General features: G+C 45.2%; 3 protein-coding genes and 1 non-coding gene across 5 annotated transcripts; 3 read left to right on the top strand and 1 right to left on the bottom strand.

The window, feature by feature from the left end:
* Positions 1-7,025: 7,025 nt before the first annotated feature.
* Positions 7,026-14,577, bottom strand: ift27 (intraflagellar transport 27 homolog (Chlamydomonas)). The gene is made up of 7 exons (XM_030094110.1): positions 14,416-14,577; positions 13,772-13,851; positions 9,477-9,536; positions 9,139-9,198; positions 8,925-9,042; positions 7,926-8,035; positions 7,026-7,264 (listed from the first exon to the last, which is right to left on the bottom strand). The coding sequence occupies exons 1-7, from the start codon at positions 14,447-14,449 to the stop codon at positions 7,160-7,162; spliced, it is 567 nt and encodes a 188-aa protein (XP_029949970.1). The 5' UTR covers positions 14,450-14,577; the 3' UTR covers positions 7,026-7,159.
* Positions 14,578-17,749: 3,172 nt separating this feature from the next.
* Positions 17,750-43,365, top strand: LOC115390720 (synaptogyrin-1). 2 transcript variants are annotated; one of them, XM_030094699.1, is made up of 4 exons: positions 17,750-17,851; positions 39,575-39,812; positions 41,101-41,246; positions 43,120-43,365. In XM_030094699.1, exons 1-4 carry the CDS (start codon positions 17,750-17,752, stop codon positions 43,348-43,350), a joined length of 717 nt encoding a protein of 238 aa, XP_029950559.1. In that variant the 3' UTR covers positions 43,351-43,365. The 2 variants fall into 2 exon arrangements, with proteins under 2 accessions (XP_029950559.1, XP_029950560.1); XM_030094700.1 differs by lacking the exon at positions 43,120-43,365 and adding an exon at positions 41,406-41,780.
* Positions 43,366-47,853: 4,488 nt separating this feature from the next.
* On the top strand, positions 47,854-48,044 carry LOC115391165 (U2 spliceosomal RNA). The gene has a single exon (XR_003931727.1). It is a non-coding gene; the product is annotated as a U2 spliceosomal RNA (small nuclear RNA).
* Positions 48,045-49,345: 1,301 nt separating this feature from the next.
* tab1 (TGF-beta activated kinase 1/MAP3K7 binding protein 1) lies at positions 49,346-69,796 on the top strand. Its single transcript, XM_030092958.1, has 12 exons — positions 49,346-49,398; positions 51,348-51,481; positions 53,410-53,563; positions 54,149-54,244; positions 54,547-54,685; positions 62,705-62,821; positions 63,355-63,466; positions 64,700-64,844; positions 66,105-66,318; positions 67,758-67,911; positions 68,846-69,075; positions 69,118-69,796. The coding sequence occupies exons 1-11, from the start codon at positions 49,366-49,368 to the stop codon at positions 69,069-69,071; spliced, it is 1,524 nt and encodes a 507-aa protein (XP_029948818.1). The 5' UTR covers positions 49,346-49,365; the 3' UTR covers positions 69,072-69,075; positions 69,118-69,796.
* Positions 69,797-70,820: the final 1,024 nt, after the last annotated feature.

Below are 70,820 nucleotides of genomic sequence, written 5' to 3'. Positions count from 1 at the left end.
CTCCCTTCCTCTGAGGAGTTACAGTATGGAGTAGAGGAGTATGTGAGATTATCGATGCATGGAATGATCCTTATTTACATCACAGTGCAATATGGAAGTATAAAAACACGATACAATTTCAGAGCCTTGGTTTTATCATCAGAAACTTTTTTTGTGTGCATTGTAGATTAGTTTTGATTTTCTGGAGGTCACTCAACAGCTTTTCCTGGCTCTCTTAGAGTCTTTTTGCAACAATTTCTTGTTTTATTTTAGGTTTTTGCATCACTTTCTGGTCATTATTCATGTTATTCTACCAGCTGTCTGTCTTTTTGAGGTCATTTTGCAGACAGTGGTGCTCAGAGCCACTGAAAATGAAACGCTTTGAACATTTCTGTAACGCCACCGCTGCACATGTGATGATCTTATGATGTTTTCTCACATAGGTTATTGCATAACCATCTGGTCTATTGAGAGGCTTTACAAAAAAGCTCTAAAATACTTGACAAAAAACCACTTAACTATCACCATTGTAAAATTACATCAAAGTATAATCTGTTAGGTTTTGAAAACTTTATACAATTTGAAAATCTATGTCTAATTTATAAGACTTTACGTGGCTTAGCTCCGCCACCACTTAAAACCTTCATAAAATGCAGAAGTGCTTCAGTCACCACCAGGGCCGTCAGCAGAGGAGACTGTGAGGCTCCCATCAGGAAAACTGTCGTTGGTCGGAGTGTGCTGTCTTACGAAGGCAGTGCTCAGTGGAACAACTTGCCAGTAACCGTGAGGGAGGCCACAAGCTTTAAAAGTTTTAAAACTAAGCTAAAAGAATGGCTCAGATCAACACAACTTTGTGAACATGAGTAATGAGTAATACAAAATAACATGCACTTTAGAGATATGCGCAAAGCAACACATCACTTTAGGGCAATGTACAATAAAAATGAAACAAAGCTCTTTAGGGATGTGTGCAATGCAACAAAGCACTTTAAAGAGAAGTAATTTTAGTGAATATGCTGTGTTATGATTTCTAAAGATTGTAATGACTGTAACTTGTAACTATAATTTTATTTATTGTAACTATGAGGAATTTACTGGTTTGGCAATCTTTGTTCAGGTCCTCTCGTCCGGGTTTGTGGTTGTGAATTGTCTCTGTGGGGTGTCGTTTTTTTTGTATTTCTATTGTTTATTGTCGTGTTGTGACCCCTGTATTCTGCCCTGTTACTGATTCCCTGTCGTTTTTTTTTTTTGTTTACGTGACAATTGTCACATTCACCTGTCTAGGGACTACGGATGGAAATTAGCCCATGGCTACATTCCGGCATATTCCCTTGAGGAACAAATCCTCGTATTAACCACTGTTTTCATGCTTATTTCAAACATACTGATGCAGCTCTTCTCACTTCGCCTCTGAGTTGCTTCATTTGTTCTAAAAGATGAACGTTAGTGATGCTTTTTGCATGTTTTTTTCTCCATGAAAAGACATGGTACTTCTGAAAAAACCCCAGATGAAACGTTTTTGCTGTTGCGCAGGTGAGCTCCGAGGCGCTGCGGCTGATTATTGCCCAAACAGGAGGCTGCGGATCTGGGGGAACAGCTGCTGCGTCCTCCCTCACCTGCAATTAGCAAGCTTTTTTAGGTCATGTACAGTTTGGGGCAATAGAACAAGCCATGCTCAGATACACACCCACACAACACGAGCACGGAGCCAGACAGAGAGGCAAACGTCAAGGTTGAGGTCAGTTCAGTCTCACTTCGCTCAATTCATCACAACATGAGCACAGGTGCCGGCTGCAGGTCAATACTGGTCGATATACTGATCGACTCGACTTTTTCCAAGCAAGCAAGTCTGGGGGGGGGGAAATGCAGCTTTTCTGAAACGCTGCTTCATCACATGTGCTGGTAGATGGACAATAACAACAATGGCTGCCTCCAGAGAGTCATGACTTCCAGACCGGATTCTCCCGGGACTTGGTCGTTTTGGAGTCGAGAGTCACCTGGAACAGCCGTCCAATTTCACCATCTGTCCGTACGAATGTCTGAATGCAAACGTCAGACATGATACTGTGGTGTCATTTGGAACAAGTTTCATTTTTCCCTTTTTTTTTTTTTAAATCTAAGACAAATTAAATCAACAGAAAAGAAACTCCTGGGTCATAAGAAAATAGCAGATGTGATGAAGGCCTGGTAGCACAGGAAATAAAGAGAAAGAAGCCACAAGACAGACAGCGAGCTGATCTGCGGCAGAAAGTGTGACAGGAGGGGGGAAAAAACAGCGTAGGTGTAAGATATGAGCTGGAACTCTTCGCCCTGCGCTCAGGCTGTGTCATGAATACAAAACTGTGTGTTGCTGTTTGTCTGGGTGAGGAGCACTGCGGTGAAATATGGCTGAAATAAAGTCCTGCGGTCCCAGAGCGGACTCAGACCTCACACAGATCTGATGCACAGAGACGAGCCGGCCGGGCCGACTCCGCTTCTCGCTTTTCCTCGGCTGTCGCCGAACGTGCTTCAGCAGGCATAACATGTAAAGTCTGAACATATTTCAAGCCGGCGTTACCGGTTAATTCCTGTGTGAATCAATTAAATTTCCATTCAAATGTAGCAATTAGCGCCTGAAGTGTTTACGCAGCCTTTGCCATCTCGGAGCACGTGAAGATTTCCAATGCAGAGGCTGCAGTGCAATATATCAAGCCGGATGATAATAGGCTGTGAAATAATGTCAGAAATGACCTGTCAGTGCCACTTAAACCATAACTAATGGGTCAGGGCTCCACGGTAAGCGTCTTCAGACCATACACTTGCTCATCGATGCCTCAGTGCGCCACTCAGCTGCACAGAAAAAGAAAAACCCGAGGACCATGTCGAGCTCTTTGTGCACATGTTTTCATGTTATTTTACAATTAAATGTTCGACAGTATTGAAACTGTGGTTTTCAGATGCCGACTTGATGAGACTGAAATACACGCCTTATATTTTATTTACAGATGCTGACCTTGCAGGAGGTTGAGTGTCTCATGGCAATGGTGAGAGACGTGACGAGGCGAAACCTCCCTGTTGCGCAGAAACAGGAAGTGGACGGTCAGTCTGGGATGAGCTGCTCCACAGGAACAAGGCGCTGACAGCCATGGCCGCATGATGGTCAGCTCACTCCCTTCAGCCGGGTCAGCCGAGAAAAAACGTGCCGTTGATGAGCTCCTCCCTCATCAACGGCACAGTCTGGTATCTCAAACCAAACCTGACTTCCACTGACAGTCACGACTCCAGACACAAATGAAATCTTTAAACCTGTCATGAAGCTAAACGACCTTGACGGAGGGCGTCAGACGGGTGAACTTCCTCACATCCAGGAATGACCAGACTGAGTTTAGAGGACGCATTAATGTAGACGTCTTGACCGATTGGATAAATCACCTGAACAGAAACGTGGAGATCAGCTGGCTTGGTTCACACAGCGGTGACCAGAATTAACTGCAAAATGACATTCACAAAGGCCGTATTCTGAATTTCTGCTGACAAGCATAATTAACTTTATTCCCGAGTCCGCTTCCATTGAATTCTGGACGTCAGGAGTCTTTTTGTGTTATCTAGGTGACATTTTGCTCTTCGGAAACAATCCTTCTGAGTGCAGTGCAGCTATAGTTGCTTGAATTCTCTAAAAGCTCCATCCTAATATGTTGACTGGAATCACTTCTATAGCTATGTTGATGTTAAGATGCCATATTTTGGATTATTTTATCAAATCCAAAAACTATGCTTCATGCTTTTTTACCCTGAGTATATTTCTAATCCTATGAGCAGAAACCTCTTTTCTTGTAAATGTCTCAAAAGAACATGACGGTGAGAAACATGCTTCCAGCCCACTGGGGCCATGCATGATAAAACCCAGGCTTTAAATAAGTCACCCGCCCAGTGGCACATGGGAGCATTAATATGTGAGCTTTGAAGAGCTTTAAAATATTCTTTACCGGTCTGCTGAATACTGCAAAAAGACTGCATTAATGAACCAAAGACTTCTGCATGAATATAGAACGTCAGACTCAACACAAACCTGTTTTAAAGTTGGTTTCAGCAAAATTTAGATTTTTCTTTTTTTTTTTTTGCAGTTTGCACCACAAATGTAAAAAAAAAAAAAAAAAATTAATTAAATAAATAATTTCTGTCACTTATAGAGACATCCAGACATGTGACCCTGTGTCCCCGTCTCCTGCGGTTGGAAGGTGAACAGCATTTGTTCCCGCTGCTCTACAGGTCTGTGCCAAAGGAACAGACGTGTTGCGAATACTAATCATCGCATGAATGATTGTATTTGGCGGGGGCCGGAGACTGAGGACGCCGGAGAGGGCCGAGGAGGACGCGCCACACGCTCGACGTTTCTCAGCTCTCCGGCCGGCCGTTTCAATATCAGGCGAAATGAAGACGTCGCTCCCAAAGCAATAAGCTCGGCCCACACTCTGTCTTCTGGTGTTATTAAGTGACAATCCCAGGACGTGCTGAACGGAGGGCCGGTGGAGGGAGGATGTTCCTCGATGGTGGACTGGTAGTGTCAAACCTGTTTTTGTGTGTAGTAATCTTTCTTTCACGCTAATTTTGGTTTGCATACAGTCAGTTATTAAACATTTCCTTTGTGGCTCTGAACTACTTCAGTGGCAGAATGCAGTTGTTCAGACTGAGGTTGAATTGTAAAATACTGGATATGAGTTTGAACATGGGTTTGGGTTTGGGTTAGGACAGGGTTTTCTACATCTAACGACTCTTCACCTTTAATTTAAACTCATTGGTGGAAACAGAAGCCTCTGCCAGCAGAATGTCACATTGCAAAAATGCTTCAGGAACACTTTAAGGACCATAAGAAAGAGTTGCAGGTGTAGATTTGTCCTAAAATTCCACAAATCTCCACCGGTTTCAGATTCACGTCTCACGCACCGAGGAGCGAGCGGAGATGTGGAAGACGATATTCTTCACAGCCAGTCAGTCAGGATTCGTTTCATTATGAAGAGCAGGCGAACTCCTCAGGGAGAACAGAAGACTCAATGCTTGAGGGAACAAACTGTCAGGGACCTTGTATGAAGGCACGAGACGCTCCCGCCATACGGCAGAGAGAGATCAGGACGGGGGGAGTGAGGGCCGGGTCCGTCGGTGTTCTGAAGAGTTCTCTAACGCATCAATCACTAGATCCATCAGCTGTGGGATGAAGAGAGGAATCAACCGTCTTTTCTGCCGTCGATGGGAATCCGCAAGGAGCAGACGTAGTTGCTTGGCTGCTGAGTCAGATAAAGGACGCTAGCCCCGGAGCTAGCACTGCTTCAGGAGGAAGGGAAGGAAGGAAAGTCTCCTCAGAAGCAGGAAAGGTTGACAAACTGCAAAATGTTTGTGGATGGGCACGTCCTCATAATGCCGGGTTTGCAACACACTCCTGACAAATCCCACCCATTTAGGAAAACCGGATCTCGTCTGCAGGTCGACGGCCATTCCTACCATGCTAATACTGAAAGCTATGCTAGCTTCACGGCCCGGCAGCCAGGACAGCGTTTACCAGTAAAAGCAGCTGAAACAGTATTTTTGATCCACTTTGCATCACTTGTGGCCATTTTCAAGCGAAAACGGAAAACTTCCGTTTCGGTTCACACGACGACAGAAATTCAAACGCGACGCGTTTCCACCTGAAACCTGGTCGTCTCAGCAGGACTGCAGTCTGAGTGTTTGTTTCACAGCAGCTTCTAACTGAACGCTGACAGATGAATGTGCTCAGCGTGAGACTCGCGTCGTTCTGGTTAGAAGCTGTTTTCTGCCCTGGAAATCTCCAGAACAGCTGTGAACTCACCGAGCTGCTTTTATTATTCGGGTTTATTTACCGTCATTTAAGTAGTAAATAAAACAACAGTGTTTCTATAACGAGCTGGAGAGGAGCAACTTTAGAGGCATGGAGGACCTACACAATATTAGAAAGACTTTTTTTTTTTAAAGCTTGAAGAATGTGTACACATTTAATATCTGGTACTTAAAAAGAAAATGGAAGCAAGAAAGAGAAATAGCAGAAAACATATAAAAAAATACTCTCACAGATATATCACAGGCACAAAACAATAAAGAGAGAAAGAATTAGAAGGATTGAGTGTCTAATTGCTATAATTATGTTCACCCACTCAAGAAGCACAGAAACATTGTGCAGCAGTAACAATTACAACTTGTTAAACGCAGATTCTGTAAAGAACTTCATTACAAACTCAGTTTTTATTTCTCCTGAAAGAAGTTGTCAGATTCCTTCTTCTGTATGTCGTAGAAAACTCGGCTGTGTTGGAGGATAAAGGTAGCAGAGATTTTCAAATCGGTGAAAAAAGAACACAACTTGAAAACCAAACTGTGTGACGGTATTTGAACCTGAAACAGGGTCGGCGTGTCTTGTCATTATTATGGTGCATAATGAGATAAAAACCACTGTGTCTGCTTGGAAAAAACGAAAAGGGGGAAAAAAAAAAGTGTGTGCCCTGGTTTGAATGGCGGCAGCTGGTCTGAGAGTCGGGGAGAGAACGAGGACGCGGCTTCCACCTGGTTTAAATGTTAGAAACGCTAATTAGAAGTGTGATTACCGGTTGTTGGGACGCGCGGCTGAAACGATGTGAGAGGGCTGCAGCTGTGGGCTGAACGCAATAAAGAAGAGAGAGAGTGGAAAGGAGGGGTTCAACCAACAAACAGGCAAGCAAAGAGGAGTTCATAAAAGAGGAGAAAGAGATGATAGAGATGACAGAGAAGGGAGATCATCAGGGCCAGGAAGTGACAGCGAAATTCAAAAGAAGGGAAGAAGAGGGAGAAGACCGAAAAAGGCAATAAATGAGGGTGAAATCAATCCGGCCTGGAATCAGGAGCAACCATCAGGAGAGCAGACTGCGCTCCCCGCTGCACAATGAGCGGCGGCGGGCTTATTGTGGGCTCGGTAATCGCCGTGCCATCGCTGAGAAAGTGAAGCTCGCAGTCTGAGCACGGAGGGGGAACAATCAGATAAGAGACGACGCAGCTAAACGCCGACTATCACAGGAAAAATGCTTTTATTTATAGACATGTTAAAGACATACAGCTTGAACACATAAAAAAAAAAGTAAAAAAAAAATCTGCATTGTCCGTCAGCGTGTTCCATCTTCTCATCTTCTGTCTGAGTGTGTGTGAGAGGTCAGAGGTCAGGGTTTCAGCCTGGACTCAGGTTCTGAACGGCCTCGCGGCGCTCCTGGTAGAGGGAGTGGAAGGCTCGGGCTAAACTCAGGAGCACCGCGTCGCAGTTCTCCAGCTCCTTCTGCAAGAGCCAAACGCAAAGCCGTCACCATACATGTTCCATAATCAAACGCGCTCAAGCAAAACCCCGCTGTGCAGTACTGCTTTGAGCCAGCAGGTGGTGTATTGAGGCAGTGCAGCACAGGGGCGTCACACACAGCACAGTTTAACATCAAAATATTCACATCTGATGCATTTTTCACCACATCAACCTGTCGTTTAAAAAGACACACAAGCTCAAAAGCCACTTTTTTTTAATTGTCGTTTTCCTCGTCTTTCATCTGACTGGTCAGACATGTTGACATGTGGAGCATGAATGCAGAGTGCATGAAAACTTCCACGTATTTTATTGCGATATTTCAATACACTGCAGAGACGATCGATTTATGATGCCGCACTTATAATAGCCAGCAGTTACCTGTTTTGAGGAAATATAGCCCATTTCCATCATATCCATTTACATTGTGCTTATTTACACTTTGCAGTGACTGAACCCTCCTGTGGACTGTTGTTGGCCCGCGGGCCACATGTTTCACACCCCTGCTTTAACACAGGGACGATCAAAGTGGGAGAATAAATATAAATGAAGAAATAATAGAACTTTGTAATCTACATTTCCATCCCTGCTCCTCGCTCCAGTGGGATCTTTATCTGTTGAGACGTCCACGCTGAGCGCCACTCACCGCTGAAGTCTCGTGGTAGTCCAATCCCTGGCTCTGGGCCCACTCCGAGGCCACCGACGCCTGAACCTCCCGTCTGGCAGACAGATCGGACTTGTTCCCCACCAGAACACCTGGGAGACACAAAGAGAAGCACACGTGAACAGAAAAACCCTCTGAAAAACACGAGGATCTGCACCAGTTTCAGTTCATACAGCCTGCAGAGATCGGCTTCTGCATGTTAGAAGATGATTACTGTTTAAAACTGAGATCCTGGAGTTTCACCGTCCTGTATTTCAGATTCACACAGTGGCTACAGTCACTTTAAGATGCTGTAAACCTGATTTATTTCCCACACTAATCACGTTTAATGTGAACTTTTAACGATTTACCTGTGAAATTTTGACATCCACGAGCCCAGTAAATATCCGTCAGTCACTTGGAAGGGAATAAAGACATCAGCAACCAAAGTCTGCTCCTCCCTCAAGGTGAAGCAGAACTTCAGCGACGCTACAGTGAGGTGCATAAATCCCGCTCAGCTGCTGCAAAGCAAGCAGACCCTCCACCTTCTACCGTTCCTCCATTTTCACACAGACTTCCTAATTTGATCCAAAACTCTCCTGGAGATCAAATGATCACGTTGTCTTTCAGAGAATCTCAGTGTCTTGTGGAGTTTCAAATCACATTTATAGCACCACTTTTATACCCACAGATTAAATATGAAACCAGGAGAAGTGTGGCTTAGTATGAAGCCTGGAAACCGAGGAGGGGAAATCAGGTTGGAGCTCTGTGTGGTTCAGTCTGAATGAAAGAAAATTTCTGCGAAATTTTTAAACAAACTGATGTTCTGAGTACCGGAAAAAACTCATCACTGCAGAAAGACAATCACAAAGCATAAGTAAAAGGAATAAAAACAACTAATTAAAGTCATACATAAAGAATGGAATGATCTGAAGGCAGTAGGTTGGGCATGGATGTGAAATTTACCAAGTGGATATGGACTGCTGAGTATTCGCTGTTTACCTGGAACATGCAGACCCCTGCAGTGGGGCTGGACTCGTTCCATCCAGCGGCTGCAGTTTGCAAAGGACTGTTCGCTGGTCAGATCAAACACCAGGCAGAGCAGCGAAGGCTCGCCCCACTGTGGAGGGAGACGCGGCAGTGAGAGAGAAGGGGGGAAATAGATCACTTTTTTTTTTTTATATGAGGTTACAGGAAGTGACAGAATCGACCTCACCATCTTCTTGCAGGCCTCCACAAACGTCTCCTTCCCTGCAGTGTCGATAATGTAGAGCTCCTGGAGGGGGAGAAGAGCGATGAGGGGAGGAGGAGGAGGTATACTATGTATACTACTCATTCAAATTACAGGAGCGTTCACAACATGGGGACAATTCCGAGGGAAAACGAAGGTTAAGCTCAGAGCTGTTGTTATTTCCAGGTCCTGTTACCGTACGACCGAACTGAGATCAGATCCCACCGAGTGTGTCTCCGAAGCCGAGTCCTGCTACACACACACACCGAAATGTGACGTCGAACACGATGCTGACGTGAAGAACAGACGACGTCCGAACTCACCACGCTGTCAGTGGTCTCGGGGATGTTGACACACTTCATCAGCAGCTCCACGCCTGTTGTCTGCACAACAAACACAAACACAAACACAAACACACCGCTTACGCAATGAAACCAAAGAGCCGGGAAAAAGTCTTCTCTTTGACGGGAGCAGTAATGACCACGGTCACATTATGGGCGTGCCTGTCCAGACGGATTTCAGAGAAGAGAAGAGAAGAGAAGAGAAGAGAAGAGAAGAGAAGAGAAGAGAAGAGAGAATAGAGGAGAGGGTTGGTTGTCGGAGTTGCAGCGATACACAAGGGCCTGTCTGCTGTGATTAATCCTTCGTGTCAAAACATAAGCATTACTAATTAGCAGCTCTGCTCGGCTTGAAAGCAGCTTCACTGTCCGTTCGCATCCCCACCAAACTATCCGTTACTTTATTTATCTGTCTCTTGTGCTCAGTGTTATTTCCCCCTTTACGTCTCAATGAAGAGACTTGTGGGTGGAGGAGCCCATCGCGTCCAAACGGGAAAACCGTCACGCTGATATTGTGGGATAAAGTCTGAATGAAAGGTGCAAATTGTTTGTTCTTCCACTTCCACCGGTGCTTTTACTCCAGACTCATGACCCTCAGTCCTTCTCTAATACCGGCACCGGACTTCTGGAACAAGGAGCTGCGATTCAGAGGTGTGAGATTTAAAATTGGAGTGCGAGAAAAAAAATATGCCGTCAACAACTCAGGGATAACGCTGAAAAATGTTTATTGAAAAGCAAACTACTGAAAAGATTTGTGGAAAAGCCTTCAGTTCTTGACAGAAAGAGAATCTGCATATTTCCACTCACTGAGGTTAAAGGATGAATTCCATCTTCAGCTTCTGGAGCTGAAGGAGCTTCTTCACGCATGCCAAACTTTACTAATAATTCTAAGAGTTATGAAAGGTTTTCTGTGTGAGTTCTGGTTTTCAGGTTTTCATTTCTTTTTTTCTTTTTTTTTCAAGCGAAAAAGAACGAAAACAGTTCCCCAGACCTCCAGGGATGGTTTCCTGTGCCTGGTTCGTGTCCATGAAGCTGCGATTAATGACGTGCTAATAATAAAAGAAGCTATAATTTAGCCCTGAACACAAGCAGCTGCACCTCCTGTTCCTCTGGTCAAAGTTTGGCTTGAAGCGAACTGAACGAGGTGGAAGTATTCTGGAGTGGACTCCAGTCAGCATTCAGCGAAAACAGCTGTTTGGACTCGGAAACCCCGCGGAGGATGAAGACAGGGGCAGCAGAGGGGCTTTTCACAGGCGAACGCAGGGCAAAAAGCAGGTGGCCGTAAAGAGAGAGCGGGCCGCAGAGGAGGATGTGGACGGAACAGCGAGATCTGAAGGAGTCCTGAGTGGAGCGGACAGATGCAGGCTGCCTTTCACCGCCGCGTTTCCACTGCTGGGAGATCAGTGGTGACCTTGAAGAGGCGAGCGGAGGGTGTTTGCGCGTCAGCATCAGACTCTAAATTGATCTGATCTCCGGCGCTCACGCCTAACTAAGCATGTCCAATGAAAGGGGCTAACACACACATGCGTGCAAACACACACACGCACACACTTTTCGCTCTCGCAGCCCCTGCGCAATACAAACACACCCCCGCGCCTCGGACCAACATTTACTTGCTTCATACACAAACACAGTCCATAACAAGCATCCGGCGGTGTGCATACACACACACACGCACACACACACACACACACACACACACACATACACACACACGGCGCTGCGGTCCCACTTCAGAGCGGTCTAATGAGCTGGTGTGATGCATAGGAAGCCTCTCGCTGGAATGTCAATGAGGGCCTATTAGTAACAAATAAGCTCGGAATATTGCTAACGGGCCGTCTGACATTTTCAAAGGAGGACGTGAGCTGAATCGCCGACGGCCTCGGCTACCCTTCAAAATCAAAAGTTGAAGAACAAGAGGGATGACTCGGGCGTTTGCTCAGGAACTAACTCCGATCAGGGCCGCTTCCTTTTCTCCACATCCATCTGGGTGGAAGAGCTCTTGTCCATCCTGAGGACGGCACCAGATGACAGTGTGCCAAAAGAGGAAATCCCAGCTTCAGCATGATGGTAATGTTGAAATCAGGAAAACAAAGTGACAAAAATAGCTAAACGCTCAAACTGTATGATTCTTACAAGCTGGAGAATCAGTTTCTTTGCTGGCCAAAATCTGAGAGATGGACTCTGACCCACAACGTCCTCTTTTAACGATTTAGAAATGTTTGAAGACCAGGGGTGTCAAACACGTGGTCTGCGGACTGAGCTCCCACTCACACCACGTTTTCAAGAGAAAACGGGAAACTTTCATCACGTTTTGGTTCTTCGTTTACAGGACAACGGCGCTCACAGCCGCTGAAAACTAAGCTTTTTGAAAACAGTCTGACTCCGTTTAAACACAGGAAAACCCAACTTTTCTGAAACGCTGCTGCAGCATGACACACCCACAACAACCACACCTGGTCTGTCTGAGTGCTCGCCATTAATGTTTATTTTGTTCTCTGTGTGGTTTCATTACGGAAACATCCAACAGCGCCGACTCCTGCTCCTGCATGCAAGCTGCATCCTTTTAACCGTTGCTTCTGTTTCCTTTCAATTGGACATAGTTTTCAAAACACTGCTGTGTAAGCGTGAAAACGTAAAAATGCTCACAAAGTGCTGTCATTTGATCGGAGCATGAATCTGCACTTGGTGGCTCCACCGGCTTCCGTTCCAGTAATGTGTTCATGGGCTGCTCGTCGCCTCACACTCTGCTGCACATGTATCACTTGTGAGTAGGAAGTTAAAAATATTTCAACTAATATCAAGCAAGTGGCTGGCAACAAAAAGGTGTTTTAACAGTTGCATAGCAACAGCAGAGACTGTGACCAGCACCTTCCCCGGGAGCATTTCTGTTGGTGCACCCGGCTAATAAAGTGCCGTCTCCTGGACACAGAAACCGTGCGGAGATCGTAACCTGAACGCATCTGTGCTGTTTTTTATGTGACAAGATGGGCAGATTCCACACAATCTGGCACGGATATTTTAAAATCATGCAGCAGTACAGATGTGGGATTCAGCAAGCGAACTCATCTTCTCTCTACTTATAAATACTCAAACAGCGTGCTGAAAAAGGTGGACGTGCAGTTTGAAGGAACTCAACACCGCCGTTGTGCTCTGTGGACGCGTCTGTATGTGTGTGTGCTTGTTAAGTACCTGTTCTGGTGGCTTTCCAGAATCCTGCAGTATTAATTATCGACGTTCCTGTCACCTCAGAACCCCCGATACTGCTGACACAGCAAGAGCTGAACAAACTCACACACACACACGCGCGCGCGCACACACACACACACACTTGGCTGTTATCCAGTATTTACTCACTAACCTGTTCTATACCCTAACCAGCTGCACAGTTTAATGGGTAAACGCTGTACGTGTGCACGCACGGGGAAGATGTGAGCGTGTGGAAGCTGCAGCATTAACGTGAACAAGTGAAAGGGTGCGACGTGAGAGCTTTTCACTGCCTTTGCAGAGCAGCCACTTAGTCCGAAGCCCTTGAAACATTGACTGAGGGAATCAGCGAGCAGCCGTGACCCCATATATCACAGAGTCAGGTTAATGACACGGTTCCCTCCCTCATGCAGATTAGCATAAATAATGCAGATTAGCCCTCTCTGCATCAGCATTAATTGGTACATTATGCTGCTGTGCACTTCAGTGATTCTTGTGGTAGATTTAAGAGACCTCTGCAGGTCCTTGAAAAGCTTGCAAAGTGTTACATAAAAGAAACTAAACACCCAGCAAGATTGAGATTACAAGAAGACCTCTTTTAGAAATTATGAATAGCTATAATTGCATGATTATACGTTGGGTCACAGCTGAGGAACTGAACACTTGGGCAAACATTACAGCCCTTCACATCACATCGATCTGGCTATTCTCAACACACTGCAGTCTGTTACGCGCTGGCGGCGAGCCAGAATTAAACTTCATGAGTTGCTTTCTCAATTGGAAATCTCCAGCCAGAATATAAAACAAATATAAGCCTGTGGCTCATCGCTGAGCACAGTCCAATCTTTAAATCCCTCAACATGTTTTACAACCCGCCTCCTCTGCTCCCGGAGTGTGATGTGAATATAACACAGTGTTCTCATTGATGTTGGGTATGTCAGCCTGATTCCTCTGCACACACAGGGGTGTGTCCGTACATAAAGATTGACTGATTGATTGGTAGGTATTTGGGGCTGAATCCTTGTCTTACAGAGGGGAGATCAGACCCTCAACTTGTAAGTCGGAGCTCTCACCATGCTGTAGTTCTTCTGGAAGAGAGTGCCATCACTGTAGAAGATGTGAGAGAGAGCGCTTTTCCCCACTGCAGCATCACCTACACACACACACACACACACACACACACACACACACACACACTTTATTCATCTGTTCCCCTTTTCCAGGTTCAGTCAGCACTTAAATCAACAACTCTCATATAGAGAACAACATTCAGGTTTCTCGTCAATTGACTAATTAGTGCAAATCTTATGTTGGCTATCATGACCAAATGAACACTGCACTGCTTTAGTAAAAACTGAACTAAACCCGAGGTTTAAACGGGGCACAGCGGTGTTTCGGATTTACTGGGTTCGCTGTTAACTGGTGACCGACTTCCTTTGTTGCTCCCCAGTAACAGCAGAAGTTAAAAGGCCAACAAATATCCGTAGCTGTCCTGACGAACACCGTTAAACCGCATTTTCAAAACAAATTTTAACGGTCGTGCTTTTAGTGAGCTTTTTTCAATAACTGCAGCAACGACAGCCGCTACAGGAAGTCGGTCATGTCAACACAGAAACCAATTAATCCGTAACACCGGGTTAGCAGCAGCACCATTAGCATTAGCCCCTCGCACATTCACGCTCATATATCCTGCCGGATTAAACTTTTAAGACCTTACCGAGGAGCAGACACCTCGCCCTCAGCTTCACCATGACAGTCGATAACCTTCGATTCACAAACGAAGCTACATTTACTTCTTTATTGTGTTTTGGGGCTTATTCCTCTAAATACCCTCCCTGTGCCTCGGCAACATGGACACATCCTGTCTCCTAGCAACCCGTCATTCATGGACCTCATTGGTCGAGCCAAAGAGCGCGTGGAAAGCGTAAACGGGCTGCCATTGGCTGTGTTTGATGACGTAAGGTAATACCGCTCACTGAAATCTCCAGGGAAATACTTTTTTTTCAATCTTCTTGAGCTATAAAAACTCTGAACGGACGTAAAACACGGCTGATCGCTGCTTACTTTAGCAGGTTGTAAAATTTCAATTATTATGTTAGAGTAAGAATGGCAAGAAAGCCAGCTTTTCATATATGAATGTTCTCGTGGTTTCCCACTAGAGGGCGGAAGTTCTTTTATCAGCACGTTACCTGTGTGATTTAGACTCAGAGGCTTTTAAGGTGTTTGTTGTAGAGCAGTACGGGAATCTCGTGTCTTTATTTTCACCCATATTATTAATATCAGGTAGATCGGCCTGTCAGTGTATCATTTCTCAATCAATAAAATCCATTAAACATCCTCAACAGCACATTTTGCCTGTGTGACCTGGACTCCACAGGCTTCAGGGGTTTGTGATGGAGCAGTGTGGAAGACAAGTGGCTTGCTTTTCTTTCAGCCTACATTATTTTCATGACAAAGCAAGGGAAATTCATTTCTATATACAAGTCACAGAGCTTTACAAGGAAATACATTAAATACCTTAAAACAAGAAAATAAATTCTCTTTCATATTCTCTTTGTTTATTTGTTTTCTCATTCAAGAAAAAACTAAAGAAGGACCCTCACAAGCTTTAATCACAACTATTTTTTTCATTACCCATTTAAACACAGACAAGTTGGGTTCTCGTAAGAATTTGTGAAGATTAATGTATTATTATGATAGAGCTTATGTTATGTTTCACTAATCCAGAAAAAAGAGCAGGGTTTTCCTTGTAGATTGTTTTGTTATTTAGAAAAGATAAAATTATTTCTTCTCTTTTAATAAGGCTTTTTAAGTTCTTAAGCCCTCATACAGGATTTTATCAAGATTTTGAAATAACTGAGGTAATTCTAAGATAATACGCATAAATTACCTCAGTGATCTGAGATAGATGTCTTAGCAGTTTAAATAGGGTCAATTTTCTCTTTGAAAGTTTTTCTTCCTTATCAAGAGTCATAAAAGTAATTCAGAGAAAAGATCTGTGAATAAATAAGTAAGCATCTCATTGATGGCATTAAAACGCTACATTATTAAATGATTTATTTTTGCCTTTTTGCAAAAACACAGAACACATTTTCTTTACACTGAGTGGGAAACATCCACAAGCAGCAATCAATGATGGGGATGTCCTCTGTAAAGAAAAAAATCATAATTATCTCTTTCAGTATATCATTTGAAGAAAATTCCATTTGATGTGATAACAATGAAAGCACTCCTGGTGATAATAGAGCCGACACAAGTCGATGCATCCATAAAGCAGCTCAACTGTATGGATCCAACTATCATTTTATAGTTGGATCCTTGAGCAGTAATTGATGAAGTCTCCAGCAGCTTTCATGGGGTTTCAACAATCACACAGAAATACCCCGTGGTGCATTCACACAAAACTGGGAAAATGGGACATGGTCAAACTCACCAGTGCAAAAAAATACACATCAAAGCTGTCAAACCGGACAGATCCAACTGGGAAATTGGGCAGTTTTAAAACAACTGAAACAGCTGTCCTACTGAGGAGCTATGTGATGAACCACACCTAATCCAGTTCACGTGAACACTGATATCAGGTCAACAGGCTTCTCAGTCTCAGTTCATTTGCAAAGCTCCATCTATAATTCATCTATAATCTGGACTGACCTCTTATAGAGCTCATATGCTGTTTTTTATTTATCTACAGATGGGCTTGTTGTTATGTGAACTCTCCCAACTGGGAAGTGGGACAATTCCAACTATTAACTTCAGAGTTCCTTTAGCTGCATCAATGCCATCCATTGATTAATCTTAAGGAAAATAATGACAATATATACTTCACTGAACCCTTTAGGAGAATATTTCACCTGGATTTAACCAGTTTAACCCTTCTGATCTGAGCTATGCTTGCTGCAGGGAGTAGCCACAGTGCAGAACCCACGCCTCTCAAACTTACCAGGTAATATGTAAAAACAGCAAAGAGATTGGCGAAGAAAACACTCACCTCACAGTGAGAATGTCATCTGTTCAAATACCAAACCAGAGTTTCCATGTTTCCCTGTGTGTGAATAGCTACTCTGGTTTCCCCCACTGTCCAAAAACATGCATGTGTTTTAAACTGGTGACCCTAAACTGACCCTAGGTGTGAGTGTGTGTAGTCGTGTCTGTGTGTGTGTGTGTGTGTCCAGGTGGGCTGGAGATTGTCCAGAGTGGATCCTGCCCTCCACCGAAATATGTGGTAAAAATACACACATGAATCTGTGTTTTCTTCTTCAGCTCTTCTGTCTCAGACTATTAATGTAGAAATTCTGCATGTCACACGTGGCAATAAATATGAAATAATGCAAATATTTTTCTTTCTAAAAAAAGTGAAAACGAAGCTAATTACTTTATGGCTGATGTAGAAGTCATGGGATTGATAAAAATGTTTTTCATATTTGAAATAAACTTAATTTACTCGTGTTTTACTAAAGTCAGATGTTATTATCCGGTTAATTTCAGTCGTTGAGGGTCTAAACTTCCGTACTGGAACAAACGGAGAGCGCGTGACTCCGTGGCGATCCCGTGCGCATGAGCGCGCTCCTTCCGTCAGAGGCGTGACGACGGGAGCGCGTTCACGTGGTCGCCACCGGCTCCAGAGAGAGAGAGAGAGAGAGAGAGAGAGAGAGAGAGAGAGAGAGAGAGAGAGAGAGAGAGAGAGAGAGAGAGAGAGAGAGAGAGAGAGAGAGAGAGAGAGAGAGAGAGAGAGAGAGAGAGAGAGCGAGCATCGTCAAAACACTCCCTGCTCCCTCGCAGCCATCAGGGAGGAGACATCTCGAGGTTAAACGTAAAGAAAAGCATCTCGAGGAGGCCGCGCGCGCCGGAGCCACAGGAGAGAGCAGGGGCACGCGCCTCCATCCTCCCGTCCGTCCGTCCGTCCGTCCGTGCGTCCGCGGCGGCTGCAGGCTCCGGTGTCCGCGGCAGGAGCAGAGTCCCGGGGATCTTTGCTGAGTCTCCTGCCCGGCGGAGGAGGAGAGAGGAGGAGGAAGAGGAGGAAGAGGAGGAGGAGGAGGAGGAGGAGGAGGACCATGGACGGGATGCAGGCGTACGGAGCGGGGAAAGCCGGGGGAGCCTTCGACCCCGTCACCTTCCTCCAGCAGCCTCAGACCGTTCTCCGCATCGTGTCTTGGGTGAGTTGGAGGAGAAATGTCAATAAGGTGGATTATCGTTGTAAATAGGCTGAACGTCTGATTCCCATCATCAAAATCCAGATGTGTTTCTGTAAGGGCCCAGTGGAGCTTCCTGTGCTGACACCTTGTTCCAGCATCACTGGGATATTTACATTTTCTGTGGGTCAGACCCAGCGTGCTGGCAGGCTTTCATAACACATGGTTTCATAATAACTCCCCTTCCTCCTTCCTCCCTGAGGAGGAGCAGGCATAGCAACAGGAGGCGGCACTTCCACAGAAGCTGCCCCAAACTCACAAGTGGATGAGTCAGTGCTAAAGGTTAAGGGTCAGAGTGCAGTCTGGATTTGTAAAGCAGCTACCTGCTTTCAGTTGTAACAAGAGGCCATTCGATTGTCTTGAAATATTCTGATTGAGTGAATGACAGTGAATGTGTTTAACTGGGTACGCCCCTAAAGTTCAAATTCCTCCATTTGACTTAAAAAAAAACTGTTAAAAATCAGTCCTCATATAGTCTGCAACAACAAATATGATTGCAATGATATTATTTATGCACTTTATCATGATAGATTTGGAATAAATACATTTTCAGTGTGTGCACTACATTTGTATGATTGTCTATTCTGAATGCATACCCGGCCTCTGACTGATCGATCAAGTGTTACTACTGCTTAGATATGGCCCCGTTCACATTTTGAGATTTGGTTTTAGAAAGGTTTTGCTTTTACTTGACAACGTTTCTAAAATGATGACAAAATGGCAAGATGGCTGTAGAATAATTTAGAAGATGTAGATGCTTCAGGAAGTTAGTTTTAACTTGACTGAATGTTCAACTTGAAAATCCTGTTTTTTTTTATATAGTTAAAGAAAACTGAGCAAACAGGAACATTTGTGTGTCCTTTACTGGAGAGTGGAGCAGTGAAGATGATTTGCTGAAACTGTTTTTTTCACCATTTTCTATTGGTACTCTACATTTCTGTGGCTAAACTGTGACGATAACACGCTTAACAGTTTACAGTATGTGTGAAATGTGTGTCAAACTCTGTGTGTGTGTGTGTGTGTGTGTGTGTGTGTGTGTGTGTGTGTGTTGTGTGTGTGTGTGTGTGTGTGTGTGTGTGTGTGTGTGTGTTACTCGCATGTGAAGGAAAGTCATGTGGTAATTCTGTGAACCGTAACTTGATGAGTTGGAATTTTTCCAGTTCTGAGGTTAATTCTCACACACACACACACACACACAGACGTGCAGTTTATTCAACTTAGCAACAGTATGAACGATGGCATCCCGACACGCAGGGCGCCGAATCAATACTTTATGTCTGACTTATAATTGACACCATGCAAGAAAAGAAGGACACGAGGACTCCCTTCAAGTGAAAATACGTGGTTTTTGCATTTTTGCTTCAGAAAAGTTTCGCCTTTACATAGCAGCGCTTTGAAAGCCATACAGAGTTTGCTACGTTTGCGATCACAGTGTTTTAAAACCTTGCGTTTTCCCTCGTTTCCTCTAAGACAGAGATGGAGCTTGTTCAAAAAGTTCCGTCTTTAGAGCCACTTTCAAAATGCTGAATTTTGAATGATTGTGAGCGTCGTTGTTGTTTAAACAGACCCTAAGTCACAAGTTTTCACTTGGAGACGTCGTCTAAATGGAGCTTTACTCTGGACTGATGAGTAACAGGGAATTAGGAAAGTTCCCACCTCTAGCTGGGAAAAAGCCTCAGGACGGGTCCAGGGAACTCTAAAACGCCTCTTTGGTTTCGTCTTTTAGAAGCTGGGAGAAAACGTCAGTATTCCACCATATGTAGAAAAGTATTGATAATACTGACTCTTTTGTCATCATTTCATCTGTCCTGCCTTTTAAAGTTGGCTCAGGTCGGCTTCAGCTCGTTGCCATGGGAACACTCCCAACTGGGAAATTGGACTTTCTTAATTAGGAAACTCAGTCATTAAAAAAAACCCCCAGTTATCTTTGGCAAAAGGTCAACATTTCAAAAACAACAAACAACGGTGAAGTGACCTGCAGATCTTCTTGTCAGTGCTTTAGCTGTGACGAGCGCCGCTGTTCCTCTCACAGCACTGGCCTCTGTGTTCTACATGTGCAGGTATGGTATGTAGTTACTTCCCCCCAATGTCCCTCCGCGAAGTGTCACCGGAGCAACCGCGGATCTCCATAGTAACAGCCTCAGTCTGGGCTGTGAGGCTGGGCGTGATGGCGTTAGAACCCGGCGTCTGTGTGTGTGTGTGTGTGTGGGGTGGTCAGCACTTGAAGCATTTGCTGTAGAAAGGAGGCCGTTATTCGGGGCTTTCGTTGCGGACCGGACCTCATGAACGGCGACGGAGTTTCTCTGTGAGGACTGGACATGGAGGCGACAATAAGCCTGAGGGAGTCCGCCCGGCGGGTTTGTGGAAAAGCAGTGAACGTGTGTGTGAGGATTTGTTTTTCGTATCAAATTCAAACTCGGTCAAACTCTGACGTCTCAGATATTGAATTATATTTGTATACTTTCTGCCAATAAACAAGTGCTCTGCAGTTTGCTGCCCAGTAGTAATGTTGGAAATTGGGCAAACCAAGCCCACCCATTGATTTTGGTTTACATAGATGAACCTTTGTTATTCAATGGGTTTTATAGCCCCAGATAAAAGGCACAATGATCGAGTCGATCAACTTAAAAAATTGTTTAGACAAGAAAATAGGCAGATTTTGGAAAAGATACCAAAATTTTGGAAGAGAGACCATCTTAATGGCATTTATGCGGCCCATCATAGAAATAGGAAGAGTCCTCCATTTATCAATATCCTGCTTCAATTTTTCCACTTTTTCAAGAAAATTTAATTTAAATATTAATTTAGGATTTTTAGGCAAAAATACTCTGCCTTTAATGTCTTCCTGTGTTGGAGCGTTTGGGTTGTCGGCAGGGCTTCCATCAAACGGTTATTCCCCGGAAACGTTCTGTTAGACGCTATAGACCGGGCTGCACAATGCTCCAGTCGTCAGAGTGACATGAGCCAAACCCCCACACAGAAGCACCTTCACACCTCGTACTTCGGTTTTAGTTTCACTGCAATCCCTCACCACACGTTAATCTGAAGTCGTGCACACATTTCTGTTATTGTCCATCCACTCGCGCATGTGCAGAGGAACTAACTGCTTCAGCGGTGGCGTGCACGCACTGTCGCGGTGTTTTCAAAACGTTGCGTTTCCATCGTCTCTGTTGTCGTGTGAACACAAACCCGAAACTCAACGGAAGTTTTTCATTTGTAGCTTGAAAACATGAATGCAGGGTCTCAACAGGGTGTCAGTTACCAGATGTCAGTATTTCCTCAATAAACTGTTAGATTACAGGCAAGACCACAGTTTACAGAATTTATTTCATTTTTTTCATTTTGTATTTTTGCGACTGCATTGTGTTTAAGGTGAGTTTAATCAAAGTGTCAGAGGTGGAGTCTTTTCCTCTGGGAGCAGCTTTTATTGACCTGTTGGACGTTTTCAGCTCAGGAAAGAGTCAGTTTAGCAGAATCAGCCTCCCAACTCAACGTGATTTTACAAATCTCACTCGCTGAAACGTGGATTTAACATGAATAAAAGAACAACTTTACTAATTTAGAGGAATATTACATCAAAAAGCATCTGTTTTTGTGAGCAAACTGTGTGTAAACATTGAGAGGAGAACTGTAATGGAAATTTCTCATGTATGCATGCTTTTTCTCACTTGTAGTGCTCGCAGAGGTATTTTTGTAAACAACCGTAGCTCACACACTCAGATGTGTGGGGAACCATGAATGCTTTGTCTAGAATTTACTTTTCCTGATAATCTTAGCGTAGCAGCTGCGGCACTCGTGGGAGTCTTCCTGTGTCCAGCCTACGGCTGGGTGCAGTCAAGGCCCCTGGGAGTGAACGTAGCAGATAGTTATTAGAGGCTTGCACGCCCCTGCGAGGGCAGAACTCACTCTGTTACTCTGTTGACTGCGTGACTTCTCCTGCTGTACAGCATAATAAAAGATACCAAAACGAACTCACCGGCGGAAGCCCTTTATTAAATAAAATTGCCATAACAGTTGGCGTCACGAACAGGATCCTACGAGTGGAATCCGGCGGAGGACAGAGACCTGGTGATTGGCCATCCTGCGGACAAATTGCTGCAGCCCCGCCGCCATTGACGGACTCTATGGGGACTGGGTCTGGGCCTACCGTCCGGACCACCGCTAGGATCCACGAACTGGTTTCCCTCCTTTTCGGGGAAACTCCTACAAGCACCCGGTGAGTTCTTTCCATATTGGACTGGTTGGAGGGCGAGTGACTGATGTAGTGCCGGTCACTATAATACACAGCATAAAACTTCAATCCTCCCAGGGTGTTTAGTGTTTGGAGTGGGAGAGAGATTGGAGAGGGTTTTTTTAGCACTTTTGCACCCTCGGGTCTGGGCTGGGACCGTAGAGGCGAAAAGGCCGTTGGAGACGTCCAATTGAAAATGGGTAACAGATCTGTTAAAGAGAAGAGTCCTCCAGACACCCCAATATGTAATGACATGTCAGGAAGGTATGGGCCCGAGTGTGTGGGACGTGTGAGAGAATTGAGTGAATGGTTTGGGTTCCCCAAAGGGGGGAAGTTTGAGCATGAGACAGTGACTGGTTCTGCTAAAATGTTCACTGGGAAACAGGAAAACCAGGGATAAAAAGAAGATTGAGAAGTCACTTTGGATGAGTGAAGCTGGAAGCAGAGGTAGAAAGCAGAGGGACATCCGCTTAGGGAGAGAACAGGGAGAGAAAACATCATGAGGGACATGAGAGGGTTTTACTACAGATACATGTGTCTCCGTGCCATCTGCTCTCTTTCGAGGTTGATTCGTACTGGACGTCGGATGTGTGAGGAAAGTGACTGGACTCCTCCTCTTCAAACATCCATCCAACCACCATGGCCTCTGCTCTACTCTACTCCCACCCTCTCTGACGTGTCGAACTCCACCTCTGCATCGGCTTCCTACTGAAGGAGTGGTCTGGTCTGTCAGACACTCCCAACACATCGGCGCTGGAAAGCACCACCTCCTGGATGAACGATGGAAGTAAAAACCGAGCCAACAGCACAACATCATTCATGGTTCTTCCGAAGCAACTCTCCTCAGGGCTCAAGCTACAAGAACCACCCTGAGGGGGACGGAGGACGCCAGGGTGAGGCTGGTGGACAGACTGGACACTGGGTCCGTGACTGCCCACATAAGAACTGTGGACATGGACGATGGTGTGGAGAACCAGGCAGAGGAGCACAAGAAGGGGGGACACCGGGTCACGTTGAATTCTTATCCAACTGACGGAGGAAATTCTGACTGAGAAGATGAAATCACCACGCACTGATGGCATGGGTGACGTACGCAAAATAACACACAACCCGCTAACCGCAATGAAGAAGCGCTTTGCACTGACACACAGCTTGCACAGGGTCAGGATAGAGTAGCAGAGCTTGAAAAGAATACAAAAAAACAACACATTGATTAATTGTATTTCATGCACAATTACTGATGTACATCTGAGGTTTCCCATGCTCACGCTCAAGATAACACGGAAATCTGTGGGATTTTTATTTTAGTTTATTTTTATAAACTTGGTTGATTCTGGGACAGTGAATTGGATGTTGACTCCTGGTGATAGAAGAAAGCTTTCCATGTCCACTGAGATGCGACATGTTCTTATTGTCTAAACTTTGCCCGATGACTCTGATTGACTGACAGTCGATGATCAAACTGGAGATGGTGCTCACATCAACCGCAAATTTAAAACTTCAGACAAACCCCAGTGCATATTATATGCACTGTGCATACAGGACGTGATGTTGACTATGAACAATGTTTTTTTCCAGGACTTTGACAGTGATTTGACTATATCAACGTTTTTTTAACAGGACTCAATGCGCAGCGTCTGTATGTCTGTCTACTGTCCAGATGTCTTTGTTTAATGTTTCAGGTTCTCACAAATATTTCCAAAGTTCCCTTGCCAAATCCCGCGATGGGCAATGGAATGATTTGGGACGGTTCATGCGACAACGCGTGATTTCAGCCGACTGCTGATCCAACCCTCCAATATTCGCCATCTCTCTCAGCATATCGTAAGACCTCCGCTGAAGTACATGTTCTGCAATTTGTACTATTGACATGACATGCCAATGAGCATGCTCGAATAACCACGTATGAAATTGTGTTTTCAAGAACAAGCGGAACAAAAGTTCACTTTGTTAGGATCAGAATGTAAAACCTTATTAATTTAATCTTGAGAGGGTTTTTTTATTTCAGACCCTCCAAAGCGAACTGTAAAACAAACAGTTCATTCAGTAGCTGCATCTTTATCAGCTGAGGAGCTGAGGACAGTTGAATATAAAACAATTGCAGAGGCCTGAGAGACAGCATCACACACACAGCCTAGTGAGCTGATGATGTGAGGTTGAAGATGCACCGATCAGATAGTTTAGTACAAAATAATATACTAATGTGTTTTTGTTTTGTTTTTTGTCTGGGAAGCATTTGTTTGTTTTGTTAGAAAATTCCTGCAGGTACCCCCATCGCTCCGATCCACAATCCCCATCCTCCATTGCCAGCCGCACCGCACCGACCTGAGGAGAGCAGCTTCACAGCAGCGGGAAGTACAGACACACACACACACACACACACAACTAGAGGGACTCAGATTGACACAGATTTAGGGAGAAATTGGTTTTTTTCCTGAGCCTGTGAGGACATGTGCGGTGATTCTGTTCTTCTCTTTCTGCTGAGACTTTTTTTAATGCAGGAGAGAAGGAGAAACTGTTGTGGCTGTGGAAGCAGTGGACACAATAATGGAGGGAGCTGCTCCAGAGGCTGGAGGCGGGGCGGCTGGCGGTTGAGGAGGTTGTGGAGGCGATGGGGTTTTGACTACGAACGTGGAAACTTCCGACGTAGTGACGACATGTCGACTGCTGGCTGATCGCCGAGGTCAGAGCATGAACACACACACACGCACACACACACACACACACACACACACACACACACACACACACACACACACACACACACACACACACACACACACGGACACTTACAAAACCACACAGACAGAGAAAAAGAGAGGTAATTGGAATTCCCAAAGTTATTTTATCAACTTTCAAATGGTGATGCATTTATTGTGTCTCGTCACTCTCAAGGGAGAAATATTAGTGGGTCAACAGAACTGATCAATCCTGATAAAGGGAGAAAGAAGAGGCAGCAGGCTGCCTCCCTTATGGGTCACTTCTCCCCCCACAGCACTGTGGCTCTGACCACAGGCTGTGAGGCTCATCGTCTTAGTGAAATTATTTAAGATGTCATGCTTTAATATTGTGAACTTTATGTTTATCTGCACTTATTATGGAGAAAATATACCAATGCTAAACACACAAGAGAACTTATTTAAAGGTATAATACACGATTTTGATTTCTGGGTGGATCACCTAAATAATTGGTGGGTCCTTTTGTCAATCATTCTGACGAGCTGCTTTCATAAGGCGGTTCTCCGTGCTTGCGCCCAATCAGCTTCTCCCTTTTGCGCATGCGCATTCAGAGTGTTTATGTAGCCGGTGAGCTTCTGAGCTAGTACTTACCGATGGCGAGTCTGACATAATGAAACTGTAACTGTTTCGGAAAAAAAAGATTTATTTATGAGCGAGGCGGATCGCAGAAACTGTAAACAGAGCCGTGCACGTCGGAGAAGAGGAGATCGCGCTCGTACACTTCCGAGTTTCCTGGGAGAAGCAGGAGAGCCGTGCGGATGGTCTGGCGCATGACGTTGTTCAAAGGGTGAGTAACAGACTTGGGGCTTCGTCTTTTCGAGAAAATCGTGTATTAGACCTTTAAGTGAAGGTTTGTTTATGATTAGCTACAAGAACCCTCAATCAAATGTCAGTTTCAAGATCCACTGACACAGATGGAACTTCCACCTCCATCTGATTTAGCTGGAATATTTGTGGACTGAACAAAGATTATGTAGCTTAATAAGCTCGGCTAAACCTTGCTGAGTAACACTGAGGCCAAGTGTCACATTAACACGTCCTGGATGATGACAGCGGTTACAGGTATTGGATGTGTTATGGCGTGAATAACTGCTGAAGGTGTTTAGTTGAGACGGACGGTCCATATGATACACCTGATTTCACACCAAATCCGCTCACCAGGAAACAGGTTGTCTCTTTCCTGGGAATGTATTCCTGCTGTCGACAGTTTATTCCAAATGATTTTGATTTTATTGCTCCCATTAGGTCTCTGACTGCATGTTTGCAGGTTTCCTGGACTCCGGATGCACTGGAAGCATCCCGGGCCCTGCAGTCTTCCTTCACTTTTCTGTCTCGACCTGTCATTTCGTTGTTTCTGATATTGAACAAACTGTGATGTTATGGTTCTGATAGTTCTGGTAAAATGATAATGTTCCTTCTATATTAGCAGCTTGCTTCACGATGCGCTGTTTTGACCGCCAGGCTCAGGTTGTTTGGGATTCACGCCGGGGGAATGGACGGCGTTGAAGGACATGTTGATAACATGCAGCTTGTGTTTGAGGTTGTTTTCATTGAGCTGTCTCTTCAGACTGCTCAGCCCCTCCTTTACACTCTCACCAACTTTCTGGGGAATGAGGACAGTTTTTTTTCTCGCTCGGAGCTTCGATTAACAGACTAACCCATTCTGATGTGATATATTCTAGGTGTACATAGTGGTTCTGAGGGGGGAATGGTACATCAGGCCTTATCATTCCCACCAGGTTACATCATTGTGGTTTTCTGGGAAGTTCTCAGTGGTGGCAGAACAGCACTATAGAGTGTTTGGTGTGTGCAGCTCACAAGGCAAGGCGAGGAGAACGCCATGGGGAACGCCACCTGAGTACCCTGTGACCACCTGATGGTGGACTTCGTGGAGCTGACTCTGTTTCAGATCAGACAGACCATCACAGGGCCCTTCCCCTCCTGGCTGAAGGGCCGCCTCTCCACTCTTCGCTGGCTGAACCCAGGTGACTGGATCCAGGTGAAGGACTTCTGCAGGAAACACTGGAAGGCCAGGCAGTGGTGGCCAGGTCCAGGTCCTGCTGGACTCATGCTGCCTTTAAGGTAGCAAAGCGAGCTACCTGGAGCCAGGCGAGTCACTGTAAGCCTTTCCCAGCACCACCCTGACTCCAACAGCTGATCTCCCAGCCACAGGGCAGAATAATCCCTGAGATCAGCTCCTGTGTGAGGTAGTCCACCCTCCACCAGGCAACGGTGAAGATGTTCCTGCTCCTGAGGGTGCTGCTGCCCAAACCGCAGTGGCCCCCCTGCTTCGTTGCAGACGTATGGTGGACCTCACAGGACTCCAGGACAGCCTGTGGTGGAGAGCTGCCCCTACGGTAGCTCCAGAGTCACATGATGCCAACTGTACTGTTTGTGCTTTAAGCCTTATGCTGCCTCCGCTAACACTTTACCATTCCTTGTTCCTTGTTCCTGTTCCTCTCCAGGATTCTCTCTACACGTTTCTGCATGCAGGCAGGAATAGCACTGGCACAGAGCTGCAACATCCTTGGTTCTCACTCTAACCCTTACCCTTAGCCTTAGCCTTAGCCTTAGCCTTAGCCTTAGTCTTACCCTTACCCTTTCCCTCTCCTTTTCAGCAGCATTCTAAGGAGGTGTCTTCCCTTAGCATGGCACCATTCATAACCAGCATGAGAGCATGAGAGCCTCACTAGTCTTGTTACTGATGGATTTGACCTCCTCATGGAGGAGCAGAAGGCTGTGTGTCCTGGGCCTGCTGAACAGAGTGGCCCTGGACCTCCTTCTTGAAAAGAAAGGGGGGTTTGCCCTCTCATAGGTGATCAGCACTGCTCCTGGGTTCCTGACATCTCAGAGAACATGACTAACGTAGACACTCAGCTGTCTTCCCTGCTTGCTGAATTGAGCTCTCAGGAAACGGGTGTCCCATTGTCTGGATGGGACTTCTGGGATGGCTGACTGAGGGCAGCTGGCGAGCTTGGCTTACTAAGGTTGCTGGCATGCTTGCTATTTTCCTGTCGATTCTGGGGGTTTTCTCCTGCTGCATTATTCCCCTGGTCCGTTGTCTGGTTGCTCGCATGTTCACAGCTACTTTGGCTCATTATACTTTGCTTCATTCCACTGAACTGTTTGCATCCTTGTTCGCTCACCTTTCTGATGATTCTGATGATGATGATGCTGATGATTTGGGGTTGATTGACTGATGTGGGGTGTCTGTTGGCATCTCCCATGTGTTGAAGTTGATTAAACCGTGGTTGATTTAATCAAAAGGGGGGAATGTAATGGAAATTTCTCATGTATGCATGCTTTTTCTCACTTGTAGTGCTCGCAGAGGTATTTTTGTAAACAACCGTAGCTCACACACTCAGATGTGTGGGGAACCATGAATGCTTTGTCTAGAATTTACTTTTCCTGATAATCTTAGCGTAGCAGCTGCGGCACTCGTGGGAGTCTTCCTGTGTCCAGCCTACGGCTGGGTGCAGTCAAGGCCCCTGGGAGTGAACGTAGCAGATAGTTATTAGAGGCTTGCACGCCCCTGCGAGGGCAGAACTCACTCTGTTACTCTGTTGACTGCGTGACTTCTCCTGCTGTACAGCATAATAAAAGATACCAAAACGAACTCACCGGCGGAAGCCCTTTATTAAATAAAATTGCCATAACAAGAACCTTTGACCCCAAAACAGAGGAGAGCTTTAATTAAAAAGCTTCTTACATTAGAGGCAGGGCTTATCGCTTTAAGTTGGGCTGCGCTGGTGAGACGCATTCGATAGGTCAGGAGATTATGTAACTGGTGAGTAACTATTTGATATTAGCAAAATAAACACACACACACACACATTCCGTCAGCTCCTTGTTACACAGGAACACACTCACACACAGTTTGTTAGTGTCTACATGCCGGAATCCAGACGGCGTTCGGAAGCTATTTTAGGACATTAGCTGCATGTTTGTGTCGTCGAAGCGCCTTTGTCTGCTTGTAGTTGTCATCTTTGAACATAATGTGTGCAAACTTCTGTATTAAATATTCACAAATGAGCCTGGAGCGACGCTCGGCTGACTGTCGGATTGAATTGTTTACACGTTTTGTAATTCGGATGCAGCGCGTCGGCGTCTTCCTAAAGTCTGCCGCTTGTCTTTTCTGTTAAAACTCACCCCGTGCGTTTTCCTGCAGCATGCAGATTAAAACTAAAGCCTTGATCACGCTGGCAGTGTTTGCTTATTGGAGTATTTCTGTTGTTGTAGCTGATTGCTTCACACTTGTAACGGATCTGCATGTAAAAAAAGTTTGCCCCGTGGTTGTTTTTGGGTGCAGTGGATTATGGGTATTGTAACAAAGCCCTCCAATTCCACACACAGTTTCATCTCTTGTGCGTCACATGATTTTACATTTTCGATTTAACCTTAAACATCGACACCACGACGGTTCTGGAAATGTGGGTTCACGTCACCACGCTGCTTCACAGCAGCACGTCTTGTATAACTATATTTTCACAGCAGGGAACCTTAAAGTTGCACAACATGACCGACTGTCCCAGTCAGATACAGAGGAGAAGCTATGGCGGGCAAAAAAAAAGGCAGTCACTGGACGCCATGCTTGTTTTTTGCTACTACTGTTAACAAGGCAAAGCAAGGGATGATTGAAAAATGTTAGGTCTGATAGCCAGATTATCAATATTATAGTTAGGAAGGTTTTAAAACAAATTAACATGTCATTTTGAATACTTATACTAATCCACTCCTCCAGCTGCAACTCACAGGCAGTCGTTTGTTAAACTCTGCCGCTAATCTGACTTTAATCTGGACTCTTTGTTTCTGGTCACAGTCACATAATGTGGAAATGTCAAGTGCAAAGAGCAGCCAGCTCCCTGCCGGGTCTCCCTTCACCTGGCAGCTCAGCTCCGAGCCGCTGAAAATGGCTACCAAGGTGGAACTTTTCTAAAACACCTCAACGCCATTTCCGTCTGTGCATGCCTGCGTGGTTTCACTCCAGAAACAAACAGCAGAGCCCACTAGTGGCCTGGCATGTTCACTGCACCGTTTTCAGCATGTCTGTAAACGGACATCGTTTTTGAAACGTTGTTATGTAAACACTGGAACAAAAAGGTAAAAACTCTGCATTTTCACTTGGAACGTCATGTAAACGGGACGCCGGAGTGTTTTGGTGTAGCAAAACAAACTACTGGGGCTGGCAGTCAGTGAAAAAGTATGTTAGGAGCCGAGCCCGAATGGCAGAGACCCTTTTGCATTTCCAGTTCCATTTGAAATTTAATGGCATGAAGTTACAAATTGCAATCAGTTATTTTCATGTTCAAATTATATAGAAAACCATATTATGGCCATGAAACTGGAGCACTGAAGCCTGTTGTTGTTTCTGTGAAAATATGACAACACTCGTAATGTTGTAGAAAAACATATAATAAATGTTTTTAAGCATATCATATATGGAGACTGGTAACATGACACTGTCCTTCAGTCAGAATGGTCCGTGGATTTTCTTCCTCTGTTGTGTCACAGTCGATTTATGTAATCGTCAAACTATAATTCAGATAATATTACCTCGGCGTTGGTGACTGTCCTTCGCTGTAAAAGGGTGATGAGCTGTGAGTGGGTGTGTTACACCCGGAACAGTCACCGGGTGCTCCAGTAGAGTGACCAAGCCGTGGGAGTGTAATCGATGGTTGAGTCAGCTCGGATCACTGGAACACAACTCACAGTGATGAAACAACGGCGTTAAAATAGAAGTGGTGGGATTTTCACAAAGCGTGCAATTGTTGCCTAAAGGTTTAAAACCTCATCAGAGGACAAACTCCGAGGATCCTGTGTTTACTGAATAAAACCTGCTTTTTGCCATCTTTTTTTCTTCCCCAGTAGGGTTTTTCATTGCATCATTAGTTCCTCGAAATGCTTCTGCTTGAAGCACTGTTTACACGACAGTATTTTCAGGTGAAAACCCGTCATTTTGGGTTTTTGGTTGCAGCAATCAGAAGCAAAAACATCAAGGGAAACCACACACACCTGCAGAGAGCAATGTGCTGTCAGCACGATGTATTACAGCTGTGGTGTGCGTGCAGGACATCAGTGTTTTCCCCCCTTTTCAGTGGCTCTGAGCGCTGTTGTCGTGTAAACGGACACCCAAGATGCTACGAAAGTTTTCTTGAAAACACTTGAAAACGTCATGTAAGCTGGGCCTCGAGTCAAGACTTGAGTTATTGATTTATTGGAAGGTAGTTGTAAAAGTCAATCACTCACTGGGGCAACAACAACAATAACTTTCTTCGGTTGCCGTTTCAATAACGAGTGTGTCACAGTTGGAAGTTTGATCACACAGCAGTTGATTGCGATTTCGACCTCTGTAAGCTGCCGCTGCCCCAAAGAGATGAACGTTCACAAATGCACCGCTTTGCGATGCGACTGGAAAGTTGGGGAACGGATTGCTGGCGCCGGCCACAAGATCGCAACGCTCAGGAGTGAATTCTCTGCATGCGGATTTGACCAAAATCACAAGCGCGGACAGCCGCGTTTCGGATCGTCTGCCGTTGAGATTGTCTGCATGGCATTGGACAAAAGTCTATCGCTCTGTGGTCGTAATCCTGTGTGAAAGGGGTTTAACAGGAGTGAGCGGGATCATTAGTCCTGTGTCCAACCCTCAACCTGGAGGGTCCGTGAATCACGCTTCGTCGAGCCGCCACCCTTTGACCTTTAAGGCTTGAGTGACCAGGAGACAGACTTCCTGCTGGCATCGCTCTCAGGGTCACTGATGAGACACACCAACCCCTGCGAGGTGGCAGTCCTTTGATGACGGTTTCTATAAGTACAAATCATGTGACCCAACTAGAAACCCGGATGGGATGCCTGAAAACTGTTGCAGTGTGATGGCTTAAAGGAAAACCGACTGGTATGGTCTCCTGAAAGATAATTCCCAAGCCTCCATTGGATTTTCTCTGGTTCATTATCCTTGGATGCAAAAAAACTTCAAGAGCCATCTTCCTCAAACCGGTCGACGAAGCCTCGCCGGCTGGACATGGAGCATTCCTCTCAGCAGGAATCATCTCCATAACCTCACTTTGAATTCAGGACTGGATTTGCAGCCACTCATTAGTTAAAAACAGCCTTGCTCGGTTGTTCTGACCTGCACTGGAGTACGACAAGATTTCTTATTTGCTTGCTGTTGCTGCTTAAGAAAGCATGCCTGTGACTGAATGAGCACTTAACCAGATTACGGTTTCGCCCTCCCTTGTTTCCGGTGCACGTGTCTGTTTCCTTGAACTGGTTCAGCTTTGTTCCTTGAAACTGTCTGATCACAGCCTCTCTAAACGATGCGCCGATTAAAACAGAAAGCACACATGAGAGAGCAGCAGCTTCTGCTCTGCAGAGCAGCGAGCGCCGCTGTGTCCTGGATTTGTGATTATGCCTGTCCATCGCATTGTGTACCCTTGATACTGCAGTGCTTCTCCTTGAATTGTACTTTGGCAAGGTCCCTCTCTCTTTCTCTTTCCCCACCGTTTCATCAGCTGCTGCTGCCATGGCGACAGCAGCAATCAGGTATCCCCAGTCCAGGACGACGCTCTGCAGCAGACAATAAGCCCACACACACCCTCAGACACATACACCGCCTATAATATCCTCCTGCAGTGATCGTCTGTCATGCAGCGGCGAGCCCACTGCAGGCTGACAGTCTCTGAACGTCTCTTTTCACTCATCTTTTCCCACATGTTGCTTTTCCAGGCCGTTGAATCCATGTTTGTTTTTCCTTTGCAGTTATTTCACTTGAAACGTCGTGATCGTCGTCATATCAGTATTTCATGAACTTAACTCCCACGTTTCATTGTGTGAAAGCCGTTCAGCCTTCCAGAGGTTACTTTTAATCATCTGTTCTTTGGACCAGAAGTTACTGCTCAGTATTAATGCCCAATGATAAAAAATCCTTTAACAAGAAATCTTCAAAGCTTGGAATTAGGTAAATAAAACCAGAAACACAATGACTGGTCCAGTTTGAGAAGTTCTGGCTGAAGACTGAAAGACTCCCTCACCTGGATCAGTCTCCACAGATCTGAGTGTTTCTCTTTCATTTGGTTCCATCGTCTGGGAATGAAAGTGTCTTCTCAGCACATGCAGCTGAGAACACTTGTAAAATGACCTGGTCTCGTGTCTTGATGTGTTTCTTCACCAGTTTTCTTTAAGTTTGTTGCGTAACACATTTCTTTTCTTGTGCTTGATGCACCGCTGCTCGGTGTCTCCGGCAAACAGAGCAGTGCCCCAGAAAGCATTGGCTCACATGCTCTTTTCATTGGATTAAACTGAAATAGATCTTCCTTCAGCTTCTGCTTCTCACTCATTTGACTGAAGAACTAATCGGAATAACAGACAGTCTTGGAAATTTGTGTTTTTTTGGGTTGTGTATCAATGATGGGTGAAATTAGGTTTCCCTCTTTGCCTGACTTGTCCCATTTCCTGTTTGAAGGCTGTGCTTGTGAGGCTTTCTCAGGTGTGATCATGCTGCTCTTTCATTGTTTTCACAGTTGTTTTTCTTGCACCTTTGTATTCACAAACCTGCAGCAAACTGCAATAAGCCCCGCTTACGAGGCGCCATTTTTAATTGAAACTGAAGACTTTCATTGCGTTCTGGGTATCTGTTTCCACGACAATGAGTATTCCACGAAAATGGCTCCCAAGGTGAAAGTTTTGTACTTTCTTCTGTGACATTTGCTTTGCTGTTTGAATCGAAGCATTCGGTGTGTGTCTGTGAGGCCAGTTCTGTCCCGATGTGGGATTTTGTGTGTGAATTGCACCGAGACATGAGGCCCAGCTTAGTTGTCCAGACCTTTGAATGGAGCCGAAAGCCAGAACAAGAGCTCCTTTAAATCATTCACCACCGAGCTGATATGATTTCAGCTGATGGAAGCGGAGCTGGAGCATCTTTATTGGACTTTTCGTTCAAGAAAAAATACAAAACAAGACAGATAAAGCCAGCCAGGAAGCAGAAATGTGGTTAAGAGAGCATAGTGACTGGGTAATTCTGATCAAAATGCATTTCACACACACTTTTGTCAATCAGCATACTTAATGTGCAATTTGAGAGTGGCCCTCAGATGGTCACAGGATCAGAGACCCACGTGGTTCTTCACAGTGCATTCAGCAGCCTTGTGATCTGTCTGAGGATCAGTGTGGCTGGGAAACCTCTCTCTCTCTCTCACACCACACACAACCACACACACACACGACTAAAGAAGTCATATACCAACAGAATCACAAGAGGAGAAAGGCGTGGGGGGAGGGACTGAAGCCGGATCACATGCTCCACTTTGCACGACGTCCGAGTGAAGACGGTTTCGGGGCAGCGAGTCCACCACCCCGTTATGTTTGTTTCTCATCTTTTCAGTCGTTTGTGTTTATATTATAGTGCCCCCCCCCCCCCAAAAAAAAAAAAAAAAAAACAGAAAAACAAACCCAAAGCATTGCCCCGTTTGGTGCACAGCTGAAGGTCGTGTTGCGGTGCCCGTCATCATAAACCCAGCCGGATTTCTGCCGGCAGCTTGACAGAAAAATAAGACTTGGTAATTCAATCAGCGCTCTGCCATGTGACAGCAAATGTGATTGTGACCCTGAAGACGGCATGAGTTTTCAGTCTTGGGGAACCAGATCATGCTAAACCCGCCCGCCGCATGTTTCAAGTGAGAATATTTGTGTGCTGATGTGATTAGAGGAGAAATCAAGACGAGTGTGAGAAAAAGAGGAAGCTCTTGGACTTTTGGAGTTCATTTCCCAGTGGAGCTTCTCAGAGCAGCATTAGAAAAGCAAAGTGTGTCAGACTACTTTAAAGCAGTGGCCCTGCAGGTTCTGCCGTCCTTGTTACAGAAAGTGATTCCCTGATGGCTCCCCATTCCAAACAGTCACATGCACACGTTTCACGGTCTCTGTGAAACAAACTGCTGTCGGTAGCAGCTCAATATCCTGGAGTCAGTTCTGTGGTTATCGATAGAGAGCAGTGGAGCGACGAACGGCCGCAGTTACACAACGTTTCAGCTGAAATCACAGCAGGTTTGCATTTCTGTTTCAGAAGTCAAGTGAAGACTGCCTATAACACGTCAACCGCAAGTTCATCAGAAATGCAAGTATGGGTGAGCGTACCTGATGTAAATCACCCTGATCGGCCAATTGATGACATTGGTTATTGGGAATCAGGCGATCTGATTGAAGGAAACGATGAATAAAGCAAGATTTCCCAGTGATGTATTATTTGTGGTGCGCTGCGATGAGCTGGTCCAGGGTCTGTCTTCACCCTTAGCTGGGATCGACTCCTGCTTCCCTCGAACCTCAACGAGATTAAGGCAGAGTCTAAGATGTATCGATGGAAGCATGATCGGCGTGGTCCGTGTGCATCGTTATTCGGGAGACGTTCGCAGCAGCATGCGGCTCGTTTCTCTGCAGTCGTCCGTCTGAAGACGAGGGAGTCATTTGGACGTTACGATAACACACGTCAGCTTGGTGTCTGTCCGTTCCAGACCGTTTGAGTTCATCCCTCAAGAGGGCAGAACTGCTAGGAAAGAACAGGTAACTCCAAAAACCAGCTGTCGGATTCAGTTCCAGCAAATTCCAGCATGCAAAGTCGCCGTGCACTTACTCGTTGTAAAGCGTAGGCGTGATTTTAAATTGAGGTTTTAATAATCCACTCACGGTGTTGTGTGTGGGAATAAAGGACCATTGAAATCAGTCGGCCAGATTGATTTGACGCTCGATTGCTGCTGTCAAACAGAACTAATTCAGTTAAGGGAGCTAAAAGGCTGGCTGTGCCCAATAATTTAATAAGATTGCACATCGTGAAAACTTTCAATTTGCAGCAGCGTATAGACACTCATGATGTGTGTGGGCGGGCGAGGGTGTCGAGAGAGTGCAAACACAGAGCAATGTGAATTTTCCAGCTCGCTGTGGAAGAGCTGAGGCTGCCTTTGAGACATTTTGAAACTTCAGGCTCGCTTCGTCCTTCTACTGGGCTCTCAAATGATTTGAGTCAGTTCTCTCCGAGTTTGTCCAAATGTCTGCTCTGAAAAGTGTCCAGGAAATCCACGAACTCAGAGAAATTAAATTTCATTTGTACGGAGCACAAGCGCCACAGTTCCAACAAATCGACCTTCGCTGTGAAGAAGGATTTATCCTGGCTGCGCTTTTAATGCTTTTAATGACAAGAAAAGAAGAAATAAGATGCAAACAGAGAAGAATCCCGCATTTATTTCATGACTGTTCAGGGTAAATGAAGTTTAACTGCAGGCTTCTATCTCATGCGATTGGCTATGTGTGTGTGTTTGTGTGTGTCTTAGTGTTTTCTGACCTGAATCTTAAATTGAGCCGTCCATGTGAAGCGCTCGGACAAAGTGTGTGTGCGTGTCGGAGTGCGCTCATTTTTCTCAAGACCGCTCGTGGGCAGAGGCAGGGCCAGCAGCGAGGGGAGATGGCTGGAGACGGGAGGGATGGAGACGGCAAGGAGGGAGGGGACGGTGATGCAGCCAATCTAAAAATAGCACCGCCTCCATACCCTTCCTGCCCCCGATGCTTCCCTCCGCTCATCCCCTCTGCAATCCCACCGTTCCTGACGCCATGTCTTCGCTGTCCTCATCAGTGAAGAGCTGCAGGTGGACGAAGGCATGAGGATCGCGCTTCTGCCGTCCCCCTCCAGGCATCCTCCGACTGGGGACAGCCAGTGGATGGATGGATGGATGGATGGATGGGTGGATGGATGGAGGGCGGGTGCAGCAGAATGCCTCATGCTAACAAACTGTTCCAGATTGACACAGAAGAATGGATGTCCGAATCATGCAAAAGACTCAAGCAGATCTTACGATATGAAGTAGCTTCATTTGTTTCACTTCAGGCCTGTTTACACTTTAACCAAGACAAGTGAAAACACTAAACTTAGGGTCCCTTTAGACTCGCCCTTCAAGCTTTATTGTTCTTGCGCCGTCCTTCATGTTGTTGTCCTGAAAGCCGCACCATGTCGGAAACCCTCTGCAGTACTGATCTTATGAATTGTCTTTGCACACACTCATTTGACCAGGCGGAGAGCATCTGGTTCCAGATCAGCTCATCCAGCTGGCTTCATCCGTTCACACTGTTCGCTGGAGTAGACTCCATCAAACCAAGTGGACCTTCGGTAATTTTCATCAGCTCGCTTCTTTAAATGACCTCCGTACAGCTGGGAACAGTTCTGAAGTCTGTGTAATCAGTAAAGCGAAGCAAACGATAACAGAATTAAAGCAGGGTAGCTTCATTTTAAGCCTTTTCCCTCTTTGGACAATCCAGCAGATTGCATCTGAAGCCTCAGACTTTCAAATAATGAAGTCCTTGTTGAGAAAAATGAACAGACTTACGTCTGGCTTTGGCCGATTTAGCGGAGAAAATGTGGTTTCCCGGTTGTGAAGCCGACACGGTGGCGAGAAAGTGAAGGAAGGGGAGGAAAACCGGCTGGATTGAGCATCTCCTCCCCGTCTGGCTGCCTGGTCGGGACGCTGCGTCGGAAAGTACGGCCGATTGTGGAGCGTCCCTTTGTGTTGCTGTCATTTCAAACACAGACACAACAGCTGGGTAAACTGTCTGCTGTTGGTTTACTTCCGGTTTCCTTTACACACACACACACACACACACACACACACACACACACACACACACACACACACACACACTGCAGACAAATACAAACAAGGCCGATCCTCGATTTCATCCAGACAGCAGCAGCTCTCTGGGGTTTGGTTGGAGGTGGGAACGTGTGATCCGCTGTTATCAACTTAAGCACAAAGGAGGCTGGCGCTCGGCGCCGCGGGGAGCAGCGCCGCCGCCGACACCGCGGGAGTCTCATGCTGAAGGCCCCGACGGGGACGGCTCTGCGGCGCCGTGCAGGAGAGCAGACGGGGAGCTGATGGTATCTTAGTAACCTGCGCCTGTGATTGACTCCATTTTGTTGCCTTTTGAGGCTCCATTCCTCAAGGCGAAGGAAGGCGGAGGAGGAATAAACGATAAAGCGTGGAGGAGAGGAGGGAGACGCAGCTGAGTGCGGAGGGATGAGGCATCACATGGCCTTGGGCATCCATTGGCTCTGCAGCGAGCGTCACAGTCGCCCCACCCCGGACTTCAGAACCTCTCTGGACGGATGATCCCTCTCTCATGACAGCAGTCCGTGGAGTACGTTCCTAAAACAGTCGTTTCACAGTCGGCGGAGTGTGACTTCACTCAACTGAAAGACGACAGCACACAGAACTGACAGTTCAACTAAAGACACTAGATTTATTCACTCATAGTAAATCATTGATAAATAAATTCAGAAATAACAAAAGGACGGTGTGTAAATTCATTCCTGCTCAAAGACCTCAAAACAGCCACCAAGGACAGACTCTGGCTTCAGTTTTTCCATCTTGAAACCTGAAGTTGGGTTTTGTAATTTGAGTTGAACTTTCCTGAAAGTCTTCTGCTTTCACTTTGTCCGTTTTGCATCCTGGTGATTTTCCAGCTGTGCAGAAGCTGCCAGCCTGTCAGATTAAATGTGTGTCATTTCACATTAACATCAACGTGTTGTTGAGTGTTGCTATAATTCTTCCAAAGCCGTACCTCTTTCCTAAAAGTTATGGATAATTGTGGTTATTGGATCAAGTCATGAAATATACTGAAATAATACATAATAACCTCCTCTTAGTGAAACATTCAATTTGTACTAATATATTTTCAAGCCTTAAACATGTGTTTTCCAAGCTAATCTCAGAATTCTTTGACCGATGTCCTTAGTACTTCTCAATCTATATAACTTATATGTACCAAGCTTTTTTTTTTTTTTTTGGACAGCAGCTATGCTGAGGTTAATTTCCCTGAAATCAAATACTCCATATTTGCAGAGGAAACCCAGAGGCACGCTGAGCCAAACCTGTTTGAAGAAGACATGAGGGATTATTCATTAAAGTCCCCTGCAGGGCTGTGGTGACATTCAGGGCGGAGAGCATCAAGCTGAAGTGATTTCTTATTCATAAATTACCCGGTCAGTCTAAATATACCGTCTGCCTACAGCAGGTGGGATTTTTTTAGGTACTTTAAATGTTTTTTTTTTTTTTTTTTTTTTTTTTTTTTTTTTTTTTTTATGAAATTCTCTCAAAAACATGCGAAGTGGGAACCGGACGCTGATTTACTCCTGCTAACCCTGAGCTTGGGTTGTTGAGACACACGTGAACATGTTGCAAGCTTCATCACTACTTTTTTTTTTTTTTTAAAGCCTCAGTGAATGTGATTATAGTCATCTTCATGATGTAGCCCCCTGAATTGAGGGACTGTGATAAGTTTTAATTAGAATTTACAGTCATTTTTATGGGATTTATCAATATTATCAGATCAATGGAAGAAAGTGTAGGACAATGTTTTAATGAGCAGTTATTAGAATTATTATTTTATTGCTAAAAAACCTTTCGGATGTTAGACTCTGAAAACATTCAGAAGATACTTAGGATTCTTTATTGACTCTATCAAAGTTATTATTGCTAATTGCTAACTAGAGCAGAGAACTAGAGCTCTAGCTGTTAGTTTAGCTCAATAACACTAATGTCTTTGGTTTGGACTGAAGTGCATTAAAACTGTGGAATGAAAAGAAGCTAAAAGACGATAAAAATCCCTGAAGTGCTGGGTGTGTGTGTGTCCATGTGTCGAGCCCAGCACAGTGAAACATTTCCAAATTGCTTCCTTTCCCCCTGCAGCTCTTCTCCATCGTGATTTTCGGCTGCATCGCCAACGAGGGCTACATCAACCGCCCCCAGGAGGTGACGGAGTACTGCATCTTCAACCGCAACCAGAACGCCTGTAACTACGGCGTGTTCATGGGCTCCATGGCCTTCCTGTGCTGCGTGGCCTTTCTGGCTCTGGACGTCTACTTCCCTCAGATCAGCAGCGTCAAGGACCGCAAGAAGGCCGTGCTGGCGGATATCGGGGTGTCAGGTAGATCGTCTGTTTGTGTTCCGTCTTTTTTCCACGTTTTCTTGTATCTTAACACATTTCAATAATTTCTAAGAAATAAATTAGTCTCAGACATACTATGAACTCTTACCCGAGACGACAGACATTTTAACAGTGCTTGGAGAGCGGGATCTCTCTATAAGAATATTACAAAAACTCCTCTAGTGTCGCCGTCAGTACAAGAAAGAAGACTGAGATCAATGAGGGACCCAGTATTGAGCCCTGTGGAGCACCGTACATAGAATTAGCAGCCAGATGAAGAAGAGAGATATTCAGAAAAGTCACATTGTGACTGTAAAAGAAGAAAAACTTTACCTGGAATGTAACCTGAGACACCCAGTAAATCAGGATACTGCCAAACTCAGGAGTGTGGAAACCATCTTATACTACAGCAGAGGTGTAGCGGGAGAGCGAGAGAGGCAGAAAGCGCATGAGTGATGGAAATAGGGAAGGAGAGTCTTGTCAGCGGCAGGAACTACCTCATTAGCCAGCTCTACACTCGACTGCAGTCGGCGTGCGGCGGGGATGTTGCGGGAGCCATCGGCAGACACCGAAGCACCACGTCTCCGAGCCTTGTTAGCGCCGGAGGAGCGCTTGTCCCCTTGTTATCGTCCCCCCTCGTGCCTACTTCCGCTTTTGTTGTGATGACAGCCTCACTTCAGATCTCAGAAGTGTCACTTTTCCGAAGTGGAAAAGGTGCTCGCACGTCCTCCGAGGGCGGGGTTTTCCCACATAGTCTGCACACAGGCAGCTGAAGCACAACGTCTTTGTTCCAGGCTGATATATCTTACTCACATTAGGAGCATCTTGACAACCAACGTCTGGGGCAATCAAAGTCCATAAAGACGACGGGAAAGAGCAGCAATGCAAGAGTGTCGAAGAAAGCTCAACCCTGAATATCAGACGTGCCAAAGCGAGGAAGGGTTGTCGAACACGTGGATGGAAAATACAGATATTGATCGTCTATTTATGAACTCGGAGCAGAAATATCAGATTTCATAATCTCCATTCCCCGTTCTCCCAAATGAGGTAAAACTCGGCCTCCTTTGTTGTATGCAACACTTTTGATACTGTTTATTTGAACATTTTCCTGACTGATGCAGCTTGCAGTAACCACCGCGCCCAGTTTTTTCACGATGAGCTCAAGTTACAGCCTCGCTGAGGCCTGGACTGAAAGCCTTGTGTCTGCAGCAGCTGTAACACAATCCCTCAACGCTGCTTTTATTTTCTTAGCCAGTGTGTTTTCTTTTCTTTCTGCTTCTCTTCACAGCCTTCTGGTCCTTCATGTGGTTCGTGGGTTTCTGTTTCTTGGCCAACCAGTGGCAGGTGACAAAGCTGGAGGACAATCCGCTGAGGGAAGGAGGCGACGCCGCCCGGGCAGCCATCACCTTCTCCTTCTTCTCCATCTTCACCTGGGTAAGGCTCGTCACTCCCGGTCATCAGGTCCGGCCAGCATGGCCGATCACCACTGTAAACGCAGACAAACGTCTCCGCCGTGCGTCTGTCCTCGTCTCGACTCGGGGAGCGGGTGTGTGGAAACGGCAACTTACACGTGTGTGGATGTTGTTCCAACAGGGCGCCCAGGCACTCTTCTCTATGGAGAGGTTCAAGAACGTGTCATTCGAAGAGGAATACACCAAACTGTTTCCCCCCCAGCCTCACCAGCCTTTTGTCTGACCCTGCTTCGCCCCCCTGCCTCTCTCTTTCCTTCCACCCGTCCAGAAGGTCACACACACACTCCTGTTCAGGGCATACACTAACATCGAGCACAGCGACAGGAAAGCTGCACTATTACTCTTGCCAGTGAGATTTTTTTTCCAGAAATGTTCAGAAGTGCTGCCATTTACAAGAGAGGTTAACTCTTCTTTAGATTTGACTGTTTACAGCAGGGCAGGGCTTCCAGACACATTCCAGTTCAGGATCCACCTGCAGTGATACTTTTGCGTCTCGATGTGTTTTTAAAGTAGATTTTGTTTCTCTCTGGCATTGGCACTGATAGGACCAGTCCTGCAAGCTTAAATGCATTGATATAGAGCTGTATAATAGTAACTCTACACTGCTGATTTTGCAGCTTCGCAGTATTATGACAATCAAATCATTTTACCTCCACCAGACCTGCTTTCTTCTTGGATGTCCACTTTAGGGTTTATTGTCACTATTCTATTACTTCTAACTAACTCCTAAATCACCTGGAATGTTGAGGGAGCGAAGCATTTCCAGGTGCAGCAACACACCAACGAATCGTGGCGTTTTAAATTTCAATGTTCATCTTTAACAACATCATAACAATGAGCATCATGACTTTAACTTATTAGAACTGTGATGGTCAGACATCAGGACTGTTTCTGTGGTTAGAAGTGCTGTGAATTCCTGTGTCTTCCAAATCAACGCATTAAAAAAAAGTCACTCAATAGTTAGAGTCTTAATCCTCTCTACATTTGTATTGTTGGTATTCTACATGCTTACCCGGCCTCGGACTGATCACTTCTGTGCTTTTGTTTCGGAAAGGTGTTGAGTTTACAGAGTAACATTCTGAAATTAATGTCTGTTTACACTGGAGTGGTTTATCCTTGAAACTGTTTTTTTTTCTTTTTTTTTGTATGTAAAACTAAAATCATGTGATTTTAATTCACTCAAATTCCATTAAAGTTCCATTATGAGTTGAAATGTTGGTTGTTTCTTTTGGCTAAAAAACAGAGTTCAGAGCGAGATGTATTTTGGAATCTTGTCGTATTTGGACCTGGATCGGAGCTTCTTTTTCCTCAAAGAGAATTCTCTCCTTTTCATTTCGGACGAGAAGCCGATCAGACAGTAATGTAAGAGAGTGAAAGAGTCAGAATCCGCCTGCTACGTGTGATCAGACGAGTGTGAATGAAGTCTCCTGGTGTCACGTCCCTCTGCTGTGAGCAGTGATTAATGGATCTCTGTCTGTGGCTCTCTGCTCGCCTCTGCTGTGTCTTGGATGTTAAATTTGTGCAGGACCGAGGCTTTTCGCTAACTCACAGCCCTTGTTTTGTTCCACAGCAGTCTCTCTGGTTAGAGCGCTCCTCGAGGAGGGTGACCTTTGTGTCTGCCGTCTTTTCGCGCTCCTGTCCACCTAACCCTCTGTGACTCATTCCAACTTTCTAATGAGCTTCTGGAGCTTTCCGGCCGACTAATCGACGTTTGCTTCTCTCTTTCTGCCCCCCCCCCCCCCCCCCCCCCCGACTGCTCTAACACCGCTGCATCCTCGCTTCTGTCCCCGCTCCATCCATCCATCCTTCCCACCTCCTCCCCCCTCCCCCACCAGGCGGCTCAGTCCTTCCTGGCCTTCCAGAGGTACAAGCTGGGGGCCGACTCGGCCCTCTTCTCGCAGGAATACACGGACCCCAGCCAGGACGCCGCCGGGGCTCCCTACACCTCCTTCGGCGGGGACGACCTGGAGAGCCCGGGCGGAGGAGGAGGAGGAGGGGGCGGCGGCCAGGCCAACAGCGACGGGGCCTTCGACGGCACCGGAGGGTACCAGCGCCAGGACTACTGAGACCGTCCCGGGGCGGACGTCTGTCACGGTGGAGGATCTGGACGAAGTTGTTCAAAATGCTACAGTTTGAATTATTATTTACTGTTGAGCTTGGCAGAAATCCCAGTCTTACCCAGTTCTGGGTTAACTTCACCCAACATGAGCAGGAAACTCCCAGGTTAAGTTTAAGAAATCTTCCAAACTCGAAAACCTCTACTGATCTGTTGAATTGGTTTAAATCTTACACTCGATGGATTGTCTTAAAGAAAAACAACGTGCGGTCAGGAGCTTTGGTGTCATGAGACGAGGTTACATTAGTGAACTAGTGAAAGTGGCTTTTACTCAACTTTATGGGGAAAATTAACCCAGTTAACTGTGATTTCTGCAGTTTGCAACAGTTCTTTTTTTTTTACGTCTGCTTAGGATTTTTTGCCCACTAGGACACACAGTAATCACAGGAAGTGGTCGCTGTCAGTAATTTCTATTTGTTCATGTCGGAGGAGACAAATTTATAATCTTGTGCATCTTCTTAAAGTTGTTGGGGGCGAGATAATAAAACAGTCTGGAACATGTCAGTGAGTTTGAATACTGCAGAATACCCGGATTCAGAACACCCGGGTGAAGGTACTCTGACGGTAAGGAGGGGAAGGAGGGAGTCGGCGGAGGGTCGTTGGGCATTTGCAGAAATGGCCGATCAGCGCTCGTGACCACACTGCCTTTATTTTGTAAACGTTCGCTGTCGGTCAGCCAAACCAGCTCGATCAGTGTTAGTCCAACACGCCAAGCCGGGTTCAGAGGCGCGTCAATCTCAAGCGGACGAACCTCCGGAGCAGTGCTAACTATCCCCCCCCCCCCCCCCCCCACTGTAAAACAGGCGTGTTTGTCGGCGTATCGAATGGTCGCAGTTTCTTCTTCCCCCCTCCTTGATGTGCAGAAGTGTCGGTGTGCTTTCTGATGTTCCTGGTTTTATTTAACTCAACTGTTGCCTTAGTGCTGACTGCCAAGCAAAACCCATCCAACACAGCTCAGCCTGAACCCGACATTCACGTCATTAAAGGGGACCTATTGTGTTTATTGAAAAGTCCCTTTCCAGGGTTTAAACAGTTCGAGGCTTATAGTTCCTCAGCTGCTGTTCAAACTGGCTCTTTGTTGGTTTCCTCTGCTGCCTTCACCCATCCTTCAGTTTAGTGACCCTCTCTCTAAACCCCCCTTCTTCTAATTGGCCATTTTCTGAGGAATCTCAGCCAAAGCTGCAAACGTGCGGCCCTGGGTACTTGTAATTTGACACAAGATCGAAAATCATCTGGGGAAAAAGAAAAAAAAGAAAGCATGATTCAGATATGCAGCATCTAGCGTTTGTAATTTGACACTAGACTCCTACTCTTCTCAACTGTTCACACTTTAATTTGTTGTGTATAGAGCAGAATAAAAAAAAACTACATGAGAGGAGACAACTGCATGAGAAATACATGTTTGTAATTTGACACCACGCTCACGGTCTTTCTAACTTTTCTCAATCTGAAAAGTGAGGAAAATGTACGAGGCTTCAAATATCCAGCAGTGACGACCTGTAATTTGACACCAGATCCCTCGTCTTTTTAGCTGTTGGTGCTCTGGATTTGTTCTGTATGGAGCTTCAAAAAAACTGAACAAAATTAGATTCAAGTTGAAGCAGGAAACCACATTGTGAAATCAACAAACATCCAGCAGTGAGCACCTGTAGTTTGACACCTGGCTCACAGTCTTAATGACACCGAGATGTGTAGAATAGATCCCCTTTAACAGTCTCCTTCAGGACTTTCAACCCAGAATTAGAGCTGATTGAATTTTGTCCATGAGCAGATAAAAACGATCATTTCTCATTATATTTGAGTCTGAGGAGTACCGGTTCCTCCTCATCTCCTACAGAAAGATCACCCTTTTGTGTTTCTCCGCCCTTTTTTTTTTTTTTTTTTTTTTTTTTTTTGGAAGAATCGACATACGAGGCAAAAATAAGCAACATGAGTATTTCCGAACATGCTACATTTTCCTAAGGAATTAAGATATCTCTCTCTCTCTCGATGAATATATGTAAATCTATAATTAATTCTATTACAGTGTTTGGAAAAACAGATTATGCTTTATTTTAGGGCATTATGCTAGTTCTGTATAAATAAAAAAAAAAGACAAAAGAAAGATATTTGTGGTCCGTCGAGTGTTGTCGTGATCAGACGTGTGGTGAGGTTAGCACACCTCATTTTCTATGTTGCTTTCTGAGGAAGGAGATGTTTTTATTTTTGAGATAACACTACTAACTATAAATAAAATACAGCAAGATATATATAATATATATATATATGACCAAATTGTCTAAAGTATATATCCAAATATATACTTTATAGTGTACATCCGTGTAGACGTAGAGTCATGTGATGTTCCTTTGTGAAATCTTGTTTTAAAAAAAAAAGACAAAGGTGGAGTTGAAGAAAAACAGTTGTGTATGTTTTTGATGTGTTCGATTTTAACCAATAAAAATAAAGAAACTGCTGAGAGGATGCAGTTTGAGGTTTGTTTGTTCTTTGTCTGCATCTTGACACATATTTTAAATGATCAGAGCAAACGAACCAGAATTCTTCAAGCAGACACAAAATGAAAACACAAACACAAATTGAAGAAATGAAACAGACAAAAAAATACAGGACACAAATCAAAAGTCCCCATCTTCATTTTGAAATTAAATGACTAGATGCAGCATTTACAGTTTATTCTGTGTACATGCATATTTTGATTTGACCATCAGTAATTTTATCCCAGGAGGAACAACTGGCTGTGTTGGGACGAAACCATTTGCAGACCTGCTCCAGTCTTCTGCAGGATGAGACAAGCTATGTTTTTGTCCTTTCCACGGACAACTTCAGCCCTGGAACTTACCTCAACCAGTTCTACTGTGGCTGAAACCCAGCAGCAGTCTCCAGTCTGACCTGTGTCAGCTGGTCTCCCAGCAGCCAGTCAGAAGCTCCGCTCTCCTCACAGCTTCAAACCTTCACACCTCTCTCTGGACACTGCAGCCACATGCAAATCAGATCGGCAATAGTTGAAGCTGAACTTCCCTGTACTAAAAAGTCAATAAGCTGAAGATGTTCTCAGTCAAAACATAAGACAAAATAAATGATTGTAGTTTACACACACACACACACACACACACACACACACACACACACACACACACACACACAACAAATCACTTTGAAAATTTGCATTTCATATGAGAACATGGAAAATACACGGTCCTAAATCAAATTTAACTGGCTTGACACTTTGTGTACCACACTAATTAATCCATAAAAGATTTTAACATAAAGCATAACAGATCCCTGAAGCCTGTGATACGATGCAACTGTAAAACAAAACTCGCAATCCTGAAAAATCATTTTCTTGCCGCAACTCAACGCTGCCCTGACCAATATGGCAGACACATTGACGTATCACTTCGTCAGAGCATGCGCGGAGCATGCGTTGGTTGGCTGTCTATGGGCTTGAGAGCCACCAGCCCGCACGCGCTATCGAAGCAGGAGCGAGACCTCACGTTTGTACCCCAAATATCTTTCGGTAAGTTCTTTTTTCCTTCTAAAACATTTTGTTTTCATTCAACAGCCAAAAGCTGCATACATAGCTTTAACTTAACTAGTTATCTTTTTTTACTGTTGAGTATTCCGGAGAAAGTAATTATTACATTATGCGTTAACTCGTCGTGGACGGTGGAAGAACTTTGCTTCATGCTGCCTTTCAACTTAATATTTTTTATTTGTTGTTTTCTTACTTTGTAACTACAGAGTAATGTTGTTGTCTTTGCTTGGGTCGCGTTGGTTAGAGGTGTTAATTATTGGCCTGTTATGAGGTTTTGTGTTTTAATTGGTCATAATGTGGAGACGTTCAAGACAATTAACGTCACTTCTGTTGAACTTTGTCAGTGCTCTGTCAAAAATGTCTTCGTTTCCTCTGCTGGTTGTTTTTTGGTGATATGTTATTTGCAGTAGGAGCCGTAAAGTCTGCTCGGTCACGGTAAAGTGGAGTGAGACGGTTTGAGTCTGGGGCTGCAGTACCTCTCCTCTACACTAGAGGCGCTGCAGGCCCGTCTTCATCTCTGCTCGTCATGTGGCATCAAATCATCTTTTTTTCTGTCCTTCACGTTTCTCCCAGCGTGTCTAATCGAATCCAAACACTGCCCGAGCTCCTCTGTGTGAGTTTGATCCACATTATTGAGTGTTCCTTTAAGATATGAGCGTTTATTCGGATGTGTGTTTCTATTGGTCCAGAACGGCTCACGTGTCCCCAGAGACAGACTTCAGTGTAAAAGAAACCCTCGTTAAACTCTTTCAACTCATAGATATCTGTGTTTCAACTCACCCGATCGGCAGCACGTCAGATTTTACTGTCTCCTCTCTGCTTTCTGTGAAATCTTCAGTAAACGTGTTTTTGGGGTCGGACCGGGACTGACATGGACCTCCCGGAGGATGACTCCCTCTGCTCGGAGTCTTTGTCGGTATCGCTTCTCGGCCTTTTGGCTAAGATCAAGTGTAGTATCTGTTCTTATCAGTTTAATATCTGATACGTCCCCTACCCGGGGACCATATATTAAATAGATTTTTGGAACAGGGAGATGGAATAGGGGCTTGCTTCGTCCACTCCACGCATCGACCTGGTATTGCAGTACCTCCAGGAACGGTGCACCCCCCTCTGCTGTCAAAGGAAAGCTATACTTAAAGAAAGATTAATGATGTTCTGTTCAAAATTGAGAAAATATGCGATGTTCATTAGGAAGAGAGAGCATTACAATTATCTATCTATTTTATGGGAGTTATCAGACTTAGGCAACTAACTCGGCAAATGTTTGTTTCTATTTAGGAAAAGCAAATAAATAACTTAATATCTTCATCAGGAAGGAATGTTATTTCATCATCTTTGTTGAAGGGTACTTTTGAAATTGCACTGATTATTATTCAGTTTGACACCTAATTGAAATAAAAATTAATAATGGATTATCTGTTATAGAATCATCAAACTTTTTTTTTTTTAATTTAAATGATCAACACTGTTAATTTACCATAAATCTGCCACTAGGAGGCAGATTGATGAATTTTACATTTGGATGCTTTTGTGTTGCAGCCTTCATTGATTGTGTTCTCTGGTTTATTTATTTATTTTTGTAATTCTGAATACGGAAATGATGTTTATGTCACAGTGGATCTAATGCTCATGTCTCTTATGTTTTGAATGAGATTTAAGGTTTCGATCTTTTAATTTGGAATTTTTTTTTCCTTTTTTTGCCAAATGGCTGCTGAAAAACAGTGCTTGAAGTAACATTGTCATTCCTTTCTTTTTTCAAATGAGGACTTTTCAAGGGGACATCGGAGTGTGAGAGAAAGATGAACTTTGAATCCTCCTGGTCCTGGTCACTCCGCTCCAGGTACAGAGACAGTGTCCACATGGCTGATTTTAAATAAAAATATTTATACAATGCAACATTTTCTTGTCTTTTTTTAATCAAATGAACCTGAATCCAGAGTCAGAGTTTTGAAATATTAATAAACATACAGTTTTCCATCAACCCACCAGGGGGCGCTGCAGTTAGTAAACATACTCTCAGCTACCAGGATGTAGCGTTTGTGTCTTTTTTAATAAGTAAAACCATATCAATCACGCTTAAGCTATTTTTTAAATACAATCTCATATGAGATCAGTTTCATAATTGATCGATATTATTAAAATAATATATACACATAACGCCCAGGGAAACTTGAACCAGTGACGCATTCAAATGCTGTCGGATATTTCACAAGAGTGTAGTGTCGTGGCAGAAAAGATGTAACATGAGCTTCATAACCTTTTAATAGCGCATTAATTCAACTCAGTGAGCAATGTAAGCTATTAACTCTATGATTTTGGAATTCGTGTCAAGTAATTCATTCTATCAGCGCGGTCATTTCAAGTAATATTCCTGATTTTCTAAATTTCGAGCATTGTAGGGAACAGTGAACGCAACACGTCCCGTCCAACATGGCGGCGCAGCGCAGGAATTTGATGCAGAGTGTAAGTTTTCTCATTCTTTCTGACTTCTGACTCCAAACATCACTCCTACATATCTTGTGAAGGTCGATCTGGCCTCGGTTATCTGGTCTGTTGGTCTCTGTGGCGTCTTTTCGTTCCCTTCCCGTGTTTAACAATGTCCATGATGCTAACGCTAGCTGGCTTAGTTGAGCTCATTCGGAGCTCTGCTAGGAGTTAGCCGGCTAGCATCACTTTAAAATGAGTAAAAACAGCGTTTATTGTGGGAAACTTTCACCTGTGGTGTTACCAGAGGAAGCCCAAGGTATTGAGGGAACTGTGTTGATGTTTCATCATGTGCCAGACCTGTTGAAGTGAACCTGGGGTGAGTCAGAGCTGAAGGAGTGGTCACTTTGTACACAAACTTCATAAAGGACTGCAAATAAAGTTCTCTCAGTCAGACAGGCTCTCATCTCCCTAATTAGACACTTTTAGGTTTTATCGGCTGTTATTTCCTTGTTCACATACTTTTGTCCTTCAGATAGGCTGTCATCTGTTCGACCTCGGACATCCGTCAGGCTAAAGTCACAAAATCTAGCAGTTCAAAATCTCATCTCTGAAGTTCAGATCTTACAGACTTCCATAATAATGGAAACCTGAGTGAGTCAAGCACACCCATCTGCTATTCTGACCCAGGCCATCCCTGCTACCTGGGTGAAGGCAGAGGAGGGGTCATCCGTCCATCACAGGGCGAACAGAGACGAACAGGTCACCTTTAAATACAAGCTGGAAACTATCCAGAAAGCAGTCCACACCGAATCTCTCAAGTTACCGTTTTTATTTATAAAGAACTTACATACAACCATGCTTGAAGCATCGTATTGTATATGAGGAGCACAGTTTAAAACATGAGATGGAAAACTATCAAATATAGCTAAAACAGGACTGAAAATAAACCAATAAAACAAATGAAAATAGGAATGATAAGAAGCAGTATTGTGAGGGTAATTTAGAAGCAATCGTCTCACTCATTATCAGTTAAAAATTTAATCATTTGTTTCTTTAAAAATCTGATTCACATCCTTTGGAACTTTTATTGTTTATATCTGTTATTTCCATTATTTTTAGTTGTCCTTTATTTTGATATTAACTTCTACTGTGAATTTATTTGAGCACCATTTCTTATGTATGAAACGATTATCAGCATTAGTTTCAATTGTGTGAATTAAATAATATGTCTTTTTCCCCATACATTGATTCAACCTTAATCTAAATTATAAAAAAATAGTTGAGGACTTTTTATTCAGTTTCATTCATGAAATTGGATCATTTTTCCAGGGTCTGTTGCAGTGATACTGATGTAGGGATTTTTAAATAGTTTCAGATGTTGCTTCATAATGAGAAGTGCTCCCAGCCTGTAACATGTACAGTCTTTTTCATAAATATCTCTTTATTGAAATCATTTTCATCCTATAAATTAGAAAAAAGAAAAAAATGAATACAGGCTTTTAGATTCAAGGATATTTACACCTAAATCAACACAACCATTTTGTTCTGTGAACCAGAAATTCCCCCCAAAAATGATCTTATCATAAATCAAATAGTTAATTATAACATTTGTTTTCATGTTTAACCTTGAATTGAGCTCAACACATACAAGATAATGAAAAAACACATTTGAAGCATAAAAAGAATGAATTGTGTGTGAATAAGAATTTGAAGTTAGTTTTACTTACAGAGAAAGCAATGCCAGTTTAATTTCTTTATGTGTGATATATGTGTGTTTGATTTTGGGTTGTAATATTTATCTAGTATTTGCTGCTCCTCATTGAGATTCCACTCTTTGAATCAAAGGAGCTTTTAAGGTTGAACTTGTCAACATTTTAAAGTCATTTTTACTGGACGAACTAATGAGAAACCATCCCTTTGTGATCCACAGTTTACAGATGACGGTTGCTTTACCGTCTTTGCTGTTTGCTCTTTGTGCTCCTCAGCAGCATCAGAGCTGGACAGACGACCTGCCTCTCTGCCAGATGTGTGGCGTCGGCACGGCGCCCAACTGCGTGTACGGGCCCGACGGCAAGGGAACCCAGAGCCACCCCAACGAGGACGGACACCTCAGGTTCAGGTAAGAACGGCAGAGACCGACACACAACCGTTCAAAGGAAGAGCAGTGATGGATCTGGAGGCGTGCAAGAATTCAATTCTTCAATTCCAAAATGTGAATCAATATGAAGAAACAACCAGTGCAGGAATAAATAGTATTAATCCAGTATTCAATATTGTTTCATGTGGGGTGTTGCAGTGATTAAAAACCACCACTAGATGGCGGCAGATGTCCTTTAATCCTGTTGAACAGGTGCATCTTAAATATTAAATTTCAACAATTAAATATCATTCAGCTTGTGATAGAAAAAAATACATATTCACATAAATACATGTACGAGAGCATTTAGAAGTCTTGCATGTTGTTTTTAAAGTGTTATTCACTATGTATTTATTATTGAAGATATTTAGTTTCCCAAGTTTTGTTCAACACTAACACTCTCATAGAGTTTATTATTATCAGTAATTCAAGCCTTCTTCTTTATTAATGTAACTGATAGTGGGTTAAAAAAAACAAAGTACCTCAAAAATTTTGTCCCTTTTAAAAAAATGAGCCACTTTTAAACTATATTTATTCACAATAAAACAAATAAGTCTTGAGTTTAGTATAAGTGTAGTGTCAGGAAGGCGTTAGTTACAAGTTAAATACAGGAAAATAAAAATTTAAAGTGTCTAAAATGTCGTTCAGATGCTCCTGTTCGTGTAGCCGAACACATTTTTCGCTCTGAATGTCTCATGAAGGCGTTACTGACCAGGAGACGATTTTTATTTGAAAACTACTCGGTGTTTTTTTTAATGGCTTGGCTGATGAAGAACAAAACTATGAGGGGAAAGATTCATTTCCATTGAAATATTTCAAAACAGAGAGAACTTTTCCTTTTCTGAACCTTGGAGAACTTCCCATGAAGCTTTAAATGTCCTGTAGCTCGATCCTGTGGTTGCGTATTCTAAAAATCACAGACTGTGATTGGCCGGAGCAGAAAGCCTGTTGTGTTTATCTTCATCTCTTTAAAGCTTCAAACATCTTTAATCAGACTCAAATAGGAGCGACTGTATTTTTTTAAAATAAAATCAATATACTTCCCACTTCATCTGATGATAGAAAACAGCTCATTTACTCTTTATTGAAATGTTAATATCTGTGAATGTGTTTATTGTTCCCTCAGGGAAATCACCTCCACTCATGCCGAGCACATAATGCACCGTGATTACAAGGTTTTAAAAACAGCAACAACAAAAACACGACAACAGCCGTAATGATCGTACATCGATATAGATGTGTTCTACATGATGTGTTTAAATCAGTTCATTCAGTGTGTTTGAAGAATCAGGGCAGTGTGTGTTTTATACAGTTATCAGGGAGGAACTGTCGGCTGTTCCACAGCAGGGTTTGTCCGATTGTGAGGCGGTGAAAGTAAACACAAGCTCAATCAGAGGTGTGTCGAATAGTCCCAGTTCTCTACCAAGGTACACAAACGCAGTCATAAGGTCAGAGTACACACACACACACACACACACACACACACACACACACACACACACTCAGATACATTCACTCCTATGGCCACAGATGCATGTGAAGAAAGTTAAGTACTTCCTCGCTGTGCTTCTGTAAGCAATAAAAACATCTGGAAAGTCTAAATAAACATAGTTCTGCGTGTGATTTGTCATTAGATTGATCTGTTTTAATGGATCAAAATGACCCCTGAGAATGAGTTCAGCTCTGAAAATACACATTTTAATGAAATAATTAATTACCGGTAATAATAATTTCATTAATTAATAATTATTTCGCCCTCTGCTTTTATCTTATTAAACACCTGCAGGTTCAGTCCTCAGGAAAGTCACAGCGCCTTTCTTCCCCCCTCTGACTGCTCTGAGTGTTCCAGTTGAATCAAAACGCTCCCGGGTAAAAGTCGTGTTGTGGCTTTGTGTCCGTCCCCTCCTCAGAGGCGAGGACGGCTGCTTTCTCTACGGCGTCTTCAACGGCTACGATGGGAACCGGGTGGCCAACTTCGCCTCGCAGTATCTGACGGCCGAGCTGCTGCTGGGCCAGCTGAACTCCAGCCACACCGACGGCGACGTCCAGAAGATCCTCACGCAGGTCAGAGAGCGAGCCGGCCGCCGCTCCCTGCGTCTCACCTTCAGGGAGTCTGAGCTTCTCCAGCAGTTTCATTTTCAAGCCTCGTTTGAACAGACGCCCGGAATGCAGCGGAAGTTTTCCCTTTTCTCTAGAAAACATGATGTAAACTGGATTTAAGGTGCTGAACCTTCTGTGATTTTTCAGATTGCTGCACGCTCTGGAGGAAAAAAAAAGTGGTTTTTTTTTTCCCGGTTCAGGGTGGATTTTGTGGCTCTGATGTGATCCGAGGGGTTTTACCTTCTCCTGACTCGTCTCCTTAAGTAAAGACCGTGGAGATCAGTGGTCGATCCTGAAGACGGTTTGTAATGAAAACACCATAAAACCTGCGGCCGCTCAAATCATTTCGACAAAATCCAAAATACGACGAGCTTTTCTTTTTCCCACAGCTGCTTTTTTTCTTTTTGCTCCTCGTGGGAAATAAGACACTTTGTCGTCAGTCCAGACACAGATTTTGCTGTTTTACCTCTTCAGTGTTTGATTCTGGATGAGCTTGTGTTCATGTGGTTGTTTTCAGCGTGTTGTTGTCGTTGTTGTTGTTGTTTACAGGCCTTCAATGTGGTGGAGAAGAGTTACTTTGAAACAATCGACGACGCTCTGGCCGAGAAAGCTCACCTGTCCAACTACGTCCTGCCGCACAGTGAGGTACACACACACACACACACACACACACACACACACACACACACACTGACAGATCCAGATAAAAGTTTGCGAAGAGGACGGTTTCCATAGCAACAGCAGATTTGAGCATCGGTGTGAATTAATGCTCGGCGGCTGGAGAAGAGCCGCTTCGGTCTTAATTGGTCTCGTCAGCCTGTTTGATTAGAGAAGACAGGTTCCAGGTTTCTCTCTCTCTCTCTCCTCCTGACCTGTGGTCTCACGGTGTCCGTCTCTCTGTCCCTCCGTGTCCGTCTCTCTGTCCCTCCGTCCGCCTCGCTGCCCAGAGCGTGTCGTTCCACCAGCTCTCCCCTCAGAGTCAGAAGGTTCAGGAGCGGCTGAAGGAGCTGGAGCAGGAGGTGTCTGGAGGGGCCACGGCCGTGGTGGCGCTCATCCTCAACAACAAGCTCTACATCGCCAACGTCGGTACGCACACACACACACACACACACACACACACACACAAAACCACAATACAATGAAACGACGTCACGCTTTGCTTCGTCCTTAAAATAATTTAAGTATCTATTCCACACTGCACCTTCGAGCGCCAGCTGTTTCTGTCCAATTACCGTCTCGTGTTTCTTCCCCTCTGCTCCTCCACCGCGGCTACGGTGAAGAATTGTGAACTAATTAGTCTAATTGTGTTTCTAAGCGGGGCGGTTTCTCCCTCGATCAAATAAATGACTTGAGAATGATGCGATCTTCGGTAACCCAGCAGTCTGAATGGGAGTGAGCGTCCCGCCGTCACGCAGGTCAGATACAGGCCGTTGTAAACAATAGTTACATAACAGGTGAAGAGAAAAACCAGCTGATGCTGCTGTATTGAGTTTCTGTAAAAACAGAAATATCTGGAAACTACACAGACCGGTTTATCACGCGCCTCCCATGATGCTTTGAACCGGCGCTTGACGTCCTCCGCGCCGCCGAGCTGCTGTTCTGAAGCCACACACACACTCCTCAGAGGACAGGAGGCTATTTATAGCGCCGCATCAGCCTGGGGCAACATGACCAGTCCGCTCCTTCTCTCATTTGTTCTGTTTAATCCACGACTTGCTGTGGTCCAAACACAGATTGGAGGAGTGTCGCTAGAAGCAGAGCTTATTTGGGATGTTTATTCTGAGCAGGGTGCCGGAAGGTCATGTCTTGAAATCACATCCTGACATTTCTTCCTCATGAGTGATGATTTTAGAGGCAGATTTATAAAACCTGTTTGGGAAAGACTGCTGTAGTGGGGTGGAGGTTGACCTTCAGCAGCCAGAGCTGCAGTCGTTCAGGTCGAAGCAGTCAGAGTCCAGACCTTCATTCGTTTGGAATGAATTACTGTTCAGACGCTCTCCATCCAAACCACTGAGCTGAATTCTGGAAATTAACTGAGTAATCGAAAAAAAAAATCAATTATCTAAGCTTAATTTAACAAGAATAACGCATGACAGACTATTACTAAAATTAAAGAAGCATTAATTTCCTCTTGAAATAACTCTTTTTTTTATCAACAGGCTTTTAGATTTTTTTTAGTCCTTTGACTCGTATAACTCTGACTTTAACGATCTCAGAGTGGAAAAACCGCGGACCCTCAGTGTGACCTCTGGTGTCCCTCTCAGGGGTCCAGCACCCCAGCTTTGGAGCCACTGTTACGTCGTCTTATTTTCTGTGTTTCAGACACTGAGCTAATCCACCTTCTGACCACGATTCCTCAGCCGCTGCTCACTCGTCATTTCTCCCGTTAAGCCGCCGTCGTTCGGCTCCCGGTACATTCGTCTTCATCTCCACGGATCAGAACGCCGTCGTCCGGCGGTCGCGACGCCGACGTCAGCTGCCGTTTTCAGCTCGGCGCCGTAGCGCAGAGGAAGAACCTCTGCTGCGGAAAGCTAACTCCACTGCGCAGCGCACACACCGCTTTGCTTCGGATCCTGAGGTTTTCTCTGCGGGTTTTTTCTCCCTCCACTTTGTATTCCTTGCATCAGGAGTGGAAGTGAGCCCGCTGCGCACGTGTCGTGCACATCGCAGTGAATTAAAGGAAGCCTTGAGGGCAGAGAGTTTTGGCCCGGAGCGTTTTATTGATTGAATTACTGGAGTAATCGTTTCAGCCCTAATCCGGTTTGTATCTTCTTGACCTTCTGAGACTGAAAACACTGACGGAGCGCCGCTGTCGTGCAAACCCCGCCCCCCAAAACACAGCAGCGCGTCATGTAAACAGAGACAGAGTTCATTCATGAAAAAACACATCTGAGTTTGGTTTAAATGCTCCAAATATGACGATACTTACCGTTTTTAGACACGACGGTTAAACAGCTGAAAACAACAAACACATGTTTGAAAGAAGCTTGTCTGAAGATGGAAGCTCGAAAATGTGCTCAGAAGCGGTTTGGCACAATCATTTCAGTGTCCAACGACTGGAACATGGTCAGTAGGGAAAACCTGCTCGCAGTAAGAGGTGATTAAACTGTGAGATTGTTCTTTTTATCGCCCCTGGTGAGAAGTCCAGGTCAGAGCTGTTAAAAACAGAGTCCAGACAGCTCGCTTTGAGTTTCCAAGGAAAGGGGAAAAAGAAAAAAACCCAGCAGTTGGACCAGCGACGGCCTCGCTGTCAGCAGATGTGTTCTACATACCGCTCAGAAAGTTGATTTCTGCAGAAATCTATCCCCACTGCGGAGTTTCCTGCGTTGGAACGACGTCGACTCGGCTAATTCAAAACATACCGGCGGCGGCGGTCACCGTTCCTGAAGTTCTCGTTTAAATCTCCCACAAAGTGGGTTTGTGTCACCACAAAAACCTCAAAGAGAGAGAAACGTGGCGGCGGCGGAGAAGCGGAAGAATCCTCAAAACTCTTTCCAAGAACTGAGCTTTTCTGTATCCGAGCCTGTGGACTTCCTCTCCCCAGTTAATGAAAAGTCTTTTTAATGCTCCGTTTTACGTTTTTACTAATGAGATGGAAGAAAGAGTCCATCTCAATCTGGCTTTCGTTTTCTTTTGCGAATCCCTGGAGTAACTGTGAATGTGTAGACAGGAGTCCTGTGAGGGAGGTCAAGAGGTCAAAGGTGACAGAACATGAGTCGCAGAGAGATTTCAACATGAGAGTAAGGCTACGTTCACACTGCAGGGCTTAATGCTCAATTCGGATTTTTTGGTGAGATCCGATTTTTTTGCGAGTTCGTTCACATTTACAATAAAATGCGACTTGTATGTGATCTCCCGTCTGAACGGAATACCACCCAAAAGTGTCCCGCATGCGCAGAAGAGGACAGAACGACGTCACGCAGCAGCGCGCTTCAGTGTTTGCGGAACCAACAAACAACATACAGAATCTGCAGCTTTTCAAGCGTCGATGATTTATTTAAGAACTGATCAAACACGTATTCCTACAATTGAATAGTGAGCAATCATTTCAGTGCTGCGCTTCTAATCAGCCGCGCCGAGCTCCTGTGTGTGTGTGAGAGAGAGAGAGAGACAGGGAGCGAGAGAGAGGGAGAGAGAGAGGGAGAGCGCGCGTATGGATATTATTTTTATTTTTCCTCCCCGTTGTCCTGGCGCTGCAGAATTTAGCGAATGAGAAGGAAGAGAGCCAAGTTTTTGGCCATGGCGTTTTGTGGGGCAGTGGCAGCAACAGAGAGACGCAGCCAGGAGTGGGGGGGGGACAGTGATGAGAGGCTTTAATGATACGGAGTTCAATAATATTTTTCGGATGACAAGAACTCCCTTAATGTGCGTCTGCGAGCGCCTTTTTTTAACACTCACGGCCAGACACACGTCTTCAGCACCCCACATCGTGACGTGCAGGTCGGATAAATGCGACCTGGCCGTTCAGACTGAAATCGCATGGCAAAAGATCAGATACGTATCGGATTTAGGACCACATATCCAAGTGGCCTGGGTCGCATTTGAAAAAATCGGATCTGTGTCGTTCAGACTGTCAGGAAAAGATCCGATACAGGTCGCATAGGGGCAAAAAAATCGGATTTGGGTCACTTCAGCCTGCAGTGTGAACGTAGCCTAAGTGATGGCGGCGGCGGCGCTTCGGTCCCAGCTGTGTGTGGATGTGAAATGTGTTCGACCGTTAAGGTCAGACGACCTCTAGTCTGAGCTGTGTGTGTGTGTGTGTGTGTGTGTGTGTGTGTGTGTGTGTGTGTGTGTGTGTGTGTGTGTGTGTGTGTGTGTGTGTGGTGTGTGTGTGTGTGTGTGTGTGTGTGTGTGTGTGTGTTCTTGTATTTCTATCCTTGTCGGGGCCAAATGTCCCCACAAGGATAGCAAAACGTGGAACGACGTGCCTTGTGGGGACCTTTTTCCGGTCCTAAGTAGGAGAAACAGTGTTTTCTTGACCATGTTGTTGTTACTGAAAAAAGTAAAAGTGCAAAAACATTTCTTTAAGGTTAGGCTTTGTTGTGGTGTGGGTTAGGGTTAGGGTAAGGGTCAGGTTAGGGGCTAGACATGAATGGGAGTCAATGGACGGTCCCCACAAGGATAGAAATACAAGACTGTGTGTGTGTGTGTGTGTGTGTGTGTGTGTGTGTGTGTGTGTGTGTGTGTGTGTGTGTGTGTGTGTTAAATATCAGTTGGTATAAATATTTATATACATGTCAAGTAAACACTTTGTCTGCAGAGGATCATATATCAGATAAGCTGCTCCGGTGTGATTGATAATGAATTATGGGATATATTTCGATCTTAAAACGCAGAGCGGCGTCTGAACTGTGTGAAATGGTAACACTGGATGGTTTCTGAACAGCTGTGCCTTCCTGCCTTTCTCCGCTCTCATTGTCTGCGTCAGGACTCTGTGACCTCCTGACCTCCTGACCTCCATGACCTCCATGACTTCTATGACCCAGAGAGCCTTTTTCACCACCCGGTGATCAGCTGCAGACTTTTATTAAATCAAGTCAATTGTTTCATGACTACAGTTCAGAACATAATGCACATTTTCTCGTCATTTTAGTGAATTTTTTAAATCTTGCTTTAAGCCATTTTCAAATTTTCATTTATAAAGCACTTTTCATATAAAAAAATGAAATTGTTATAGTTTTAGTGTTTCAGCGTCAGTTGTTGAAGCTGATTTCAGTTTTTCAATTGTTTTAACTGTTTTGACTCTATTAGAAATCGGACATTTCAAAATGGTCTGTAATTCCTTTTTTTTAGTTATTTTCTCTTGTAGCAAATATGTGAATATTTATGGGTAAAGTTTTTTGTGAACTTTATACATACAATGGGGGAAATAAGTATTGAACGCATTAACTGTTTTGTCATTACATTTATTTCCAAAGATGCAATTCATGTGACATTTCTTCCAGACACTGGTATTAACTCAAATAATCCACACATGAAAAGAAATCACAACATTCAAATCCATAAATAGTGATTATGTGGAATTAAGTGCAATAACACAGGAAAAAAGTATTGAACACACCATGGGAAAGCTGTATAGTTTGTCAAGGAAAGGCACCATACCATCTCACACCTGAAAGTAATTAGTCTTTGTACTTCCTATAAGTGCAAACCAACATCAGCTGGGTTAGTGCTAATTGATGGCCCTATAAACAGGTTGTTTTGTCACCAAGTAGTCAAACAAGACACATCTCATGATGGGTAAAAGCAAGGAGCTCTCTCAAGACCTTCGCAGCCTGATTGTTGCTCAGCATCAGAATGGAACTGGTTACAGACTTATCTCAAAGAATCTGAGTATTCCAGTAAGCACCGTTGGGGCCATTATCCGCAAGTGGAAGAAGCATCACCTTATCATCAACAGGCCGCGCACAGGAGCTCCTCGCAAGATTTCTGACCAGGGAGTCAGAAAGATGGTCAGAAGAGTTCTCAAAGAGCCAAGGACCACCCGGAAAGCACTCCAGCAAGACATGGAGGCAGCAGGTACAAGTGTTACAGAGAAAACGATAGGCAATGCACTCCACCGCCATGGCCTCTATGGACGCTCAGCCCGCAAGACTCCGTTCCTCAAAAAAAGGCATGTTGAAGCTCGTCTAAAGTTTGCTAAACAGCATCTGGATAAGCCTGTGGAATACTGGGAGAATGTTGTCTGGTCAGATGAGACCAAAATTGAACTTTTTGGCTGTCATACTACACACCATGTTTGGAGGAGAAATGGCACTGCACATCACCCAAATAACACTATACCAACAGTGAAGTTTGGTGGTGGAAACATCATGGCATGGGGTTGTTTCTCATCTCGTGGTACTGGCAGACTTCATATAATTGAAGGAGCAATGAATGGAAACATCTATCGGCAAATTCTTGAGATGAACCTCCTGCCATCCACCAGGATGATGAAGATGAGACGGGGCTGGACCTTTCAACAGGACAACGATCCGAAGCACACGGCAAAGTTGACTCTCGAATGGTTTAAAAAAAAGAAAATCAATGTGTTAGAATGGCCCAGTCAATCACCTGACTTAAATCCGATCGAACATTTGTGGAAAGAACTAAAGATAAGGGTTCACCAGAGGGCACCAAAGAATATTCAGGATTTGAAGACAATCTGTGCGGAGGAATGGGCAAAAAATCACACCTGAGCAGTGTGGGCGATTAGTTCATACATACAACAAGCGTCTGGAAGCAGTCATTGCAAACAAAGGCTTCTCCACAAAGTATTAAACGAGTCTCAGATAGTGTGTTCAATACTTTTTTCCTGTGTTATTGCACTTAATTCCACATAATCACTATTTATGGATTTGAATGTTGTGATTTCTTTTCATGTGTGGATTATTTGAGTTAATACCAGTGTCTGGAAGAAATGTCACATGAATTGCATCTTTGGAAATAAATGTAATGACAAAACAGTTAATGCGTTCAATACTTATTTCCCCCATTGTAACTAGTCAAATACTATGATGCACTATATCATGACATTTCAACAGTCTTGAATGGCTGAATAATTGATTTGTTGGATCTCTCTATTTCAACTCAGTCGGTGAGGTACGGAACAATCAGTTATGTAACAAGAAGTGTTTTGTTTGTAGTTTCTATGTGATTTCCAGTTCCGGTTCTCATCCAGCATGACACCCAGAACCTTAGTTTCCCTCACTCTGTTCATTTCTGAACCTTCTGTATTAATTGTACAATCATCATTAATCTCTGTGTTACTGAATAAATAAATTTAGTGACTATTTATTTACATCAAACCATTGTTTGAAGTCCTTCTTTGACAACATTCAAAACCTGAGTTAGATCAACAGATAAAACATGTCGTATCGTCAGCAAACAGACACATTTCAGCAGTTTGGATACAGATATGATGTCATTGATGTGTTGAGTAAAAAGTTCTGGTCCGAGGACCGAGCCCTGAGGTACGCCGCATTTGATCTGGTATTGCTCAGTTTTTATATTTTCGATCTGACAAAACTACTTCCTGCTCTCTGAAAAGCTGGAGATCCACTGGTGTGTGTGTTTTCATCACAGAAACAACCAACAGCTCAACATGCCAACTCCATTGTTTTCAGGGTTTGAGCCTTTTCCCTGTAAACAGACAGGTGAGAAGTGTGTCCTAATAATAATGTCTTAAACCAAGGGGAGGGGGACAACTTTGATCATGATGGAGCCACAGAAACGTCATTCTTTCCTCCAGAGTGTTGAAATGGCCCAGATTATTTACCAATGTCGGAGAATTGTAGCCAGTCTTTAATGTAAAGCACAGAAGAAGAGTGCCAATAGAATGCATTTGATCATCTCTGCATTGAAATATGTTTAGTTTTATCATATTTAGGATTAAGAAACAATGGATTTTGGCTTCAGATCTGCTTAGATGAGAACTCTTCCTCGTACCATTGTTTGTGGAACCTGCTTTTAGGCAGAAACGAGGCTACAGATCCTCAGTATTATGTTGATGTTATTCTGTATTATCGTGCATTACGTGCAGAGCCTGCAGTCTTGAAGTTTATCATTCAGAATGGATCTTTGAAGTTATGGCGCATCTGTGCTCCGTTTTGCCTCCCTGCAGTAAATCCCCTCAGTATTTATGACACTATCGGGGGACGCGCTGACTTTGCTCTGCGGTTGTTTTTGAGCCGTTATTGAAGTGTTTGTCATTTTCCTCTCGTTTCCAAATGGAGCAGTTGAAACCCTAAAATCATCTTTCGGTCTCATCCTGCCCAATAAACACCGATACGAAAGGAGAATCACCAAACTGAACGCCGCTGAAAGACGAGGACGTTTAGCCAGGTTTGATAACGACACTTTTTCTGCTGAGGTGTTTCAGTTTTTAAAACCTCATAAAAATCTTGTTTATTTTGTCCAGATTGCGTCTTAATTGCTCTGAATTCTGCATAATTTATCCACATTCAGTCGGTGAACAGAGAAATCTGATTTCCAGGATTTTTATGCGGCCAGTTTTGGCCAATGCGCCGTATATTTGACATTTGACACCAGCCTCTTTGAAAGTTCCAGCAGATGTAAACTGAAAGGCGGTCGCTGTTCTGCTGCTTGTCTCTCCGTCTCCCTCAGGGACGAACCGAGCCTTGCTGTGCAAGTCCAGCAGCGACGGGCAGAACCAGGTCCTCCAGATCAACCGGCCGCACAGCACCGACAACGAGGACGAGCTGCAGAGGCTGGCCGCTCTGGGTGAGACGAGTTCATCTTCGCCTCTTTAACAGACGAAATCCTTTTCTGAGTAGGTTTTATTTGTGCTCTGACTGATAAATAAACCTCCGATAGCAGATGTTGCTCTCCTTCCAGTTGCGTCCACGGCGGGGCGGACAGCCGCGCTAATGGTCCAGTAATGAGGGCCGTGCGGCAGCAGAACCTGCATCCATCGTGATCAGCTCTGCAGAGCGAGCGTTATGTGCATCCTGGCACCTGTAATGGATACAAGAGATAATTAGCCACATTATTTCTCAGCGTTTGAGTCCGTGGCCATTAGAGGAGCCGTGTTCCCCCTCCTCTCCTGCTCCGTCTCCAGTCGGGAGGCCCATCATTATTCAGTGGCTCGGGTCCGTTTCTGAATGATTTAAAAGGAATGACAGTCATTCCATTAACCGGGGCCAAGGTGACACCCCCCCCCCCCCCCCCCCCCCCCTCCTTTCACGCAGCCTCCTCCCACCTCGATGCTCTCATCTTTATTACCTTATCCCCGCCTCTCCCGTCCTCTCCTGCAGGTGTGGACTCAGCTCGTGTGAGGCAAGCGGGGCAGATCGCGGGGCAGAGCAGCACCCGGCGGCTCGGAGACTACCCCGTCAAGTTCAACTACAATGAGATCGACGTGCTGAGGTGAAGGAGGAGGAGACGCTGTGGGCTGCTCATGGGGGTCAGACTGACCAAACCCTGGCGTTTCTCACTCTTTCTAACTTGACATGTCTCTAAAAGCGCTCATGCACGTCGGCTGAGGGGAGTTTTCTCTGCAGGGAGGCGGGCCTCTCTCTTCATCAGGAGCTTTGTCACCCAGGAGAGATTGAATCCTCTCTGCGCTGAGAGGAGCCGGTTCTATGTGGTTCTGGTGTCTTATTATAACGGCCTCCCGTCACAAGTTGACCGGGCACATCCGACTGGGAGGAGGCCTCAGGGTCGACTCGGATCCTCCTGCAGAGATTCTTTATCTCCGTCGGGCCCTAAACCCGGCTGTGGGGCCCGACGGAGGTGCTGGAGGATGCAGAGGATGGCGATGTCTTCGTATTACAGTAACTGGACGCCACAGTGCGTAACAACAGGAAACACGGTAAATGGATGGAGGACAGTCGGAGGAAGGGAGGGAAACACTCTGATTCTAGGATTTTACAGTTTACTCCTCAAACCGCATCCGTTCAGTTCAGTTCTGTGTTTCACAGCGTCTTCCTCGCGTCTCAGCAGAGGAGATAAAACTTGTCAGTTCATGAAATTTAAGTTTTTGTTTTCCACTTGGAACTACCAGGCTGCCTGTTCCTCTGCAGTCTCTATGTTGAGATAAGATCCTTCAGCTGTCAGATTCAGCCCGGAAGAGGCGCAGGACGGTATCGGTGAAATGAAAGCGAGTGGAGGAGACACTTGAATGGAGCGCGGCTCTCATCACGCCGTCTCTTCTACCTGGACGGCGACGGCTCTGTTTCCAGCGCCGTCAGATCCACTCGTGCGCCGCCCGACCTGAAATTCCAGGTTTTTTCCCAGAGCGCCGTCCCTCCCGCTCTGCTCTCATTTCCTGTCCCCGTCCGCCCGTCCAGGCCAAACCTATCGCTCTTAAGATCTCGCCCAGTAAGTGCAATTATAAGGCGGACTCTGATCTCTGGAGATTCTCCTCCTTTGATGCCTTCAAAGAGTGTTGAAAAATTGATGTGGAAGTCTAATTGATTCTTTGGATGTTTGAGGTTATTGTTCGCAGATCAGATTCACTCGTGTCTCCTCGTCTCCAGTCCGCCTCCCTTTTATCTCTTATCGCGTCCGGCCCTCGTGGTCTCCGGCACTCTCTTTCATCTCAGCGTCCGTCGGCGGTTTGCCTCCGTCACCTGCTCAGGTCTCGCCTTCTCCCCTCAGCGCGGCCAAGACGAGTCCCATCATCGCCGAGCCGGAGATCCACGGCAGCCACTGTCTGGACGGGGTGACGGGCTTCCTGCTGCTGATGTCGGAGGGCCTGATGAACGCCCTGGAGTCGGCCCACGGCCCCGAGCAGGCCAACCAGGTCAGAGGATTCCTAAAATTCTAGAGTCTCTTACATATGTGCTCTGTTTAGGCCCTGCTGACACCGCAAGGCTTTCAAGTGAAAGCGGGAAACATTAGTTGTGTTTCGGGGTTCCGTTGACACGCCAGCGGTCACTGAAAACGCAACTTTTTGAAAGTTTTTCATCTCCATTGAAACGGGCGTTAAACTTTTCTAAAGCGCTGCTGCTCCACATAGGAACCACGTCCAGAGTGAAGAGTTGATCTGCACATGCAGATAAAGCAAGAGAGCTGTCGACTGGGTAGATTGTAATGAACTGACAGCCTTTATTAATCATTCTGAAGCTTCCGGCTTCAGGACAGAAGTCAAGAAACCAAAGTCAACAAACATGCAAGAAAAAAAAACCAAACCACCAGGATGAAAATGTAAATGTTAGCGTTTTCCCATGTCGGCCTCATGCTGTACAGACCTGCTGCAGTGTAAACATTCAAGCTGTCTTGCTTTAGGTTTTTAGTCCTCTTAGTATCTGGACTGTAACAGACGTGTCTTCACTAGGAAATGTCAAACACATTTCAGTTTAAGGTCCACATGAAGCGCAGTTTCACACTGAGCGGGCCAAACCGGTGTGAAGTGGGAACATAGTGACCTTTACATTTAAATGTAAAGCTTGTCTTTGTTTTGGCACAGAGAATTTGTAATGAAAATGTCTAGAATTGGCTTCATGTTGTGATGGTGGTAGTTTTTGGTTGCAATTTGTCAAAAAAAATCTAATGATACTTTGATACTTTCTAATGAAAAGTACAATATTAGTGTCTGTTGATTGGAACTACTTGTGGGCTGATTTTGGAACCCGGGCCTTATGTTTCACCCTTTTGATCGATATTGATGTTTTTTCTTTTCTTTTTTTTCTTTTTTTGAATGTGCATTTTGCAGGAAAGAGACGGTTAAATCCAAAACACTGAGCGGCACATGCTCTGGATTCCTCGTCGTTATGTTTACAGATGACCTCTCACGTACAGAAGAGTTCAGTTTTCCATGTTTACAGAAGACGGAGATCGGTGTGTTTAGAAATCGCTGCTCTGAAGGAGAAAAGAAAAAAATCTGCTGCTGGTGTATGAATAAATAACGAAAGATGGCTGTTTTCACATGGAAACGTTGTTTCCTGGTCCTGAGTTTGCCGCTGCTCTTCAGTCCGTTAATGTCTCTCTCTCTCTCTCTCTCTCTCTCTCTCTCTCTCTCTCTCTCTCTCTCTCTCTCTCTCTCTCTCTCTCTGGGTGTCAGGAGATCGTTGCCATGGTAGCAGCCGAGCTGGCCCAGCAGAGCAGCCTGGAGGCCGTGGCCCAGTCGGTGGTGGAGCGGGTCAAGCGGCTGCACCACGACGTCTTCGCGTCGGGCCGTCAGAGGGCCGCGCTGTGCTCCCGGCACGAAGACATGACCCTGCTCATCCGCACGCTCAACTACCCGCTGGCCGACGCCGCGCTCACGCCCACGCAGGGTAGGAGAACGGCATTCTGGGATCGATTTCCAGTTCGGGGGATGCTTACTTCCCTGCTGGCTCCACCAACACAGTGTGCCTCATTTACATTAATGTGAAATGCAGAGCTGTGCGGAATTCAGCCGTCTGTCACTTCATCAGAGGAACGTCCAGCACTTTTCTGGTCGTTCTTCAAAACCGGGTGTTTGAAATCTTTTAGCTCTCGCTTTTATGTCAGATTCAAATTAAACCAGGGGTGTCAACCATAAGGCCCATGGACCAAAACCAGCCCACAAGAGTCTCCGAGCTGAACCACCGAGCAAATGGCAGAGATTTCAAAGAAAACATTTTTAGAAATTCTTTTAAACGAAGCTAGAAATGTTTATTCAGATATTTTGTCTCTGAAGTAAAATGTGTTTGACGCCTCTGATTCAAAGCGACATCATCATCTTAAGTTTACGTAGTGACGAGGCTTCATCGGCTTCGTGAGCTCAGCTGAAACTGTTGAAGCCGGAGCATCGTCCGTCACAGGCACCGAAGCGCTGCAGAGGTTGAACAATTCTAAACCCTCATTACAATCCAGCTTGATAAAATCCAATGAAGACAATCGATGATGGAAGAGGAGCAATGAAGCGAATTGAGCTCGAGCCAGAAGTCACTTCAAAGAGGCGGCTCCTGGTTTTGGACTGATCTCTGATGTGATGTGTCCAAAGCTTCAGTGCAGCAACAGAAGATGCTCCTTCACCATGAAGGCCATTAAAACCGGCTTTTTAGCAGGTCAGGTGTGTTTTCACCTCTGGGCCCGGGATGCCAGCGTTTCATCGTCGGATCATCGACGCTGTGTTTGTGATCTACCATGTATTTAACTTTCAATATCCAGAAAAGGCAGCTTGAACTCTACGATTCATTCAGACGAAAAACTTATTTCGTCTCCTTCATTATTATTGTGATACATTTTTATTTAGTTATGTAGTATAAATTGCAAACTGAACAAACACAGACTCTTATCTTATCGAAGCTGCAGGCTGAAAAAGAGAAGTTCGTGTTCATACTGGCAGGTTGGCAACGAGTCCAACAGAGGCTATCAGGTGTTCGTGATGGATCAGGAGCACAAACCTCTATGAATACACACAAAATGATCATTGAAAATGTTCGTTTAGTGAGTTTTTTCTACCTTCAGACGAGATTTTCATGACTCATTAAGTGTTAATGTGAGTAATAAAACCAGACGGACTTGAAGTGCTTCAGTTTATGTGTATTTAAATGGAAAGTATGTGGAAGGTTAACTGTTTGGATGATCCACGATGCATCATTTTCACCTGTTCCTCCAACTCAACCTGATTTATTTCACTTTTGACACGTTTCCAGGTTGAAGAAGGAAGATTTACGGATTAAAGTCATGTGGATCTTCCTGAACATGTGAATTGAAAACCCTCTTGTCCCCCCCTCCCCCCCTCCAGGCGGTCGTATCTACCCCGTGTCGGTGCCGTACTCCAACAGCCAGAGCACCAGTAAAACCAGCGTGACGCTGTCGCTGGTCATGCCGTCGCAGAGCACGCTCACCAACGGGACCAACACGGCCTCCACGCTGGAGGAAGGCACCCCGACGCCGGGGTAAGCTCCGCCTCCTGCTGTCCTCGCCGTGGCTGTTCTGTTTGCTTTCTGGAGTGGTGGAGGCGCGTCAGGAGGGAGAACTCCGCCCCGGGCCTCCTCCACCCTCCAAGCTTCTTAATAACTCCCTCGTCTTCTGTTTGAGCTAATCGTGATGTTTTTCACCTCCTTCTCATCCGCCGCTCCGCTCATTCTGTCTCTCACACATTTATCTCATGCAGCTGGGGCTGTTTGTTCATGTTGGACTTCCTCATGAGTCTGAAGCTTTCAAAGAAAGGAAAGCTAATTGAACCGGTGAATCATTTTTATGAATTAGAGACTTTGTTTACACGACGACGTTTCAAGTTTTTGCATTTTTGTCTCAGAAAATTTGAGAAGTTTTGAAAACGGTGTGGATTTACATGGAAGTGAAAGATGATCTGTCTAACATGCCAGGCCGTGGAGACAGGTGGTGGGTTTTTTTTTTCCTGTTTCTAAGGAATCATGAAGTTTTTGAAAAGTTCCGTCTTGGGAGCATTTTATAAAAATCTGTCGTTTAAACGTGAAACTTTCCTGAAAGCTCGTCGTGTAAACGTGAACCTGAACCTGAGTGAGGAAGTCTGATCGCCGCTCTCCTCCGTCACTCCCCTCGTTTGCCTCCATCCCTCGCCGTCGCCGCCTGACTCACGTCTATATTTCTCTCCTTCGACCCCCCCCTCCCCCGACTCGCCGCCGTCCCCCACTCTCTCTCCTCCGCCCGCTCCTTCAGTCCGCCTCACCCCTCCGCCTGCCTCGCCTCCGTCGACGTCCTGCAGCCCATCATTGAACTCCCTGTCTCCCCCCTCCCCCCCCTCCCCGTCTCCACCTCCCTCTTCTCCCTGTCCTCCGCCCCGCCTACCCCCCGCCCGCTGCCCCTCTCCGCCTCCCTGGGCCGCCTGTCGGCGCTCCGCCCCCCCAGCAGCCAGAGCCCCACGGCCACGCTGCAGTCCACCAACACGCAGACGCAGAGCTCCAGCTCCAGCTCGGGCGACGGCAGCCTGTTCCAGCAGCGCGGCAGCCAGGCGGCGCAGCCCGACGAGACGGGCCGCGTGCCGCCGTACGTGGACTTCAGCCAGTTCTACCGCCTGTGGGGGAGCGACCACAGCGACGGCCACAGCACCCAGGGGGGGCTGGGGCCCCAGTGAGGAGGAGGAGGAGGAGGAGGAGGAGGAAGAGGAGGAGCCCCGGAAGGGAACCGGACTCCGATTATGGCATTCTGATTGTGAGGAGGTTCGGAGAGGCTTTGCCGAATACGCTGTTAATGTTATCTCTTTGAGAAATAAGTGGCCTAAAGGTGCGTGAGAGCGAGGAACGATGGACGACTGTGGGCAGTGAAACGGGAAGAGAGCGGCGCCGGGACACTCCGGGAGTAAATCCTGCCCCTCTGTGGGCGACAGAGGGCAGCCGAGTGAATCAGCATCATCCAGATACTAGAATCTATTATCAGGTGTACGAACAGGACCTGGGAGTTCGCGGTTTTGTGAGTAATGACGAACTGTAAGGCCTTAAAATGGAACGAATGAAAGTACTTTTTTTTATTTGTGATGAAAATATATCTGCGGATTAACCGATAAGTTCTCCGACTTCTCTTCGTCTTCTTGGTTCCCCTGGGGAAAAAAAAAAATCTACCTTCATTCTGAGTGAGAGGTGGTTGGTGCGTTCTTGTGTTTTTATAATTCACTGTGCATTGGCTAACGCGCCGTCCTTCCCTGCTCTCCCGTTGCTCGTGCTGCGAGCGTCTCGTGCTTTTCCACTGAATGCAGAACCGGTGAACGCCCACAAGATCAGAGTGAGTCATCTGAATGTCGACGCTTGACTTGGAAATTAAAAAAAAAAAAAAAAGGAATTTCTCTCAGAAAAATGCAAAACAAATTCTTTTTTTCCCACCATCATGTGATTCAGATCAAGACAGAACTGCTCGTTCACATCAAATGGCCTTGAAATCAATCTGCCACAGCTTCGTAAAACTGTCAGATCTTCTGTTTTTTAACGAGCTGTTGGCCTCAGGAAACCAGATTCTGCTCCGATCAAGGTAACATATGTAGGATTTAACACATTTACACATTTCGTTTCAGGTTAACGAAATAAACTAGAAATGAAAAGATATTCTAAAAACTAAGCTTTATATAGGACAATCAACTAAAACTTTAATATAAATTAAACAAACTGATGAAAGGGTCTTTAGTTTTCGTCTTTGAGCCGACGGCAGGTTACGGCTCTTCATTTGGCGTCTGTCTCTCTGTCTCTCTGTGGCTGCAGACAGGAGAGTCTGCACAGCTGCATCATGGCAGCCAGAGTCAGGAAGAGGCGCCGGAGTCCTGGTCGGGATTACTTTAGCCTTGTAGTGGAACGCGTTGCACACACCTGAAAGAACGTGATAACAGTCGGCATGGGGGGGGGTCGACCCTGATGGCGGTGACAGAGAACGGCAATGAGCCAGAAACTGCCGCATGTTTGACCCCTCCTCAGTAAAGACGCCGTGTCAACGCATCACACTCTGATTCCTGAACTCAGGACCTGGACGCACTCCGAGGTTAACCGCTCTGCGACGGATCCCCGAGGTCTGAGGTCGTGTGAGGACTGGAGTAGATTTAACTGTCAACCTTTTGGCGTGCCTTCGGCGGGAGAGGAATTGACCGCGTGAGGCCAGATGGGCGTGGCCTGTGCGCCGGCTCCAGGTTTGGATCCCCCGCCGCGACGCACGGCTTCGCTCTTTGGGATGATGGAGGTGGAGAAGAAGGAAGACGAGCCGCCCTGACGGTGACGGATGATGTGTGCGGCGCTCCGGCAGACTGTGTTCATAACCCGGTGAAGTCGGGAAAATGATCGGCGGCGATGCGAGGGCGGGGAGGGTCTTCCAGCAGAACGCCGGAGCAAATGGAGCCATCTATCAA

Source organism: Salarias fasciatus, chromosome 6 (genome assembly GCF_902148845.1).
Source record: "Salarias fasciatus chromosome 6, fSalaFa1.1, whole genome shotgun sequence".
NCBI classification, from domain to species: domain Eukaryota; kingdom Metazoa; phylum Chordata; class Actinopteri; order Blenniiformes; family Blenniidae; genus Salarias; species Salarias fasciatus.
The sequence above is the reverse complement of the archived record's forward strand: the minus strand, read 5'-3'. Positions and strand labels throughout refer to the sequence as shown.

Bases quoted from the DNA above. Each gene is read 5' to 3' on its own strand.
- ift27 (XM_030094110.1), bottom strand. From the start codon at position 14,449: ATGGTGAAGCTGAGGGCGAGGTGTCTGCTCCTCG. The intron at 9,043-9,138 runs GTGAGGTCGATT...CTCCCTCCACAG, and splicing joins TGGAGGCCTGCAAGAAGATG to TGGGGCGAGCCTTCGCTGCT. The intron at 8,036-8,924 runs GTAAACAGCGAA...TGTGTCTCCCAG, and splicing joins CAGGGGTCTGCATGTTCCAG to GTGTTCTGGTGGGGAACAAG.
- LOC115390720 (XM_030094699.1), top strand. From the start codon at position 17,750: ATGGACGGGATGCAGGCGTACGGAGCGGGGAAAGCCGGGGGAGCCTTC. The intron at 39,813-41,100 runs GTAGATCGTCTG...TTCTCTTCACAG, and splicing joins GGCGGATATCGGGGTGTCAG to CCTTCTGGTCCTTCATGTGG. The intron at 41,247-43,119 runs GTAAGGCTCGTC...CTCCCCCACCAG, and splicing joins TCTTCTCCATCTTCACCTGG to GCGGCTCAGTCCTTCCTGGC.
- tab1 (XM_030092958.1), top strand. From the start codon at position 49,366: ATGGCGGCGCAGCGCAGGAATTTGATGCAGAGT. The intron at 53,564-54,148 runs GTCAGAGAGCGA...TGTTGTTTACAG, and splicing joins TCCAGAAGATCCTCACGCAG to GCCTTCAATGTGGTGGAGAA. The intron at 54,686-62,704 runs GTACGCACACAC...CGTCTCCCTCAG, and splicing joins GCTCTACATCGCCAACGTCG to GGACGAACCGAGCCTTGCTG.